Raw genomic sequence first — 68,594 nt, forward strand, 5'->3', positions numbered from 1 at the left:
AGAGCCATGGTTCAACGAGTTCGTGCTTCGAATTGTTCTAATTTTTCTTCTCCATTTTATATAAAGAGAAGATTTCTGCACTCTTCAGTATCCAGAAAACGCGTCTTGTTTCTAACAGTTTATGAACATTGAATTAACCAGAAGTCACCAAGCACCAGAAGCACAAAGAAAACATGTCATAGCGGAAAGAATTGGATGCGTCACACTATAGCATGGATCGACTTGTTCAGGTCTTAAATTTTCCATTGAAGAAAAGTGATCAATTGATGAAGCGGTAGTTTGTTCAAGCTGTTTCTATAACATCTCTGCTGTTAAATTACAGACATGGATTCTGATGGTGTAACTTGGACTAGTTTGGGGGTTAATGGTCAAAACGTAATACATATATGCTTCCCACTTGGGAAGCTTGTGGGATCACACAGATTAATGCTCTATCAAAATCACAGAATGGAAAAAGATTACCCCATGTGCTTGTTTTCAGTTGAACACTCATAATTTGTTGTCCATTAGTTTCATATAAAGTCTCCACTGCACACTCGTTCACAGCAAATAATGGGTCTCCTCTACTGCCATCTATTGCTATAACATTAGCATCATAATACCCAAGCTCTTAACTGTTGAACCAACAAAAAATTAAGTAAACAATTTCAAGTTTTAAGGAGAAAATTAATTGTTTGATTGCATAACGAGATGTAATATATATATATATATATAAATTTAACAATAATAAGAGAGGTTGAAGCAACTGAGAATATGGACGTAATGGTGGGGTCTTGAATGTGGGTGTGTCTGACCCTAAACGTAATGGGATCCACATGGAGTCTAGCTATGGGTGGCCAAGATCATGACTATGCAAAAGTTCTCCTCCATAGTCCATAGTCCATAGTAAACGGTATGGTGATGGCAAATAAGACCTAATAAGAGGATATTGCACAAATTCCTTAATGTGTAAACGTGTGGTCTCCACAAAGGCACTCTCAGTGATTGCAGAGAGAGGGGTACTAACTACTAAAGGACTTTGAATTCAGTGCTATTTCTCAGAGTCAGGGAGTCTTTCAGTGAAAAATAATTAATAAAGAATGTGCTCTCTGATCAAAACTATTTCAGTGTGTTTATGTGTTACCACTGTAATGCACTCATCTCATTTTATCAGACCCAATTCGCATTCTTTTATTTAATCTTTTCAAAACCACATCTAAATTTATCCATTTCAAGGCTTTTCTCTCTCAACTTGCAACATCCATTTACAAGGATATTGCTCAGTTCTACCTTCTCAAAGGAAAAGAAAAAGATAATCTCAGTTCTATGTCCATCGCCTGCATTAAGACAATGTCCATGCATTTGAACTTTCACAATCTACTAAGCCGAATGAAAAAATTTACCTGCAGTTAACCTGAATATTCATATAAGAATAAGACTTACATAATAATACAACCCCCGAAATCTGTTGTTTGATAATGAATCAGATTTCACTTTTTTGCACCGTTCCTTTTTCATGTTCTCCAATAGAAACATGAAAATCTCCTGGCATTGCACGGTTGTCGCAACAAAGCTTTCTCTATCTATCGCAACTACGCAAATGAACTGGCTGATGGATATGATCACCAAGAAGATCCATGGTCAGGATTCTTCTTCCTCATTGGATTCCGATGATAACAAGCCCTTGAAGATCGACACGGTCAAATAGAAGATATTTCTTCTCTCTAGAACTTAGAAGAAAGAAACCCGTCAACAATTTCTTGGATTCGTAAATTATGTCGAAATTAACAATTAAGTCCCTCTACTTTTAAAAAATAACTGTAAGTATGCTCAATACTTTTAAAAAATAACTATAACCTACTTAAAGGACTTATGTGCTTATCTTATATATATATATATATATATATATATATATATATATATATATATATATATATATATATATATATATATATATATATATAAGATCTTTATATAAATTTAGTATTTTCATTTTAATTGTTAGTTGGTTTTTAAGATAGGTTAGTCTTTGAAATATAGTTCTCTCCAAAATTTATGTCTGAATATGTTATCAAAATTGAATTTAAAATTTAAAAAATATCTTTTTTTGGATTTGACTAAATAAAATAAAGTAAAATTTATGTATGGCTAAATATATATATTATTCATTAAAGTTTCACATTTAATTTTGAGAATTTTCTAAATATTACATTGTATGTAGGACTTTATTCTTCAATTTTTAATACGTCCACAAGCACTTGTTTTTAAGATAGATATTTAATATAAAGTTAAGTAATTAAAGTAAATGAAATAATATTTATAATTTACGATTTAAAAAAAAAAAAAAAGCATTATGCTTTATCCTCTTAGAACAATATTTTAGTAATTAAGACCTGAATTTCGTGATAACAGAAAAATTAATTTGTTTATTGTTGATTGAATTAACTGACTTCCTACTAGTTAATTATTCTAAAAATAAATTACTTCTTTACAAGTTAAAATACCCTTTTTTTATTTTAATAAATAAATAATTTTGTAAATCATTTTCACAGGTTGAAAAGAGTGTCTTTACCGAAACTGAATGATCATATATTTTATTTTCCTAATTAAGGTGATATCTCCAATTTTTCTTTTTATTTAATAATTGCTCGACAATGATATCTTGCTTGGATGGATTATTTGAAGGTTCTAAGGATAAGGTAAGGTAATGCTCTCGAATTATTTGGCAAGAGGATTTTTCTTTTTCTTTTTAATTAAAAGTAACATTGTGTCCTTTTTTTTTAACACAACTAATTTCAATAAGCAATTCCATATTTTAGTGATATTGTGTTCAAAACAAAATGATCTCAAGTTTGAAACTTTTTTTTTTTTCCCTCACTACGAAGTTTGAGCCATTCATTCTCTCATTCATTGTGTGAAAGTGAAACATATGTTCTTTCTTTCACTTTTGCAGTAAATGCCTTACAGTTTACACTCTTGTATTGCATTTCTGCTACAGAATCCAACACCCCAGGCAGTAAAAGAAAGAAAAGAGAACGCTCCCTCTCTCTCCCCCCCCCCCCCCCCTAAGATTTATCAAGATCCGGGAGTCATTTTCCTGTCTGACTCTCATGACGACAATGACCCCTCACTTCCCCCTCTCATAAAGATCAACTTCTCTTCCTTATATTGTGCAAACCCCTTTCCTCCCTTTTATTTTCATCAAATACAACTCCAGCTTCTGTCTCATTAAATATTTCTTGCTAGCTCACCCTAGTTGCAGTCATAATGACACCATATGTACATGTATATAACATAACTTCAGATTTAGGGTTTCACCCTTATGAATATATATATTACATCTGCTAACTTGAATTAATTGCATATATACGCATATGCTATTTTCTGTGACATTGACTATATTAATTCGCAGATTCTGCCATCCTTTTATTATCTGATGCATAAAAGCTTTCTGCGATGCTTGCAAAAGAAATCCAAAGGTAAATTCTCCACTAATTTATCTGCTGGATATCTCTTTATCCATTTTAATTTTGCTTTGTCTTTAAGATGTTCATAATACAAGCTATATTTGGTTTCTTGAATCTTTAATTACTTGATCTCGTCTCAAGGTAGAAAATTGATTTAACTTCACACATACACACACACACACACACACACTTAATCTTCTATAGTTATAATAGCCTTTGGGAGATTAACAGGACTTTTGAAGTTTCACTTTTCATGCTAATTTTAAGATTAATGTTGACAAGAAACTAAAATAGAATAAGTTGAGTTTTCTTTCTTGATTTAGGTGTTTGACCTATTGAAATCTATTTTCAGTGACATATATATGTACTTTGCCTCTTATCAAATCAGTTTCTTGGGTTCTTTGTTTTTCTTTTCTTTGTTCTTTTTATATGATATTGTGAGCAGGCACATAAGAGTATACAGTCGTAATGAATGGGAGTCACTAAAATTACCATTATTGTCATTTTTGGTAAGCAGTTGCTTTCTGGTTTATGTCTGTACAGTACTTCTGCCAATAATTAATCTGCTCCTGAATAAGGAAATGAGAATTAATGAACCACTCTTGTTATCGCATTTGCATGTCTGTGCTTTGTCTTTTTATTTTTTAAGTTTTTTCAGTTCTTTCGTGATTATAAATGTATGCCTATTTAAAGAGTTGATGATTCAGGAACTTTAGTTACTATGGAAATTAATTTGCCATTAATTAGGTAAAGTGGTTGATCACCATTTGTACTTCTGTTATAACTGCAAAGTGCAGAGTTGAAGAGAAAATTGCGTAATGAGTCTGGAAGTTTTAAAACTTGAGAGATTTCTACCGGAGTTATTAGGTTCATATTCTAAATGGGATGAAACTTGAAAGGAAGGGTGAGGTTATTATGGTACTCTTTTGAACTCTGATGTAGTAACAAAGATTTTAGCTAGTTAGAATGAAAGAAGAAATGGTGTGAGAGAGCTTCCTTCAGCCCACTCATGGATAAGGGTAAAGGGGCTGAAGTATCTGCCGACTCATTCATTCAAGCACAAGTAGACGACAAAGGTATAATCGCTACTGTGATTGTGTGAATGATGCGGGAGATAATTTTGCATCCCTCCTTTTCTGTGCTTGGACTGAAGGGAGCTCCGTCTGTCCATTACCTTTTATTCTCTTTTTTTTCCCGTTTCTTTTGCAAAATGGATCAACATCAAGTTATAGCTTACTTAATTGATTGCTTTACTATCATATATTATATAACAGTACTGTCATAGCGCAGGCCAGCTCATCATGTTCTTCCTTCTCCCATCTTGCAAGTACTGATTCTTTTCCACCACATGACTGGTAATGTTTTTACGCACACATATATAAATATAGAATAGTTACAATAGTACATGTCTGACACTTATGCTTTAATGCTTTGCAGGGACCCAAACACACATCACGAAGTACCCAGTAATTAATGGACATGACTGTTGGTTGTTACTATGTTATGCATATATCTCACTATATTTTTCGCAGGGTAAATGCATATAGAGTGCAGTGTAGATTTCTTTCTTTTCATGTCTCCCTCATTTCTTTTCTGCCAGCTGCTATGTATAGTTACTATTTTTATAAATTTTCTTATTTAATATGTATTTGTATGCAGTTAGTTAGTTCCTTTTTCTTTTTTCTGTTTTTTTTATAGCTTTCCTATTAATTTAGGCAATGACACTGTTGATGATAAGCTATCAGCTGGTATTTTGCATATGTGTAATGTGTGTTCTTGTTTTTTTATTATTTATTGGTGCGTATATATATATATATATATATATATTTGTCGTGTCTGTGTGTTTTGATTGGATTCCAACTCAAATAGGAAGCAGTGGCAGTGCGCACAGTAGTGAGCAACATGCGGCCTCCTCATCTCGAAATTCGGACTTTCTCTTCTTTTCTTGACGGGGTTTTTTTGATTGTTACTGTTAATTCATTGAACCAAAAGTTTCTGGAACTGCATACTTTAATACCTAGTGGTGCATTTGAAGTACTGAAATCGATAAACACAATTGAATAGTATTATAAATGTCTCGTTGATCATCTTCTTTGTTCTTCGAGGGGAAATACCCTTTTTTTTAAAAAAAGAAAAAAGATTCATTTCAAACTGCCCATTATAATTAATTAGGTCTAGTTGCAGTAGCTTCCACTTCCTTAAATATAAGTGCTTTGTTTAAACTTTAAAGCTTAAACTTGACCGTTTGATTATGTTTGGAGCATCTTTCAGCAGATATTTTAACTTTTTGATGATTGTTTATTATTACACTGCGTTACGAAGTAAGCATTGGAACATGTGATATATTGCTAAATATGGAGAGTCATAAGGCTATATGTGTTCTTAGCTTTCTTCCTGATTTAGCAAATTCAACTTTGTTCTTCTGTTACGGGAATTTTATGTGTGTTTTGGAGCTTTTTTAGTAGACTACAATAAGTCGACATCTATGTGTTCTTATTGAATCTATCTGCACTTTCGAGTGATTGTGGTCCCTAATTTTCCTTCTTCGAGCCTACGTCAATAGTTTTTTTATATTCTTCAATATTATGATGTCTTTTTTTATTCCTAATTAGCTTTGACTCAGAAAAATATCTATTTAATCCTTTCATTGTTATCAAATTTATGTATTTTTGGTTGAAATTACATAAATTTAGCCTTTCAATTTTGTTATTTTAATTTTGTGACGCCTTTTAACTTTGAAGAAAATCTATTATGTTTTGAAAATTATGAATTTTGATAACAACATACACTTTTCATGCCAATAATAATTTTTAGGTATTTAGCTTTTATATTTGATGTGCGGCTAATTTAACTCTTAAAATAATAATTTTCACAATTTTCAACCATCTAAATTAAAGTATTATATGGATTAAAGTAAAAGTTGAGGATGTTATAAGATTAAAAAAGAAAAAAAAATTAATATGTGAATTTATATATTATGTCATTCTATTTACCTCAGCTCAATATACAAATTGACATATAAACCTTATACAAAAAAAAAAAAAAAAAAAAATTTAGTGGCACATTCAACATACTTCAAGTTGTGAAATCACATCTATTCAACATTACTTTACAAAATTTTAACAAATTGGATAGATATTCAAGTGTAATACTCTATGCTTTTTTGAAAAATGTATCATTGAACAATGATTTTAATAATAGGTGTAATTTTATAAATTAAGAATTGTTTGATTTAATTATTCGCGATGATCAAAAGTTAGTGGTTAATAATGGTTAGCTGATGAATATTTGTATTTAGTAAATGCTTAATAGTAATTACTATTTAAATATAAAATGTTCGATATCTATATATATACACACATGAGGAGATGATCTATGGGAGAGAAAAACTCATTGAGACTTGAGAGATTAATTAGGTTATAATAAATTATTTATACATTTCTATATTTATTAGTTTAATTCTACACTTATATTAATATAAGCGTAAGGATTAATTCAAAATAATATTATGAAAAATATGTTGAATTGTCATAGCTGGAGACATGAAATCTCCTATGTGACATGTCTAAATTTAATTATACATGTGCAATTTTGTGTATGAATGAATTATGTGGTAAGGCAAATTTTACTATGCATGTTATTGAAGAATACAAATTTTGGTTTGCACCTTTCTTAGTAAATAGATGCCTTTTAGGCTTACTATGGATTTTAGGAGTCTTGTGCTTACACAATTGTAGTACTAGTCTACCCGGAAGAATGAATTTTAACGTGCGGTTAAAATATAAAGCCATATATTATAAGATTTAATAAATTCCATATCAAGAAGAGAGGTAAAATGGTTAAAGGAGTGGTAAAAATCACTATTAACATGAGATTGAACTTAACTTTAGTTAAAGAAAACTTTTCAATTCATCCTTCAAATTTTTACATCACTTGTAGAACGTGTGTGTGAGTTATGAACGCTCAAAGTTCAAAATTTTTAATGAATTACTTACATTTAATTTTTTTTTCTATAATTTCGCTTTAATAAAAATTGCTAGAAAAAGGAAAAAAAAGTTATTTAAACCATGAAAATAGTAAATGTAAATTTCAATGTTTGTGAGGGATTAAGAGATTTCAATGGCCAAGTGCCAGCTGTCAAAATGCAAGAGAAGACAAAAATAAAAGAGAAAATAAAATTTATTGCAGGTTTCGGAACGAACTAGTCATTAGATCTATTTCATGTATCTTAGATTTGGGTATTGTGATTTGTTAAGGAAGAAGCGAGAAGCAAGGGAACCACTCACACTCCCTCTTCATCCCTATTTCGATCCAAAAGGTTATGTTCGTTTGTGCTCAATTTCATTTTCTAACTTTATTAGTCTTGCTGTGAAATGTAGATTATGAATTGAATTTTTGTTTCCTTGATTGCTTTCCGTATTGATTTCACCACTCCTGAAATGCATATTTTCTGTTTGTGTACAGAAATAGTGGACTGCATCATCTGACTCAACAGTTTCTGTTAAAATTAGAGAAAATAATCCAACTTCTTGCTCCTCAACCTTCCTGTAAGTCTGTTTTCCCTTCTTCTTCTTCTTCTTCCCTTTTTTTTTTTTTTTTTTTTTTTTTTTTTTTTTTTTTTAGAAAAATTGATAAATCCGACTAATTTCCTCTGCTTGGCCAATTTTCCTTTATCTTAGATTGGTGCCGTTTTCTATATCAAAGTTGACTAGTTGTGGTTCTTTTCACTGGTTCTTGAGGAAGATAGCTCCTTTTAGTGGGATTTCAGCTGCAAGTTCTTTAGTAATTTGTAGCTACGATTTCTTTGTATAGCCCATTTTGTTTTGGTTAATGCTAACCTCTGTTAAATTGAGTTGGCATCCTGGATAGATGCTCCTATGCTTGCTTTCTTTCATAATATCACAGGGATTTTTTTTTTCCTTATTTTTAAGTGAAGCTGAATGAGCAAGATATTAGTAATGATGGAAGAGAAGAAATACTAATGCAGCTTCCTCTGATCTCATTGAATATCAGCTAAAAGAACTCTGTTGAATCCTCTGGGATCAGAGAACTCTAGGTGGATCTGAAAGACTATATTGTCTTCGACAATTCTAGAGGCAAAAATTCTCTTTAAGAATTCCAACACAGCAAAAACTGAACACTGCATGTCTAAAGTCCAATTCCTTTACCTGCCAAAGCATTGATTGTTTATTCAATAAGCTCTCAACTGTTTCCGGATTTGCCTTATTGTTTTCATAACTACCATATAATTGACTCCAAATAAGTGAAGAACCTGTGACGGGATGTCAGTTCTTTACATTGATCGCAGTGTTCGGATATTTTAACATGTGGATATAAACCTAACATTTTGCCATAAGCTTGTTCTTACCAATTATCATTCATACAGTTATTATCTGTTGTGACAGAGCTTTACCTGTGCTGCTACAACGTTGTTTATCCTGTTTCCTATGGATTCCTTCTGTTTTTGATTGCTTCAAGCAAGCTTTACTGACTGCTTCTTCATCCCTCATGACATCAACTGTTTCATCTTCTCAAGGATTTCTTCATCCAATAAGGCATGGCTCCTTTGAGCCCCCAAATATAAATTCTTCTGGATCTTCAGGTCAGCCTCAGCTAGACAATGATGTAGAAGAATTGCTCTCTGCGACTTGGAATCAGGACTATGGCTGCTTTGCTACTGGCACAAACCGCGGGTTCCGTATTTATAACTGTGAGCCTTTTAAGGAAACTTTCAGACGTGATCTGAAGAGTGGGGGGTTCAAAATTGTTGAGATGCTGTTCCGATGCAATATTCTGGCACTTGTTGGTGCTGATGGTAATTCTCAGTATCCTCCAAACAAAGTTTTGATCTGGGATGATCATCAAAGTCGGTGCATCGGTGAATTTTCATTTAGGTCTGAGGTTCGTGCAGTAAAATTAAGGAGGGATCGAATTGTTGTTGTTCTTGAGCACAAAATATATGTTTATAGTTTCATGGATCTAAAGCTTCTTCACCAGATTGAGACTCTAACAAATCCTAGGGGATTATGCTGCCTTTCTCACCAATCAAACACATGTGTTTTAGCTTGCCCAGGTCTTCATCGAGGACAGGTTCGAATTGAACACTTTGGGCTGAATGTCATGAAGTTAATTAATGCTCATGATTCTCATCTTGCATGCATCACCTTGACAATGGATGGCCTTCTTCTTGCAACTGCTAGTACAAGGGGCACTTTGATAAGAATTTTCAACACGATGGATGGGTCTCGCTTGCAAGAGGTAGCTTGTTGGACGATATGTCATGTTTATTATGAATACAGTGGTTATATTAAAAGTTCACCAAGAATTCTCTCCTATTTCTTAATTAGGGTTGAGAATCAAATATGTAAAATCGTCACGATTCACTAATAACTTATAAGGCATCCCCTACTACATAGTAGGTCCTTGGTTTGCAAGGGGAAGATTGTTATGCTAAGAACAAATAAAACTGATAAATTAAAGATCTTCAGCTTTTCAGTTTATTGATTATTGAACTTAGATCAGAAGCATTGGCATGTCTGGCAGCATAAGAAATGGAGTTGCTGAGATAAAATTTTAGTCAGTTCTCCTATCTGGACTTATGTAAAAACGTTATTCACGAGTGCACAAGGCCTGACAAATATCTGGCTGGACATGATAAGTGGATATTCGATTCACATTTCTCTTTTTTTTGCACAGTGTCTTACTCTACTGTTTAAAACAATTGTATATGATATAGACGACTAAGTCATCTTCTCAAACTGATATCATAAGCTCTTCACCTGACTACTTATTGCTGTCAGTCATGGACATCTAAGTAAAAAACTTGCATGTATCTTTTCCTGATGGATTTTAGACTAAAAAAAAAAAAAATTGCTTCCTGTAGGTGCGAAGAGGAGTTGATCGAGCAGAGATTTATGGCATTGCACTCTCTCAGAATGTTCAGTGGCTGGCTGTGTCAAGTGACAAAGGTACTGTTCATATTTTTAGTCTTAGAGTTCGCGTGGCTGGGGAGGATTCTTCCTCTCATCCTATTCAAGGTCCATCACTATTAAACCAGAGTTCTTCAACTTCCCTGGATACTCTTATTTCTCCAAGCACTAGTTCCAATCCTGGTTCATCCTTGTCTTTTATGAGAGGTAAGAAAATTTTATCAACACTTTTTTTATTAAGCTTATCATTGGACTTGGAGATGAAATCTGTAATGCCTTTTGCATTCTTTGTTTTGTATTTTTCTCCTTTAAACAAATGTCAAAAGATGTTTACTGACTTCAATACCTATGAGCTGCATGATAATTTGCAAGGTGTAATGTGATAGGTAAGCATATGATATGTAATTGATACTAATGCAAAAAGCCTAGAACATTTGATTTTGAATTCAGTTATACCTGATGATAATTGCTAGATGAGGTCCAAAAACTCACGATAACAATCTGAAATATAATATCTTACATGATGGTAATTATTTTTTTTTTCATTAACATAATGTTCTGTAACACTGGAGCACATAAAACGTATCCTTCCCAAAGCATGTGTACCCAGGATTTATCTTTTCTGTTGCTCAAATTGTAAGTCTCCTTTATTTTCTCTGATCCTTTCTTCTGCCCGCCGCCTCTCCTTTTGAGGTAGGGAGAAGAGATGGGAGTCTTATTTTACATCTGATATTTCCCTATGAATTTTTGTTCATTTCTTGAACAAGTCTCATCTTTCTGATACTATTGCAGTGGTATTACCAAAGTATTTTAGCTCTGAGTGGTCATTTGCTCAGTTCCACTTGCCAGAAGACATCCAATTCATTGCTGCATTTGGATCCCAGAATACTGTTATTATTGTTGGCATGGATGGAAGGTATGGGCTTATTTTGTTCTCTTAATTGCTACAGATTTTCATTTGCAATTGTATTCCTCTGATGCTGGCAATTACATCAGCTTTTTGATAGCTCATTAAATTAAAATTAAAAAAAAAACAGTGGGAAAATGGGTTCCAATCTTGTCCTTGTCACAAAGGTTAACCTCTGAACCCTAGCTTACAGCCTGCGGCGTATCCTAAACTGACTCCCATTTTTTCTCTCTTTATTAAAATTTTGATTCTGTGCGTGGTTCAGCTTCATGATTACTAAACATTGCCCTTGAACATTTCGTTGAAAGTTATTTGTCCCTGCCAACCATGTATTGGGATGTTGTTTCTAATAGTTGAGGCCATAGAGAATACAATGTGTGATATTTGGTTTCAGTACTACTTTCGTCTATGGTATTTTGGGGTGTAATTATTATCAACAGATTTTTAGTGGTGAAAATAGCACAGGAATATATTGGTGAACAGTAACAGCAAGAAAAATGTAGTGTTTCCAAACAGTTATTTTGATGGACTGTTTCATTTCTAACAGATTTCTCCTCAATTATCAGTTTTTACAGGTGCAGCTTTGATCCTATTCATGGAGGGGAGATGTTGCAGCAGGAATATGTCCGTTTCCTGAAAACAGCGAGCAGGCCTGGATAAAGCTACCATTTTTCATGCCCACAACATATTATTTATGCTTCTGCACGTGTAAATATATGGATCAATGTAAATAGTGTCGTATGAAACATTACATTTTTGTCATTTTTACTGTATAGCATAAGAGCAATGCTGTTCCATTAGGTTGCTTTTTGGTGGCCATAAATTGTGGGGCGTAAATGGTCCATTATTTACTGAAATTTTTTGTTGTGAATTTCAACAGACTATTTCTTTCAAATAAACAAATGCATTACCTTTTACAGCTCTAGTTTTAACAGTTTAAGGAAAATAGGGCTTTAGGATAATCTGAAAAAATTGCAACACTGAAGCAGTGAAGCCACCTAAAACTAACACTAAAACTAAAAGAAGACGACATAGATTAGAGCATACCAATTCAGAAATCTAATGTGTGATTCTAGGGGAGAAAAAGCTTTCCCAATAAATCCCAGTTTCAAAGGCACGAAGAGGAAGTGGAATGTGCCTAAACCTTTTCTTTTTCAGCTCATAAAAGAGCAGAATGTTAGAAATGGAGCTGAAAACAATTTCACCATTGTTAAGGCACTTGATTTCTCCAACAAGTCTGCGATCTATTCCTGCAAGATTTATTAAGCCTCTTTTCTCCCACAGGCACTTTTGGTGATCCCTCAGCATCCATACTATTATATGAGATGCCGAAATCTCAACCATGCACAACATCCCGCCGAGATCCGCCAGCTGCGTCGAATTTTGTGCAATGTATCTCCAATCAGCTGGATGAGTAATGGTAAAGAATTTCTCCTCTCTAACGTTGAAAGAGACAACATAATCGTTGCTCCTCCTTAGCACTCGATGATGATACCGATTGATCTTCCAATTGATGGTTTCCTTGATAAAAACCGGATAACTGAACTGCTCGACAAAATATGGGCAGCCTTCTTTCAGTACTCTCCAACCGTTATCAACTCGTCCTCCAAATCCAATGGTAAAGACAGAGCATTCTATCTTATGAGCAATGGAGGGCTGAATTACACGATGAACTAACTGTACCACTTTGTATCCCTTAACTGACCCCGCATAACCGAACCCAAATCCTGATATCGGTGTGCGCTGCTGGTAAGGATATCTAGGCAACGGGGCGAGTTGGCGGGTGGCAGGGTTACATAAGTAAATGCGGGTATTTGTAGCGAAACAAACCAATCCGCAGCAGCTGGGTAGCACGAGCTTAATTGGATCATCCACCCTTGCAATGAATTTACTATGCACCATTCCACGATTGTCTACCGAAACGAATTGATAAACAAAGCGGCGAGTAGCATCCGCATGCTCGTCATAATAGGGGGAGGTGGATCGGAAGAGAAAAAGGAGATTTCGCTGCGATCTTCGGTTGTGCAACTCTTGGAAAGAAGGACTAGAAATCAGGTTGGTAAAAGATTTTGATACACTTTTGAATCGAATCAGAGTCTTAACGTCAAGTCTTGAGAGAATTTCTTGAATGATAATTGGTGGTAAGTATGGAGCCATTCTTCTCTTCTCCAACTCTTCAATGTTCCTTCAATTCCTTCCTGAACACTGATCATAGAGACTACCGGAAAAATACATACTCTTTCCAATAAATATTCAACCCTAAAAGACGAAAAGAATCAAAATCCGCTAAGTATATGGCAAGTTATCTATTAGTACCAAATCTAAAGAATATTATATTATATAAGAACCATACCTGAGATTTTCCGTGCGAAATAAGTATTCCAATTCCAATTGGTCTTGTTATTTCCACTTGTAGCTTCTAGTAGTTGAAATGAGAATGGAAGGTATATAATTCTTTTTTTTTTTTTTTTACACATTTTTTGACACTAAGTTGAACTATAAGAGTCAATTTAATAAATGTTTATACTTAATAAATGATATATATGCAGGATTTCATGTCAGAAATTGTCCGTTGCAAAGCGGTATTTTCTTCAGTCGGTAATCATAGGTATTTGAAAGCCTATTGAGCTACGTTTGGAGAAGTGATGTTTAAATACATATAGCTTTGTGTGTGTATACATATATAGATTTATATATATAGTAAATTATTTTGATTGCCTGGCATCTAAAACTTCCAAATATAAATCAAATTACTCACTTTGTAAAAACAACAACAGTTTTGCTGAAATGAAAAGCCCAAAATTACCTTTTTCTTTTCTTTCTTTAAAGTTAAATACAATAACTTCCATGCTAGTTCATTTCTTTTTTCTTTTCTTTTCTTTTTTTTTTTAAATTTGCATAAATATGAATGATATCATTGGCTACACAATTGAGTCTTTCTTTTTTAAATAATTTTCATCAAATTGATAAGAACTCTCTGAATAGTTTGATGAAAACACAGTGGAAGAAGAGACTTGAACTTATCACATCTCACTTTGTACACCTTCCTTAAAAAGGAAAGGTAAAAGGGGAGTTTCTTTGCTTCCATATGATTATGGTGAAACTTATCCTCAGAAATATATATTATCATCACGCATACCATCAATAGGAAAGCTGGCGACTGAAATTTTATGCATAAACTATAATTTTTCTTTACCCTTCTATTATATCATCTCTTTGCACCAAAAAAAAAAAAAAAAAAAAATTACGATACTGCAATATTGGTGACCTATAATCTGGAAAATAGTTTTGGCTTGAAAAATTCACCTTTTACCAAAATTAAGAAGCATATACCCGCTCAATGCATAGTCCTTGGCATTTAGCTTCGTCACAGCTCACAGATAAAGAGCAAGAAATATACAAATATTGACATCTTACAACCATCGTTCTAAAATGAGCTGTGAGCAGCAATCTGCATTATATGCTTTGTTCCAGTTTATTCTATAGCAGTATTTAATTGATTATTCCTTTATTTCGCAGTTTATTGTATCCTTATTCTTTGCCAACCATTCTGAAGTGATCATAGAAACTATACTGATTATACCATATAGTTGTCAAGGGTTGTGAGGAGAAGATTCTGACAATCCAGCTGAATCCTGATCCAATTAAAGCTTAGATCTTACACTTCTTTCATCATCAAAAGCAATCATCACCTTTCCAATAGCTTTCCTATCTCTAATAGCAGAAAAGGCGAGACTGGCCTGCCAAGGACATTTCATCGAGTAGGTAAGTACATAACGTGATACATCTCTTAGAAATAGGATAAAAAGTTATAGCAACAATCAAGAAAATATTTACATGTATGCCTCTCTTAGAAAATTATGATAAAAAGCTATACCAACAATCAGGCCAAGTATTTATATGTATTCTTCATCTACAATCATATGCAGGTTGGAAAGTTCAGGATTAATTGAATATAGGGAATCAGCAAGTTTGTATTCGTACAATGCACATTCCAAGAAAACTACTGATAGATTTCAGCTTAAAACAACTTCCATGATTACCATAATAACAGGAAACCATAACTTTTTATCATCCCAAGAACAGGTAACCAGTCAGTGCCTATTTCTAAACTCAATTATCTACACTATTGTTTGGCCTTGGTTGCATGGAGGTTCTGAGTAGTCTAGCGTATCATAAACTTGGTGCATATACCAATGCTCACTATATAAGCAACACTATAAAATTCTGTTGCATCTTTTCTTTTCATTTTAGGAGGAGGGCTTGTTGTACATTTGTAGGAAGTGCCCCTTGCATCCTTAGCCAAAGAATGTTACTGTTTTACCAAGCAATGCCCTTAGAATAGAGTTCTAAAATATCATGTGATGTTTCTTTAAATGGGAAATCATTACAGCTATGCATCTTCTAGAAAATAGTTTGCTCAATTGAAGAAAAACAAGAACAAAGATTGAAATCCAGACCTCTGATAGTCTGTATGTATGAGAAATGTGGATCGTAATTAGGCCCTTTTCCATCCAGGAAAGTAGCTCCTTGAGAGAATCTTCAAGAACAACTGGTTGATGTATTCTGTAGCTACCCCAATAAAGTCCATGTATGGTCCAGTTCTGGATAACAAGGAAGCAACATTCATTTATCAACTTTGACAAAATATCAGTAAAAACATTGTTTTGCTCAACCTCATAAACTAACACAGACAGACAAGCTCATTGAAAAGGGATAAAAAAAAAGACTACATCTGGCTGTCTTTTCAAGCATGAAAATCTCATATGTAATATGGCTGGCAAGAATGTAAATTATAGGTAATCCAATCCTTGACTAAATGAATAACTAGAATCTAAAATACCTTAACTAGAGCAATATTAGCAGGGATGACAGGTATTTCCCCACTCGCAAACCCAATGACTAAAATTTGAGCACCCCAATTCAAAAGCTTCAAGGCTTCTTTAGTGAGCTTGCCTCCAACAGGATCATACAAAACATCAATGCCTTTAAGCTTCCTTGTCTTGAGGAAGTTCTTGACACTTGCAGTAACGTTTTCTTTGCTCGAGTCTACTATATGATCAACTCCCAATGACTTCAAAACCTCTATCTTTTCAGCTCCCCTATTATTAGTTAAAGTGCAATAAAATTATAACATGTTTAGCTGAGAAGCACTATAAGTACACAAAAGAAGTGGAAAGGCAAGTACCTAGCAACGGCAATAACAATGGCACCGCAAACCTTGCCAATTTGTACAGCAGAAAGGCCAACTCCACCGGCAGCACCAAGAACCAGCAAAACCTAGAAGAATTGATCGCATTGACATGCTAAGGTTAACCATCATTCCTGTTTCCTATGTGTATGTGATACGTCAGAGCTGATAAGCAGTTTTTATAAGCACCTGAGATGAGGTCAAGCGAGCTCTATTTACAAGAGCAACATGGGAGGTTCCAAAAGCGACGGGTAGTGCAGCAGCAGCCACCAGATCACACCCGTCAGGTACTCGAAGCCTTTCTTGGAAAGAAAAAAAAAATCGAAGTAAGGAAACGAACTTAAATTAAACAAAAAAAAACTGAAATTGGAAAAGAAGTAAGTTTACAGTTGGGATTGATCGGCGACGATGAATTGAGCAAAGGAGCCAAGGGAAGCGAATGAGCAGACGCGGTCGCCGACCTTGAAAAGGGAGACATTAGGACCGACCGCGTCCACGATGCCGGAGTAATCGGAACCGGGGATGAAAGGCAGGGGAGGCTTCTCTTGATATTTGCCCAAAATCTGGAGGTAATTGGCATAGTTCAAGCTCGTGGCTTTCACTTTCACTCTGATCGCGGTGGGGGACTCCAGTTGTGGGATTGGATGGCTTTTGCTCAAGACTATCGGGGGATTCTCGTCCATCTTTCCCACTGGATCCCCCAATCTTTTACACAGCAAAGCCTCCATTTTTAATTTCTCGTACTCAGTTATCTGCAAATCTAGACAGTAACGGAGAGATTGATAGATATGGTACCAATTCCAATGAGAAACGAATTTATAGGCTTGTGCCGCGATGATTACGACAAGTCGTTTCTGGAAAGTGACAAAATGTATTCTTCAAACCCAACACCCCCACCCCCACCCCCCCCCCCCCCAAAAAAAAAAAAAAAACAAAAGAAAAAAATCCTTCCCCTCTTCTGTCTCTGGCTTCCCGCTTAATATCTCAAAGCCCTTCTCTGCTATCGTTTGCTTTGATCTAATACTAACAGTAATAGAAACCAAAATGAGTGGATTAATGTGTCAGCAGCTGTTATTCCTTTCGCACCATTACAATCTCAGTCGTTCGATATCGAAAAATAGTGGCAGCAGCCTCAGTTCTCCGGATTCTCAAGTTGCATTAGCTGTTTCTTATCCAAAACTTCCGTATAATAGATTTCTTCCCCATGCTTCTTCTTCTTCTTATTCTGGATCAGTCGGCGGCTCGGGTATCGATTCTAAACTTTTCTCATTTGTATTTCTTCCTTACCAATCACTGGGCTTCTCTCTTCTCTCTATTTTAGAACACTATTATTGCTTTTGAGATTTCGTTTTGCTAATTGTAAAAAACTACTGTTTTAAATCTCTAGAACGGTGGTTAGATTCAAAAACACAGCAGAAAAAGAAGAGAATTGCTGGAATTGATCAAGATGAATTATTGGACCCTATACTTTTAGGTGATCCAGACAGTTGTTTTTGTGAGTTTAAAGGTATACACATTCACTACAAGTTGTCTAGTGCAGAATCACAAAATAATACGATTTCTCAACTTCCTCACTCTACTTCTCGCGCGATTGGCTTTCCTATCATCTTATTACATGGGTTTGGAGCTTCTGTTTTCTCATGGAGCCGAGTTATGAAGCGCCTGGCAGATGTCACTGCCTCCAAAGTTCTTGCCTTTGACAGACCTGCCTTTGGATTGACGTCAAGGGTCGATTCTTTCAAGCATTCATCCCCTGGCAACGATGATACGAAGCCATTGAATCCATACTCCATGGCATTTTCTGTGCTTGCTACCTTGTACTTCATTGATTTCTTGGCAGCTGACAAGGCCATTCTGGTGGGGTAAGCCATCTTTTTCCCCTCAATTGGAAAGTTTAAACTGTTATCTTTCTCCTTTTTGCTGTCTTCATTTGAGAAATACACATGAACTGCTGGTTTCTGTTCAAGAGGTTCTTGGTATGGTTGATTGTTCTCTAATCAGTAGTTTATCTGACTCACTTTTGCAGTTTATATACAAGCTAGTGCTTTAATTTGTCATTCATATAGCTTTATAAGGCTTGCATATTATAGTCACCAAAATGGTTTGTACTCAGCTAGACACTAGAGACTGGAGCCATAAATGTATTTGACCACCAAATGGAGTTCGCAATCCTGTTTGTGGACAGTCTGTTCGCCTTTCTTTTTGTTTTGTTTTTTTTTTTTTTTTTCCTCTTTTTCTCTCTTTCAGTTTTTGAATTTCATCTTTGAAATTAATCCCTAGTTTTATTCTGCTGAATGTTTGCAATTTTGAATTTTATTCCATTTACCTGGTTATTGATAGCTGAGTATCTCATTATATTCGTTTTTCAAAATTATATCTCTCTCAAAATGTTAAAAACTTGACGGTCCAGGCATTCTGCTGGTTCTCTTGTAGCTGTCAATACATATTTTGAGGCTCCAGAACGAGTTGCAGCTCTAATCCTTGTTGCCCCAGCGATACTTGCCCCTCGTGCTACTCATAAGGTTGCTGCAGGGGATAAACCAGGGGGAGATACCCAGACTGAAGGAGACAGATCAAATTCAAGTAAAATAAAAAAGCAAGTTATAAAGCTTTTCAAGATTTTGTCAAATATTGCAGCATACATCACCAGGGCATTAATAAAAATGGTTAAGGGAATGTCGGATATGCTTAAATCTTCTTATAAGAAAGTGCTGTCAACTATTTTGCGCTCTACCTTTGGTGTAATGCTGGTATTGAATTTCTTAATCAACAATCTCCCATTATTTTATTTATATTGTCTCTATACTCAGTTGATTCAGTTCATTCGCGGGGCCTGCCAAATTGAAAAATCATAAGACTTTTTATCCTTGAAAAATTCTCTAATGTTGATCATCTTCAAAGCTGTTATCCTTAGGCTGGGGATTTCTCACACCAAGTTTGTGACTTATGCACATAAGCGCATATTGATTCTGTATATATTGGCCATCAATAAGGGAAAATGACATTGCTAAGTGCCCTTTCATATTTTCCCTTTTTTTTTATAGACTATAACTATACAACATATGTTAGACTATATTTATGCTTGTCATGCCTATGTGATGAAGACTTGCACATGTGATTTATCAGATAAGGATGATAATTGATAAGTTCGGAATAGCAGCAGTAAGGACTGCATGGTACGACTCAAATAAAGTCAGTGAACATGTTCTAGATGGTTATACAAAGGTAATCTAATTTTACCTTGTTGTTTTCTTGTTGCCTTCCAAACTGCAGAATTTAATACTGAATTATAGGACAACTTAAGCAGCAATACTTTTTATTACCTGTAAATCACTTCCAAACTGCATGGTACGACTCAAATAAAATCACTTTTTATTGATTTGGTTGATATTACCTATAAATGCAGCCATTGAGAACTAAGGGCTGGGACAAGGCTCTTGCAGAGTTCACCGCTGCAACACTAACAAGTTCTGAGTCAGAATCAAAGCCACCACTGTCAAAAAGACTTCATGAGATCTCATGTCCTGGTAATAATACTAACTCTGTTTCATTCCCAGTTAAACCTAACATCTGGGAACTGGTTTAGAAGTTCTCTACCAGAGTCAAGAGCCAAGAAATTAACATGGGGAGTTAGAATGAATTTAGCTTAATGGTGTTATTTAAGTTTCCAATAAATAAGGCATGGCAGCTTGGCCTGTAATCTGGATTGTAGAAAGGCAGTTTGTTCTTCATTGATCCATGTCACCATGAGAAAAATGCCTTCTGATAAGGATTCCTCAACCTGGACATAATTTCTTGCTTCAATTTTCTTATTGATTGCTAATCTGTGCTGTTGTTCTTATGACTGCACCAATGAGAGGACTGGAATGAAAGTGAAGCCAACTGGTTAGACAATTATTAAGGGTGTTTGGTTTGGCTATACAATTTTAGCTTTTGATTTAAGATGAATTTTCTAATTTATTCAATTTAAAATTACTCAATTTTTTAATTTAAATGTAATTTTTAAATAGATTAAGTGTTTGGTCTATAGATACTTAAAAGTAACTTAATTTATCACAATTACTAAAATGGATGTACTAATTAAATACAAATTCTAAGAGTTTGTTAAGAATGAGGATAGTGTTAACATTTCTAACAGTTACCATGGTAATATAGTATTTTACTTGGTCAAAGAATAGTTCTAAAACTAATAGATAATTAGAAGTAAAGGGTAATAGATAATTAGAAGTAAAGGGTATGTTGCTTTATGACTTCTAACTTGTTTTAAATGGATTTTTTAATTTATAAGACAAATCAAACACTATTTTACTTATGACTTTCTACTTGACAGTAGGGTTGACCGACTTAAAAGCCAAGCCAAACACCCTCTTAGTATTAGTAGTTTGTTGATTGGTCCATATGCAAACACCAAACAGATTTTCCATTTAAGCATTAACACAATAAACAACGAATTCCTATCTAAAGATTCTCTCTCCTTTTCTTTCTGATTCACTTTAATTTTCCCTCTCTTTTTCTTCCTTTCTCGCTCACCAAACATCTAGCTAGGCTAGGGTTTGTAACATTTGTCTAGCATCAATTTTTAATCCCTGAATCCTAATTATAGAATGTAATGGTGATCCTTGTCATTTGCTTGATGTCACGCAGTTCTGATCATCACAGGTGACAATGATCGGATTGTTCCATCTTGGAATGCTAAGAGACTTTCACAAGCTATACCCGGATCTTGTCTTGAAATAATTAAGCATTGTGGCCATTTGCCCCACGAAGAGAAGGTGGAAGAGTTTGTTTCAGTAGTTGAGATGTTTCTAAGAAAAGCTTTTGGTGATTCAAGGGAACAATCTTTGCAAGTAGTGAACTGAAATTTTAACCTGAACAATACATCAGTTTATACTTGTGTTCATGATCTGGTAAGTGTAATAGATAAGAACAACTTCAAAAATTTATATAAAAGGTGGCATCGACTTAATGAAATGATGAAATGTACGGAATCAAAGTCTATGCAGGAGTTTCCACTTCTTCTCTCGCTCTCTGAATCTTAGAAAGCCCTAGTTATTCAAGGGATGGACTGTTTCTTGTCTCTGGTGACAGCCTCTCCCTCTCTTCCTCTTCTTCTTTTTCATCTTTTTACATTTTTTTTCTTGATTTTCTGTTAGGAATGATCATACTAGATAAAATGTGCAAGTAGCAGAGGTTGGAGATAAAATGAGAGGACGCCTGAGATGGTATGGTCATGTATTACATAGACTCCTACATGCTCCAATATGTGATACCTTAGTAGTAGAGGGTGCAAAAAAAGGAAGGAGTTGACCTAAAATTGCTTGAAAGGAGGTTCTCGTGAAGGATCTACAGTCTTTGGATATTGGTGAGGATATAGCTATATACAGAATGGAGACAAGATTCATCTAACAGACTTTAGTTAGTTATTGTTGCCTATTTTATGCTTTGTTCTATTTGTTAATATATCAAATGATTTAAAAATTCCTCTTCAAAAATTTTTCTTCAAAAATGTTTTTCTCTCGGAATCATGGTGTCTGTTATTTGCAGAACAGAGTTCTCACTATTGAGGAAGGTGGAAAATTTTGAGATAACCAACTCAATGTTTTCATAGCATTTCAGCGTGTTACAGGAAATTGTAGCACCCTTCCTTTAGAAAGGAGGCTCTACTGATATTGTTAGACTAGGATCAGGTAAGCTTGAAGGAATATCAAATCCTGACAAGAAGTCATCACCAAAAATCACAGCACCAGCAGCCACAGCTCCAGCACCAAGTCCCATTGCCACACCAGGTCTTGCTCCCATTCTAGAGGCTGCTGCAGATGATGGCATGTTTATGTAATCAGTATTTGGAAGAAAAGTAGGTATATAACCAACATTAGAAGGCGGTGGTGGCGGCGGTGGAGTGCGTGGTGGATGATAGCTTGGTCCAGCTGCTGCGGAATAGCTTGGTCCACCCATGGATGGATTAGAGTAATTTGCAGGGTAGGGCATTGGATGCGTATAAGCAGAATCGGAAGATCGATTTTCTGGTCGTCGAAGTGGAACAAGAGGCAGCTCAGAGGGATAGCCTTGCCCCGATCCACCTTCAGAAGACAATGCACTATTATTGCTGCGATCCATCAAAACAAGTCCCCCTTCATCGCCTGTAAAATTAAGAAGATTCAATTTAACGCTTTATAAAGAAAAAGAAAACCAATGAAACACCCTGAAAAGAATCTGTTGTCTCAAATACCTGTGTAGGAACCGGGCTCTCCCCTGTCCTCTGAGATGCGAATATGGATATCTATAAAACCTTGCGGTTTATTGGAATTTCTTTTGCGCAGTTGGTAGCTCCCGACTTCTTCTTCTTTTCCTGTGGCTGAGTTCTTGCTATACTTCGCCAGAAATTCTTTCAAGCCAACAGTTGCAGTGCCTTGAAGTCTTTCTCTGAGGAAAATGGGCTCTCTGCTGTATACTTCAACATGCAATACCATATCTTGGAAGTTTGAGTCATCAACCAAAGTTGCAAATTTGGTTTTCCATACGGGATTTGCATTCCCTGAGGCATCAATCTTTGTGCAATATTTGTTGTTAGGATCAATCCATCCAACTGCGAACCACTGAAGCTTCCAAAGGGATGAAGAATGTCGGAGCCCGCGAGCAGATATCAGGCAAACTTCAATCCAGATTTTACCCATGAACGAAGGCAACTGAGAAAACGCAAGAAATGGTTGGGAAGTCTGTTTTGTCCTTTGTATGCCTTTTCTTTCTTTTTGACAAAAGTTGATATGGAAAGGATATAAAAGTGAAACTCTTTGGCGTTATCCTTAAGGCTGCTTTGCTTTTAGGGAGACCAAATTCTTATACCTGAGCATAATTAAAGGGTTGTCTGTTTTACAAAGTGCATCGCAGATAGGCAAGAATCTGTGTGCCACAAGAAATCATGCAAAAGTCTAAACTAATGAAGACTTTTTGCCTTAGTATTAATAATAAATTTTTCTTTTTTGCAATATAAAGGATAAATTTTAATATTTTAATAAAATAATAGAAAATAAGTTATGAAGAATATTTTTCAAAAATAAGTTATCGTGCAGAAATAAATGAAGCCTTAGGTTTTCTATTGCCGCGCACTTGGCAAAAAAAAGTGTCACTATTTGATGAATATTTTGCTATATAAATGCATGCTACTTATGGTAAATTTACAGACAATTAATTGGTATAGTTGGTTCTTTCATTTAAAATTGTCAGCTACATATTAATTTTTCTATATTTGATTCTAACGTTTACATGTTGATTTTTTTAAATTCAATTGTAACGTTTATACATATTTTTCTAAGAAAAAATTTAATACATATTTTTATATATTTAGTTGCAATGTTTCTCTGTTATTCCAACCCATATGATAAATTATTTTTACCTTGGCTATTAGGGTGAACTTGTTAGATTATGCTTTAATTAAAATTGAGTATAAAAAAAAGTGTCATTGGCTCATTTTTAGTAGTAAAATTAGATGAAGTAGAAAACTACACAGTTAAACAATAGATTTTATGAAAATTTTTATATTGAATAAGTGCAAGATATGATTTCAACATAAAATTTAGAATCATTTTAATCTTAATATTATGATTAAATTACTAATACTTGAACTAAATTGTTACGGTGATAACTAATATTTATATCTAATATTAAAAAAAAAAAAAATCATATTTCAATATTAAAATTTAATATAAAAGACATACTGAAAGATTAATATTTAAATTCAACTAGCCTCATATTTAAATTTATTATTAAGAAATCCTAAATCAGAAGTATGAACAATAATAAGTATAGACAAAAGTGCAAAACTCATTTTTAAAAACTACTTAAATAAATAAAAGGATAAAATGTTATTTCATTACGAAGGGAGCCAATGATAATCACCTAAAAAGTCCAACCCCTTGTTTGCTGTTCCCTTTTTCACTTCCATTCTTAGATATTGTTTCCACAGCCGTAAGTTTAATATTCACACTCTGCTTTCTCTCCTGTTCTACTAATATTAGCACTTGCACTGAACTCTACAATTTGACACTCTTCTAAGGTTCAAAGGGCTTTCTGATCGGTGGAACGAGTAGAAGTCTTCGACCTGCAGATTTAACCATCTGATCACCTTCGGGATAAGTTGAAACAGCCCTGGCATACATCATTGTGGTGGAACCCAATATGTCATCCCCAAATCCACATGCTTTGAAGAATAACCTTACAAAAGTTCAAGTAAATCATATCACCAAATAACTTGGGGAAAAAAAAAAAAACATTAATATAAGCATCAAGCATGGATACCATGAAAATACCATCTGCAACCCATATGCAAATTGCTTCATTTCTATTTGCCTTAAGCAGGAAAATAGAAAAGGAGAAGAGAAGAAGCAAAAGACTTTCTTCATTTGGATAAAAAGAATAAGGTGCTGCTATACAATTACCTCTCATTGGCAGAGCAAAGGGCTCCAATATCATAAATGTCTCTGTTTGTGAGCATTCTGGAAGGAGAAAAGGTAAATTTCAAACTCCAGATGATGTTGTTGTTGTCATTATTTTGCAAAGGGCTCTTATTCTTTAAGGAGGGGTGACGTTTAGGCTGCATACAAAAGCATAGGAGGGTGTGTGTGTATATATGTGAAAAGGTTGGATCATATGAAACAACACACAAAAATAAAAAGTAGTAACTATAATAATTAGATAGTTCTAAAGAAGCCAGAATAACTGAAGCATTAGACCACCATAGGATCAAGAATTCAACAAGAGTTATGTAATAGCCATTTGAACAAACATCAAATTTATAAGTTGGCACAAACAACAAATATTTATACTAAGGAAATGGCAATTTAAACATTTAGGAGAAGAAGATAAATGTTGACTAACCTTATAATTCTTTTAACTATCATCTTCCCGATTCCCATTCTCCTTAATGAAGGTATAACCTAGAAGAAACTGTACACAATTATATCGATAAATAGTAGTAGAAATTAACTATCTAGCTGAAGGTACAAAGCATAAACAACATGCAATGCAACTAGTATAGTCTATGTAGTAGACCAAAACAGGCAAAGAAGAAGCAGAATCTTTAAAATTGATGTGATGACTTTCAGAGTTTGAGACACCCAATGCAAATTACACCGAAGTTGCATGGTTGTTACTCCATCTTCATCAGTTGACGATTGAAGAATTCTCGAAGGTTCAAGCAAGAAATTGGAAAAGTCTGAACTCAGCAGGATTATATATAAGCATGAAACACTGGATAGCCAAATTCAACAATTAGCCGAAAAATAGAGGCAAAATGGTGAAAAATTGGTCCTTTCCAATTACCATGACATCGTAGATGGAAGCAGTCAGTCCGAAATCAGAAACCGCGCGGCCAAAGCCCACCAGTTGACCGTTGGAAGGAGAGACCTTAGGCAGAGACAGAGGCTTGGGCATCAGTCTCTGCAACAAATTTCCCAAACCCATCAGAGGAGGAGTAGGGTCTTGTTCTTGTTCTTGTTCTTCTTGTCTCAGTTGTTGCTGATTATTCTCAACAACATCCCGCGGATTGCAGAAGACAGAGACGAGAACTGAGCTGTGGGAGAGAGCAACGGAAAGCTTCTTCAAATCAACTGCTTCAACCACAATTCCGCTATGGTCTATCTCCGGGAATCGATGACAAGAGTAATTACAGGCGCTGTAGAGCTCTCTCAGCTGCTGGGTGTTTATGTGGGACGGGCTAGCGGAAATGTAAACGGGAATTCTTGTCGATTTCAATTTCGATATCCTTCTGCTTGCCCATCTTATTTCCATTGTTTTGCCGCCTCCTTTCATCTGCATGGCCACGGCAGCAACCTCCATCTTTCTTTGGCTCCCCTCTGTGTGCCGCACTGGTCCTCTCCTTGCTCGTATAAGGGGATAGTATTATGGTAACATTTGAACCAACGTAATCCAATCAAAATTTAAGGTTAGAGTTACATAATCAGGTTGAGTAGATTGTACTTTTCTCCATAAATATTAAAAATTAAAAAAAAAAAAAATAGGAAATAAAACAAATTATTCTCAATTTCATATTTTTTCTGACTTTTTAATTTTTCTTATCATTTAAGAAAAATATTTAATATTTTCTTTGTAAAAAATGAAATAAATTAATCTTAAAATCAATTTATGTTCTACATTAATTCAAAAAATTAATTTAATTCAAAAAATTAATTTTGAACCAAAATAAAAATCAGTAAAAGTTCAAAAAGCATAATACGCATCTATCCACACTTTAAATTATTTTCTATCTTACATTAAGAACAGATGAAAAGTGAGCGGTACTCCCAAGTTCCAAAAATTGACAAGCGGGGCATAGTAAATGCAGTATTTAAATACTACACAATTATAAGCTGCATACTGAAACTGAGCCAAGCTCACAGAACTAAAATCCTATGAGACTGAGGTCATTTGTTTTTTGGCCAACTTCTGGATTTCATCAATGGTTTACATCTTCAACAATGAGATTAATATGAAAGAAACCATGTTTCAGCCAGATGCAGACCCTGACACCATATGTGGATACGCATGCAAGAACCATCAACGGAATACCCACAAAACTCCAACTCCTTGCCCCCAAAATGCTAGACCATGCACGATAAGATGATAGAATAGGAAGAGCAAGGAATTTTTCTTTTTGAAGCCAAATCTAGATTGCATGTGGCTTCAAGGAGAACGGATTATTGTTTCAGAATCATCTCATCAATGGAACTTTGTATCATTTGGTTTGCTGCCCCTAAATGCTGAAAGAGAAAAGAATGACCTTGTTGCTGGAACAGAGAGCATAACATAGGATATTAGCCTATAAACTCACCACTCGAGATGGGCGAGGGAAAAAAAATTAAAACAAAGAAAGAAAGAAAGAAACTAAAATTACTCGAACAAAGAGAATAGAATAGATACATTTAAACAAAAGTTCCAAGATTTGGAAAAGAAAAATACCTTTAGCTGTAGAAGCTGCAGTTGAAACATGGCCCTTCTGCAGCTTTTGAGAAGTCTGGGCATCAAATTTGATGAAGTTTGATTGAGCTGCATTCAGAATATGCTTCACTTATTCAGCATGATAAAGGTACAAAACTGAGTCCATTTTCATTTCCAAACAAGTGCACACGCAAGCACACAAACAAAAGTAGATGCAAAGAACAAGAAGCATGAAAATTTGATCATGAATACTTATTATTCTATAAAACTATAATCATCCACCTCTAATTCATAAACCAAATATCAGTATGAAGGAAATGAGAGAAGCCAAGATGTGAAAATTACCAGTGAGAAGTTCATGAGCATCTATACTTTTTTCATGGCCCGTGAAGAAAGAAGCATTTTGTTGTCCATAATTCTTTGAATGTAGCGATGTCTTCCTTAGCATATTATCAGTGCTTCTCTTACCAACGGCTTTGCATTCATCACCGTCATCCTCTCCTTCAGAAAAGACAGATGGGCTAGACCAGCCTGTTAAATTTGCATCCCCTTTACTTTTCCGGGCAAATTTCAAGAGCCTCTTTAACCCTTTGGGGGCATCTTTTTGATAGACAATGGCAGGAGGATGCTCAGCATTTCCCCACTCAACTGTATCAGGTTCACTACTGTCTTCTTGGAGCATCTGTGACAAAGAATGACGAACGCGTGGACTTGACAATCCAAGAGGTGAAACATGAACTGGAGAAGCAAGTTGAGAGGTACCATCAGCATATGAGCTATGGACGTTCTGGTGTTCCTCTATTTCCTCCCATGCAATGGGGGAAATAACTGATTCTTCTTGGATCTGAATCTTCGCTGAAGACTCTATTGTATCTTTGAAGCTGTCATCAACATCAGTAGTGAGCTCATTGATATTCTCAGGTACATCATGATTCTGATGACTATGGACTGTTGTTTCTGTATCCATAGCAGTATTAGCATGGTCCGGTGCAACAATATCCTGATCTTGGTGCTGACTTACAAGATTTGAAGCATCAAGAACCACATCAATGTTTGGAGTTTCTGTCATATTCCCACAGTTTATGGGAGATTCCTCCAATACAGAAGAATTTTTTGTCTTGCTTGCAATGGGACCAACACCAGGAGCAACTCTAGATCCTTTACGGAGGAAGGGTTTTGATTCCAGAGGCACAATGCTGCTTTTCTTGGTCATCTTGTTGTAGAAACTAGGCTTTGATTGGATAGGACAATCTCCAGCAGCTGCTGCGACTTTAGTTTTTGTTGTTTTTCCACATTTTGTCGCTGTTTGCTGCACCCTTTCTGTTGCACCCTTCAGGCTCCTGTCAGTGTTAGCCTGACTTTCCTTCACATTTCTATGACGTGGCTGGGATCTTTCTACTTTGGCGCTTGATCGATGAATGGATGGTGCTGAGTGAGGTTTCCGACGTGTCGGCGTGGTACCAGCAGATGAGATGCCTGGAGTTTTAGATGGCGATGATCCTGCAACTCTAGCTGAAGGTGCTGATGGCCATGATTTACGAGTAGCAGGCAAGTTAGATGCTTTAGATGAAACCTTCCCTGTAACAGAAGCTTTTGGTTTCTCATTCCTAAGATTTGCAGGCTGAGATGGATTCTTGAGTGACTTTTGAGGTTTAGGTGAAGGATGTTTTTTACTTACATCCTTCACACTTCTGGAGGTCATTTCAGCCTTACGATCATCAAGAATTTTCTGCATTGCTCTAAATCGTGCTTCTTTTTCTGCTTTCTTTCCAGCATTCTCTCCTCGAAGTTTCTCATCCCTCTTCTCCTTATAGTGATCATAAAATCCACCTCTATGCTCAGAAGGGATATTCTGGTTTCTGCTACTCTGAGGCTTCCTGGTTCTCACAGGCTGACTTTCCATCATTTTCTTCAGCATCTGGTTCAATTCTGCCTCTTTCTGTTGATTCCAGTCTACTGATGATGTCGACAACCCATTACTTTCCTGACCTTGCGTTGCATTACTGTCCATTTGAATGTCCACTGAATCATGTGCTCTTTTTTCCAATTTCCCTGATTCTACATTGACCTTAGTAGTGTCAGGGGGGTTTTGAAATCCAGACGTAAAATCAGACTCCAATTTTTCTTCTACTGGAAGATTTGAATTCTCTCCATCCACAACATCACCACGTGACAACAGGATGGAGTCTTCATAAACGAGTTCTTGACAGGGAACAGAACATTCCACTCTACCAGCACTCCATCTTCTTAACACAGATTTATTTGTAGAGAGAGAGTGATTTGATAATGAGCTCCTTTTTTGAGCATCTGCACTTTGATCTTTCTGTTTGCTTTCAAAAAGATTGATTGCGTCTTGAACAGACATCCTGAGCACATTACTCTCAGGTTTCTTACTGATTTGTTCAGATCCTTCCTCTTCACCATTGTTTCCCGCTACATCTCTATAACATGGATTCCTCTCTCTAGGAGGATAATAACCCAGGCTTTTAATGGCTAATGCAGGAGCCCTGCGTGATCCAGTTCTTCCTATTTGAATCCTTCGCATTGGGGATGCTGACCTTCTTGGTTGTGCAGATCTTGTAAGTACTCGACCTCTTTCTACAGATACCTGATTCTCATCACCCGAGTTAGACTCCTCACTTTCAGTTGAGCTCTGTCGTTCAACTTGGGCAACTACTGCAGGTGAAACACCATACTTTACTGGTGTTTGTGCAGGTATGGATCTTGATATTTGAATTTCGCCATTAATCTTATCTGCATTGTCACTTCTTGACATGCCTGTAGATGAATTCTTGTCATCATTTGTAAGTACAGATGTGTCACTTTTACAGCTCAGTTCCAAGAATTTGGATAAAGAATTCCTGCAACATAAAGTGCCAAAAATTGAAATTTAGCAAGCATAATTATTTCCAGCAATCATTATAATTATGTAGTCATTAAAACATAAAGAGAAACGACATAGTGCAGCCGCAATGAGAAATATTTTGAAGGCCGAAACAGACGGGAATTTATAGCGTAATGCATATGTTGATGAATCTTACTTTAAGTCTGTTGCACCAAAATGATCACAAAAGTAAATTAAATTGATAACATCTTTAGAGGAGAAGGTTGCAGTCTGGTTTAGACTGGCAGCTAACTCCTTTCTCAATGCTGTGAGCCTCAAGTCCATAGCTCGCAATAATTCATCCCTAGGAAAACAATTTTCCATGGCTCAGTGGAGATGCAGCTAAGATAAAGCCCACAGGGTAAAAGTAGCCACAAAAAGGACTTACTTTGAAGTATCTGATGATGCAATTTTTTCTTCAGGCTATACATAGGTTTGCAACAAAAACACATTCATTTTCAGTAAGAATGAGTTAAAGTATCAACAGCTAAGCTTCACAAGAAAATTAAAAAACACATAATTTGTCAACAAATGTATGTGAAAGCAATTACTTTGAATATTGGTGCTGTCTCAATTGAGGTGGAGCCATCTGTCCAAAAAGAAGGGTAGATAAAACTATAAAAATATGTGTTGAATTTTTCAACATACAAATATTTAAGCAAGATCCTATCCTAGCACCATGCCACATCACACCAAAATGCATGTAGAGTGCTAATAACTAAAGTACATCAACATGGAATCAACTTATGTAACTAACTCTTCACTGACACAAAGATTAGAGTTTTTTACATTGGTAAATAAGTCACAGACACAGAACAAGCAAACCAACAATGATACAATTAAAAAGAAATAAGCAGCAACAGATACAAAAGTGGAGAACATCGGGCAGGTAAAGTTACTCAAGTTTACAAGGGACATAACAAAATAGAAGTGAGTTCAATTTCTTTACCAATTTAAGTTCACTAAAAACATAAATTTGAATCCCAAGAAGGATTCTGAGGAAAACTGGTAAGTTTCTAAGCAACTTCCCAATCAATGAGAAGCTTATTCATTAACTAAAGATCCAAGGGTAGGTTACGATCCTGGCTCAAGAGGTGCCTGTCCCAATGCTAAAGAGGAACTCAGCTATCCACTTAGGTTCTTAAATAAAGCAAAAAAAGTACAGTTGTATCAATCATTAATGAACAATTTATAATTCTTAGAAATAATATAAAACAGGGGCATTAGAATCTCAGTATAGCATCTTGAATTAATAACCACCATTTTATTGCTTCCAAACCATATTTCTTAGAAGTGCAATATAAATTATTATTACAGTTCCACAGGCTTATGAACACATTATTCTAATAATCTTTTCACATGTACGATGAAGCATTCACTCTTCCTTTATTCTCATTCCTTAATACTCTACTATGTTTAGATGAATGATTTGAAGACCTATATAAAATTAGTTATACATTTTCCATCACATTCAGGCTAATTTTGCTTGGGAACTCAAAATTCAATATCCATTCACTTACAAGGTGACCTATAATGACATAAACATGAATTTTACAAGTCTTGACAACATTGAACACATACACAATATCCTGATAGAATTTCACAATCAATAAGAAGATACACAACTAAAAGACATGCTTTTATGGAGAAAAAAGGGAAAGAAGAGAAAGGAGGTTAGATTTTTCATCACTTTAAGCTCTGTGATATTCTTTTACTTCATGCATGATATGCAATTTAATGATTTCATGACACTCAAAATTGACGTTTAATACATGCAAACACTTTCACATATTTAGATGATCAATGACACCTCCCCTTTTCTTTCTCATTTCACTCATTACTTTTAAGGATACTAAGAGGCTTTATGACTGCAGGTTTCACTAGTGATGATAAGAAGAAGAGTATTTGGCACAATGTGAAATTATTTCTGGAAAATTCTTTAGAATATTTTTTTATTTTTTTGGGCAAAAGCTGGCTGTTTCTTTTCTGCCCCAGATGCCCTTCAGAACTCTCCTTCCAAATTAATTCCTCTCTTTGGTACTTGATAAACTACCAATAAGAACTCAATGATAGAAAATACTATACAAACTGCAAGCTCAATCTTTGTCTAGACAAGATACCTTTTTCCGCACTTACTAAATGATCCTTGCGCCCCTGACAGAAGAAAATTTGGGTTAACTAGACAGAAATATTGTTGCAATCTAGCATTATTAATTATTATTATTATTACGATGATGATGAAGGCTTTGAAATATGACCTGAGCATATAAACAAAGATGAAATTTTCTGGCCTCCTCCAATTGAGTCATTTCACCTTCAATGAGCTTACATGAAATCAATAATTCCGGGGAAGCAACAAGTTGGAGAAATCTAAGAAAAAAAATTGTATAAGGATTGTAACAATTGGAGTAGGTATCCATATTCCTCCACTAACTGAGGCAAACATGAAAAGTTGGGGAATGGTAATAAAAACCCAAGAACCTGTTTAAAGTTGACTTTGTGAACCATGTTTTCTCGTCGAGTCCTACTACTTGAAGTTTGAACTTAGCATTAGAACCTATGCTGTGCAAATTGTTCACTCCTGGTAAATGTGGCGAGAGTTGTTCCAGCAACCCAATGGCTAATTTCTCCACCTCATCATCACTACAAATGAATACCTCATATCTAAAATAGTATAGAACATGTTAGATAGTTCATTTACAGCATTGAGGAAACTGTAGGGAAAACAAATGCAGAAATGCCTAAATAGAATACATATATAAACGGAGGAGATAACCATAAAGGTTGCAACAAAAGCCAAGTTGTAGTTGCATAACACATCTATCATTGATTCATAAGTTCCACCAATATATTTTCACATGCATGCACAATATACAAAAAGAAATGAAATGCAGTCCACCATCAGCACGATCATCGCGATTGTGGTAAGTACAAAATGTAAGATTTTAAGTGTTCTCCAGAGTTCAAAGACAACTTCAAACACACACCTGTTCTGAGCTGGAAAAATGTCAATGGTTGCATAATCTAAAGGTGCATCAGCATCTATGCCAGACTCCATTCCAACAACCTGTAAGAAAGGAAATTTAATCTTTGCCAAAAAGAAAAGGCCAATAGTATTTCTTTTCTTTTTCCAAGATATGCAATGATTAGAAAAAAATGAAAAAAATATGAATCGCTATAATTCTTAGTAATGTGCAAGCCAGTTGCTGGGATTCAAGAGAACGTCATACATCAAATGCCAACTTATTTTGCTTATAAATAGCAAACATCCAATAAGAGAACACACACAATTTCACGTGAAGAATATAATAAATATAAGATGTGAAAGACACCAATTGGACATGGACGTTGATCAAGACTATACAGAATTAAGATGCTTGGAAGCAGACTATCGAGAATTTTTTTTTTCTTTTGGGAAAACATTTATTGTGATTTTGAAATGGCATTGGGGTACATTGCCGATTTGTGTAGAGGATTAAATTGCCAGGAGAGATAGAATCAGGGTAACGAAAATGTATCGATGCAGCTGAGCTACTGTCAGTGAACGCACTGAGCTTAGTTGCTTATGTAATTGCATAGGACATGATAAGAAGTAAAGGGAGAATAGGATCCTATCAGTAGAAAACCAATGTTGATTGGGCACATGCAGCTACCAAAACCCTGCTTATGAATGCCAACTTTAGTAATCAGGATCTAGTTTCCTGCAATACCTAAGGCTTTCCATAAATCAAGAAAAATATAATGAGCAAAATGAAAAAAATAATTCAATCTTTGGAATAATGCTGGATTCAAAACAGTCACCTATGTTCAGAAGTAGAATTTGGAAGAACAAATAGTTGAAACTGAGGTAAGAAATAACCCCTGAGCCGAAGGAGAAAATTTCAGAGAAATGCAAATAAGAAGTAACGAGATAGAGAAGAAGAAGAAGGTCCAGTTGCTTGGTTAGAGTAACAGCCAATATCTGAAATAATTTTAAGCATAGAAGTTAGATCTAGTGAACGAAAGGTCCTATCTTTGACAAAAGGAAACAATTTAAGAGGAGTAAGAAAGAAAAAGAAGCAGTCACATACCGACAAGAATAGAGTGTTGAAGGAAAAAGCGGTGCACAGCGACCGGAGCGGGAGGAGTTACTACTACTGGGTTCTCATTAGCTAAAATTTGACCAACTGCTTTTGCATTACAGAAAATGTTAGGTGAAGACTATGAAAATGTGGGAAAGAAAAAAATGCAGATTTTGGCTCACCTGAAGCTTAAGAGACAAGGTTACCTCCAAATCTCTAACGCGAGAGAAAGATCTTGATTTGTACTCTTTAAAATATTAATACTCACTGCATATAATCTTTGATTTTTCAATTTTAGCGTTAGTAAAAACGAAAAAGATAAGCTGGTGGATTTGGGATGGAAAAAACCAAATAAGAAAGAAAGAGCTCAGTCACTCGCAGTCGCAGCTAAACTGAAGACAACTATTTTTCTGAAATAAATTATATATATATATATATATATATATATATATATATATATATATATATATATATATATAATTCTTGAAATTTCATTAATGTCTAATTCCATCCAAAATTAATTTTCGGAATAGTTTAAAGTACAAACTTTAAGTTTAATAAGATATTAAATGATATTAATAGTTTTTATTTTCTTTTCAAAGAAAAAAAAATAAGATATTAGATTTTCTATTTGTAAAATATTTTTATAATAATAAATATTTAAAAAATAAAAATAGAAATGAAAGCCATATCAAATTCCTTTAGTGAGGCTGTAGGTGAAAGTAAAAGATAAAATAGTCATTTCTAATTTTATTTTTAACTTTTAAAATATTTTTATTATTTAAAAGAATTAACATTTATCACTTTGCAGTATAAACAAAAACAAATTAATTATAAATGGAAATTTTCTATCTTAAGTTAATTTGGAAACAAATTAATTATCCAATAAAAATCAAAGTTTTCGTCTAGAAAAAGAAAAAGAAAAAGAAAAAAGAAAGAGAAAAAAGCTACAGCAAAGGAAAAGAAGTTGCTTGCGTTCCCAATCCAACCACAATAATGCGAGGATATTATGCGCGTTGATGTCACGCTCCCCTTGTTTGTCTTGTGCCTTGTCCCTTCTTGTCTCTGTGGAGGAGAAAAAACGAAATCCGTACACCGTTATAATAATTGCTGCTACTATTTAAAATTTACAATGACCATTGTGTTGTGTGTTCTCCCAGCAGAAAGCTTACCAAATCGTAAAGCATCGGATCTATTATTCATGTCCATGTGAACTGCAATCAATAGCCACCAATACCATTAAGGCTCAATGGTCCAGCATTCCTCCATGAAATGTCAATCCAAACATATCGTAATTGTGAATGTTTAGCTTCCTTGAACCTTTCAATCCTTATAAAAATACGATTTATTACCATCTTAAATCTACAACATTAGAATTTAGATTGGTGATTCTAACATCAATACAAAATCTGATAGAAACACAAGTCTACAAGAGCATTTCAAATAAACTGAACCATCAATAAATTGGTACAAGAGCATTTAATTATACAATTTCCGACAATCGTCACATCCAGAGTATAATCCATTCAACTAGCTGATCAAACTAATTATAAACACAGGAAATGCCAAATTATCAGTTAGACCACACATGAACTAGGCCATGTCTATTGCCCGTATAGATCTCATTGCGGTCCTCGTCGTAGAAGAGAGCAGTAATATCTTCCAAAGCTTCTGCAGTTGTGCTCCTAACTCTGGAACTATGTGTGCGCTTCTTTGAATTGTAACTGCATCCGCCAAGATTTCCACAGCAGTTGCATTCGTCTGGGAAGCTGTTACTTGCCTTTATTTTGGCAAGACATTTTCCAGTCAAAATATTGCTGATATTAATAGATCCTGCTACATAAGAAAAATAAACATTGTAAGATGTATATACACTTTAACTAAGGGCATGCTCTAATAAAAACAACCAAAAATAGCACACATTCAACACACTCACAGAACAAAGATTCAGAACACATTATTCAATCTATTATACATTTCTACAATACCGCAACATAATATCAAACTTGATTTCCATAGAGTAAGGTAACTTGAAAAAAGTACCATTTCCTTCTGATAAGTGATCATCAGAATCAGCCTTGCAGTAAGAAATAATAAGATCTTGATCACTTGTGATGTATATGTTATTAGTGTTGCAATCAGGATGCCACAAAAGGTGATCTTCAAAGGAAGTTACAAGCTCTCCACGGAAGTTCCAAACAGCAACGGTTCGATTTCTGAATGTCAAGAATAACTGGTTCTCATACAAAAATATAAATGCTGATGGTGTCATAAATTCTGTTCTGCTAACTTCTGTTAGCTCAAAGTTGCGGACCTACAAAACATAGTAGTTGGAAGTTACTGTCAGCATCAATGAAGAAAAACAAGATCAAGATAAAAACAAAGCTCCTTGCATATTTTCAGAAAGAAAAAAACAACAAAAAACCAAAGCTCCTTACATCAAGAATCTGGAGATTTTCGTTTTCTTGCTTAACAAGAAGCTTTTCATTGAACTGTTCAATGAAATCCACCTTCTTATTCCGATGAAGGAGATGATTGAAAGATTTGAGAACGGTACCGTCCTCAATTGAAAGAATCTTAAGAGGAACATGGCTACTAGCTTTGGTAAAAATCAATAACATGATTCCTGGACTGGTTGAAGACAAAACAGCAAGCAAGGTAAGCACACATGAGGCAAGCTACTGGAGTACAGGAATATTTGCACACAGGCACGAACACATTCATATACTCCCTTCACCACACTCCCAAAAGAAAAGACAGACACAAAACAAAACCAAAGAAAGAACATAAAACATTCAGAAAGATGATGTTCATGCATCAGGGGATAACCAAAGCAATCACCATGAGTAACTAAGAACACATGCCTTTCTGACTAAGCAGTATTTTGCAAATAATAGGCATGTAAAGGAATATTACCTGATTTTAATCTCTTGAACATTTTTATCCGATATGGAATATAACATGGTGTAATTTTTGAGGTCAAACACCTTGTATATACTGATGAAAGAATGAACGGGGAAAATGATTAATTCAAGAGGCTAATTGAGTACTTAATGATCTGAGTTAACTCACTATATCAGGATGATGGAATATCTACCTATCCTGTGCAGAATAAGTGAGAACTTTTCCATTTACATCATCAAACTCTACAAAACCTGGCCATTTCAGTGACTCGGATTCGAAAAGAGCAAAGCCAGCATCTGGTTTACCCCTCCATATGTACCTAGATCACAAGGAAAGAAGCATTGTTAGAGAGGAAAACAGAGAGTCAAACTTTTTGAAACATAAACGTTGAAACTCGTATCTTTTCAATGTTTTGTATGTATTTTTGGAGGGTGGGCAGTGAAAGTGAGGATGAGAATAAGAAGAATAGGTAAGTGTAATAAGATTCACATACTCAATTCTTGTGCTTCTGCATTTCAAAGAACTGAAATTATCTGAAGCATAAACTGAAACCGTAATAAGTGAGTCGTTGTTTTTATTGTAAAACAAGCTTCGTATAACTTCATCAGGAGTGACATTCAGAAAGCATATCCTTTCATTGGTCTCTGCATGCAACATTAGGAATTACTTTTACGAACAAAGAGAATAATACAGAAAATCCAAATCAAAGCAAACAAAAGAAAAACGTATAATATTACCTCGGCTAAATGCTGCACAAACACCAGACTGTGCAAGAGCAAAGACTATGTCACGTGCTGCTACAATCTCAATAATCTTTGACCTTTTTCTCAAGAAAGGCAGTACCATAGAACAATGACCTTTTGGATCATGGGTATCATACTCCTCCTATTCATAAGGTCAAGCATCATATTGTCACCAACAGAAGAACCCAACAACAGAAGTAACATTACTAGAAGAAAGTAGCATTCATCTTATGATGCTGAAAGCAGAGTTCATGAATAACAGATGAAATCTCCAATTTATAACAATTATTACGGGGCCAAATGTTGACCAAGCTTGCACCACAAGAATATGAATGATTTTCCAAATAACAAGCTCCTGATATTCATATGTAGAAGGCACAGGAACTACTGGTATAGGACATGAGCATTCCAATTATTTAATGCTCTGATAATACATTACTTATTATTCAGATATCTTTCAAGGCAATTTTGTATGGAAAAACAAAATGGAGCCAGAATTCCAATGAGTTTATTGGATGATACCAACAAAAGGGAAGCAGCATTCAAATCCCAACAGTACTATAAGTTGTTGTGAAAATTAGTAAATCCTACAATGCCTTTTTTATATATTTTTTAGTTAAGGCAGAATTCTAATTTAAGTAAAAGATGAAGATTACTAATTATACCATAAAGCATAAGAAACAAACAAATGCCACATAATTAAATGTTACACCTTAACAAACTAAAAAAGTCACCTTAACAATAATGTATTGCATTAGTATCCTAGCCTAAACAGTCAAACTGCTAAAACAGGCAAACATTTTGAAAGAGAATAAATGGAATAATTTTCCAATCTGTTTACCCTGCAATATGACATTCTAGCAATCTTGAACTATGCTTAGGATAGAGACAAAATAAAGTCATGCACCAAAACACTTGCAACAATAATCAGAATTTCAGAAAAAAAAAACTTTGCTCAACTCATAGGCCATAGCATCTGTCCATCCGATTGATGACACTACCAAAGAAGCATTAGAAGCAGAACTAAACCCCACTGCAATATTTGCAAACACTTCATTGCTAAGAACACTAACTAGAATGCCACAACTTCACAACCAATGTGCCGGTGGCCCATGCATTTGGTTACAGCTAGGCCATGTATATGTTATTGTGCGTGTGAAGAGAGAGCTTGCCTATATGTATGTTCAATTGAACAAAAAAAGATCTCAGTAAGAGTTAATAATCACATGAACAACAACCATGTAAAATTCATTTGGAAATTCATGTTTTAGGTATGAACGAAAATGTTCATTTCACTCCCACAGTTTCAATTTTATGAATTCAACAGACCTAGACCAACTTCTATCATTTATCAAAGAATTCTCCAGTTCAAAGAAGGGGTAAAGCAAGTCAAAGGGGTCATTCTGAAGCTGCTAAAAAGCAGAACAATGATACATATACGATGGTTACATTGAAGGACAGTAACTTTTCTACTCAGAATGAGAACTCCGACCCCCTAAAAGAATTCACAGTAGGAAATTGCATGGCTTGGGTCCCCTTTTCTGCACCAAATAAATTAGAATGATTCTTCCAATGAGATAGATATATAACCATATAACATAACAGTGACATCTATTTTGATAGATTCTCTTTCAGAAGTATGCTATTTTTCTTCCCTTCGTTCTTTTTGCATAAATAAGACCCACTTACCATAAACATGAGTAGGACAAACCCTAAGACTAAGAGGAGTGGCTGTTGAATCAAGCATCAAAAGCCCTTAAAAAGGAGGAATTTATAGAAGGGAACCTGCAAGCGGATATTTCTGAAGCGTTCCTGCGCGTCCGTCATGGTGAAAGCACGGTCGCGCTTGGAGCAGATTTCCCTTCTCTGAAGTTTCTTAACGCTGTTGACGAACCCATCAATGCCTCCTAAACCCCTACCTCGCTTCTTTGCTAAGACTCTCCTTCCACTGCATGGTCTCGGGCTCACTGTTATCTTCCTTCCTCCTCCGCCATCCATTACCGGCTCAATCTCTCAAAATTCAATAATCAATATTTATACATCACTAAAATTCAACTAACAGAAATGCACCTTTACTCATCCTTTTCGTACTCGATTACCTAGAAATAGATACCAACTAGTCTAATTTTCAAACAAGATAAAGAAGCTTTAGGGTTTTTCTGGTTGATGCCTCCATCAAATGCTATATTAAAGGTGCAAAACGAGCTTAAGCTGATGACACAGACAGATGCACGACATAAATGTGACTGGAGCTGAATGAGGGAGACGAAAGGCTAGGAACTGAAAAAGTGTTTGTCTACAACTGCTCAACCCACCGCAACTGCTGTTTGAACTCTCGGATTTCTGTGACTTCACCATCCGATTTCGATCTGTTTTTAAATATCTCAATCCCAAACCACCGGCCAGCCTAGCTAATTTCCGCTTTTGTAAAATTTTGGAAGGGTATACAATTCGACTGCCCTGCTTTGGGCTTAGACAAAATTCCTCCAAGGCTCAACTAGACCCATACTTTTCCAGGTCCGTTACTATAATTAACAAATGCTGTAGTGTGGGCCTTAAAGCCCATACTCTTTCAATCAATGATTACTCTTGCAAGGCCTGAAAGAGGATGAAATGGGCCTGAAATGTACAACCAGCGTGAAAAAATTATACTCAAATAAGATGAGAGAAAACTAAAACTTGAATTTACAGGAAAGTAAAATGTACTGGTTCAAGGTTGTCCAGTGTAGTTCGCCGATTTTGGAGACGCAAATATATAGCATATGGAAATTCTAATGGGCTTCGAAGTAACGGGATAGCGTTATTGTGTTGGCCAAAACTTTCAAGTTCGCCTACAAAAGTCATTGTTTGAGCTGAATTTATAGTTCGATATTTGGGATGAATTTGTAGTTCGTATGTAATTTTGAATGAGGCAACGAGCATAAGAGATAAACATGTCTAGTTGATCACAAGATTCATACTACCATCAAGAATACCTTATCCGAGCCATCCATCAGATGTACAGAAGATATCAGATTTGGAGTAGGCCTGATTACAAAGCTTATTAGACTAAAAGGGTACACCTAGACTTTTGGACTCGGAAGCTCCGATATGGAATACCCGAGCACAATATTAATACCTAAGGTCAATAGGTAAAATATTATACTCCAAAATATTGTGCCAACAAACAAACAAACATATATTGACTCAAAATTGTCAAATTCTTCTGTATTACGGATGAATTTATATTGCATATGCAATCAAAGTGGCACACCTTTGAATTCTTTCACCGATTTTGCACATGAATTTATATTGCATTTGCAATTTTTAATGACGCATTGAGCATACGAGATAGGCATGCCAGGCTGACCATGAGACCACAACCTATAGCCTAGAAGACCCAAAGTCAAACATGCAAAAGATATCGGCTCCGGAATAGGCATTCATACAAGACTTCTCAGACCAAAGTTGTATACCTTTGGATTTTTGCGCCCAAAAGCTGTCACGCCTGACTCTAATCACCAGAGGAATTGTCCGCTTTGGATCAAGCCAAATCCCCCATACAAGATTGACAAGACCCGCACAGTTTTGTCCTATAGGAGAAACGAGAAACTTCCTAGGAGGTCACCCATCCTAGGATTTCTGTTAAGCGAACACGCTTAATCCTGGAGTTCTTTCAACTCTCCAGCCATTCCACCAAAAGGCGCCTCTAATGATTAGTTTCCCCCTTTTCGATATATGATTCAATTCATTCTTGTGTCCGACATTCCACTACCCTAACTAACCTGCCATCCTAGAAGCTAGCCAGGAGCTTCGCTCTACCCACCCTCTTCGGATCGCTTTGCCGGGTCGGGATGTCACAGGCCCACTAGCTTCCGCATGGTTCATCCTCGAACCATACATCTTCTGGAGGGGGTCCGGCTCTGATTCCAACTGTCACTCCCGACTTTAATCACAAGAGGAAATCAAGCCAAATCACCCATACAAGATTGGCAAGACCCGCACGGTTTTGTCCCGTAGGAGAAATGGGAAACTTCCCAAGAGGTCACCCATCCTAGGATTTCTGTTAAGCGAGCACGCTTAACCCTGGAGTTCTTCAAACTCTCCAGCCATTCCACCGAAAAGTGCCCCTAACGATTAGTTTCCCCCTTTTCGATATATGATGCAATTCATTCCTGTGTCTCGCATTCCACTACCCTAGCTAGCCTGCCATACTAGAAGCTAGCCTGGAGCTTCGCTCTACCCGCCCTTTTAGGATCGCTTTGCCGGGTCGGGATGTCACAACAAAACCCTAAAATATCACCTAGATGAGCCTATATGAGCTGGCCCTCAGGCATACAGAAGATATCGGCTCTAGAACAGGGCTCACATAGGGTCCTAAGACTAAAGGGCCATACCTACAATTTTTGGGGACCAGAAGCATCGGCTTGGAATGGTAAAAAAATGATTACAATGCTTCCTACATGTCTTAGAGGAAATATTATGGCCTCGAAATGGCGTGATAAGCGACAGACAGAGAAATATTGGGCTAAAACTGCCAAATGCTTTCGGAGTGGCACTGATTTTGCGCATTAATTTATATGGAGTTTGCAATTCTTAATGACGCAATGAGCAGCCGAGATAGGCATACCGATTGGACCACAAGACCCTAAAATATCACGTAGATGAGCCTATATGAGCTACCCCTTAGGCGTACAGAAGATATTGGCTCTGGAATAGGACTTCACACAGGGTTCCAAAGACCAAAGGGTATACCTGCGGTTTTAGGGCCTAGAAGCACCGGCTCAGAATGGCCCAAAAATGATTACAATACTTTCCACATGTCTTAGAGGAAATATTATGGCCTAGAAATGGCGTGATAAGCGACAGACAGAGAGATATTGGGCTAATATTGCAAAATGCTTCCGGAGTGGCATCGATTTTGTGCATTAATTTTTATGGAGTTTGCAATTCTTAATGACACAACGAGCAGCCGAGATAGGCATACCGATTGGACCACAAGACCCTAAAATATCACCTAGATGAGCCTACACGAGCTGCCCCTTAGGTGTACAAAAGATATCGGCTCCAGAACAGGGCTTCACACAGGGCTCCTAGGACCAAAGGGGTATAACTACGATTTTAGGGACCAGAAGCACCGGCTTGGAATGGCCTGAAAATGATTACAATACTTCCCACATGTCTTAGAGGAAATCTTATGGCCTAGAAATGGAGTGATAAGTGACAGACAGAGAGATATTGGCCTGAAACTGCCAAATGCTTCGGGAGTGGCACCGATTCTGCGCATTAATTTATATGGAGTTTGCAATTCTTAATGACGCGCCGAGCAGCCAAGATAGGCATACCAATTGGACCATAAGACCCTAAACTATCGCCTAGATGAGCCTATAAGAGCTGCCCCTCAGGCATACAGAAGATATCAGCTCCGGAGAAGGGCTTCACACAGGGCTCCTAAGACCAAAGGGGTTATCTAAGATTTTGGGGCCCAGAAGCGCCGGCTCAGAATGACCCAAAAATGATTACAATACTTCCCACATGTCTTAGAGGAAATATTATGGCCTGGAAATGGCGTGATAAGCGAGTGACAGAGAGATATTGGGCTAAAATTGCCAAATGCTTCCGGAGTGGCATCGATTTTGCGCATTAATTTATATGGCATTTGTAATTCTTAATGACGCAACGAGAAGCCGAGATAGGCATACCGATTGGACCACAAGACCCTAAACTATCGCCTACATGACCCTACACGAGCTGCAAGTGAGGTGTACAGAAGATAGCGGCTCCGGAACAGGGCTTCACACAGGGCTCCTAGGACCAAAGCGGTATTCCTACTATTTTGGGGCCCAGAAGCACCGGCTCGGAATGGCCCAAAAATGATTACAATGCTTCCTACATGTCTGAGATGAAATATTACGGCCTCGAAATGGCGTGATAAGCGACAGATACAGAAATATTAGGCTAAAACTTCCAAATACTTCCGGAGTGGCACCGATTTTGCGCACTAATTTATATGGAGTTTGCATTTCTTAATGACACAACGAGCAGCCGAGCCAGGCATACCGATTGGACAACAAGACCCTAACATATCACCTAGATGAGCCTATACGAGCTACCCCTTAGGCGTATAGAAGATATCGGCTCTGGAACAGGGCTTCACACAGGGCTCCTAATTAATTTATATTGAGTTTGCAATCCTTAATGAAGCATCTAACAGCCGAGATAGGCATACCGATTGGACCATAAGACCCTAAAGTATCCGCTAGATGAGCCTATAGGAGCTCCCCATCAGGCATACAGAATATATCGGCTCCGGAACAGGGCTTAACATAGGGCTGCTAAGACCAAAGGGGCATACGTACGATTTTGGGGCCCGAAAGCACCGGCTCGGAATTGCCCGAAAATGATTACAATGATTCCTACATGTCTTAGAGGAAATATTATGGCCTCAAAATGGCATGATAAGCGACAGACAGAGAGATATTGGGCTAAAACTGCCAAATGCTTCCGGAGTGGCACCGATTTTGCGCATTAATTCATATTGAGTTTGCAATCCTTAATGAAGCATCTAACAGCCGAGAGAGGCATACCGATTGGACCATAAGACCCTAAAGTATCCCCTAGATGAGCCTATAGGAGCTTCCCATCAGGCATACAGAAGATATCGACTCCGGAACAGGGCTTCACATAGGGCTCCTAAGACCAAAGGGGTATACCTACGATTTTGGGGCCCGAAAGCACTGGCTCGGAATTGCCCGAAAATGATTACAATGGTTCCTACATGTCTTAGAGGAAATATTATGGCCTCAAAATGGCATGATAAGCGACAGACAGAGAGATATTGGCCTAAAACTGCCAAATGCTTCCGGAGTGGCACCGATTTTGCGCATTAATTTATATTGAGTTTGCAATCGTCAATGAAGCATCTAATAGCCGAGATAGGCATACCGATTGGACCATAAGACCCTAAAGTATCCGCGAGATGAGCCTATAGGAGCTCCCCATAGGCATACAGAAGATATCGACTCCGGAATAGGGCTTCACACGGGGCTCCTAAGACCAAAGGGGTATACCTACGATTTTGGGGCCCGAAAGCACCGGCTCGAAATTACCCGAAAATGATTACAATGGTTCCTACATGTCTTAGAGGAAATATTATGGCCTCAAAATGGCATGATAAGCGACAGAAAGAGAGATATTGGCCAAAAACTGCTAAATGCTTCCGGAGTGGCACCGATTTTGCGCATTAATTTATATTGAGTTTGCAATCGTCAATGAAGCATCTAACAGCCGAGATAGGCATACCGATTGGACCATAAGACCCTAAAGTATCCGCGAGATGAGCCTATAGGAGCTTCCCATAGGCATACAAAAGATATCGACTCCGGAACAGGGCTTCACACGGGGCTCCTAAGACCAAAGGGGTATACCTACGATTTTGGGGCCCGAAAGCACCGGCTCGAAATTGCCCGAAAATGATTACAATGGTTCCTACATGTCTTAGAGGAAATATTATGGCCTCAAAATGGCGTGATAAGCGACAGACAGAGAGATATTGACCTAAAACTGCCAAATGATTCCGGAGTGGCACCGATTTTGCGCATTAATTTATATTGAGTTTGCAATCCTTAATGAACCATCTAACAACCGAGATAGGCATACCGATTGGACCATAAGACCCTAAAGTATCCCCCAGATGAGCCTATAGGAGCTCCCCATCAGGCGTACAGAAGATATCGGCTCCGGAACAGGGCTTCACACAGGGCTCCTAAGACCAAAGGGGTATACCTACGATTTTGGGGCCCGAAAGCTCCGGCTCGGAATTGCCCGAAAATGATTACAATGGTTCCTACATGTCTTAGAGGAAATATTATGGCCTAAAAATGGCCTGATAAGCGACAGACAGAGAGATATTGGGCTAAAACTGCCAAATGGTTGCGGAGTGGCACCGATTTTGCACATTAATTTATATTGAGTTTGCAATCCTTAATGAAGCATCTAACAGCCGAGATAGAAATACCGATTGGACCATAAGACCCTAAAGTATCCGCTAGATGAGCCTATAGGAGCTCTCCATCAGGCATACAGAAGATATCGTCTCCGGAATAGGGCTTCACACAGGGCTCCTAAGACCAAAGGGGTATACCTACGATTTTGGGGCCTAAAAGCACCGGCTCGGAATTGCCCGAAAAGGATTACAATGGTTCCTACATGTCTTAGAGGAAATATTATAGTGTTGAAATGGCGTGATAAGCGACAGACACAGAGATATTGGGCTAAAACTTCCAAATGCTTCCGGAGTGGCACCAATTTTGCGCATTAATTTATATTGAGTTTGCAATCCTTAATGAAGCATCTAACAGCCGAGATAGGCATACCGATTGGACCATAAGACCCTAAAGTATCCCCTAGATGAGCCTATAGGAGCTCTCTGTCAGGCGTACAGAAGATATCGGCTCCGGAATAGGGCTTCACACAGGGCTCCTAAGACTAAAGTGGTATACCTACAATTTTGGTGCCCGAAAGCACCGGCTCGGAATTGCCCAAAAATGATTTCAATGGTTCCTATATGTCTTAGAGGAAATATTATGGCCTCAAAATGGCATGATAAGCGACAGACAGAGAGATATTGGGCTAAAACTGCCAAACGCTTGCGGAGTGGCACCGATTTTGCGCATTAATTTATATTGAGTTTGCAATCCTTAATGAAGCATCTAACAGCCGAGATAGGCATACCGATTGGACCATAAGACCCTAAAGTATCCGCCAGATGAGCCTATAGGAGCTCCTCATCAGGCATACAGAAGAGATCGACTCCGGAACAGGGCTTCACACAGGGCTCCTAAAACCAAAGGGGTATACCTACGACTTTGGGGCCCGAAAGCACCGGCTCGAAATTGCCCGAAAATGATTACAATGGTTCCTACATGTCTTAGAGGAAATATTATGGCCTAAAAATGGCTTGATAAGCGACAGACAGAGAGATATTAGGCTAAAACTTCCAAATGCTTCCGGAGTGGCACCGATTTTGCGCATTAATTTATATTGAGTTTGCAATCCTTAATGAAGCATCTAACAGCCGAGATAGGCATACCGATTGGACCATAAGACCCTAAAGTATCCGCCAGATGAGCCTATAGGAGCTCCCCATCAGGCGTACAGAAGATATCGGCTCCGGAACAGGGCTTCACACAGGGCTCCTAAGACCAAAGGGGTATACCTACGATTTTGGGGCCCGAAAGCACCGGCTCGGAATTGCCCGAAAATGATTACAATGGTTCCTACATGTCTTACAGGAAATATTATGGCCTAAAAATGGCCTGATAAGCGACAGACAGAGAGATATTGGGCTAAAACTGCCAAATGCTTGCGGTGTGGCACCGATTTTGCGCATTAATTTATATTGAGTTTGCAATCCTTAATGAAGCATCTAACAGCCGAGATAGGCATACCGATTGGACCATAAGACCCTAAAGTATCCGCCAGATGAGCCTATAGGAGCTCCCCATCAGGCATACAGAAGAGATCGACTCCGGAACAGGGCTTCACACAGGGCTCCTAAGACCAAAGGGGTATACCTACGATTTTGGGGCCCGAAAGCACCGGCTCGGAATTGCCCGAAAATGATTACAATGGTTCCTACATGTCTTAGAGGAAATATTATGGCCTAAAAATGGCCTGATAAGCGACAGATAGAGAGATATTGGGCTAAAACTTCCAAATGCTTCCGGAGTGGCACCGATTTTGCGCATTAATTTATATTGAGTTTGCAATCCTTAATGAAGCATCTAACAGCCGAGATAGGCTTACCGATTGGACCATAAGACCTAAAGTATCCCCTAGATGAGGCTATAGGAGCTCCCATCAGGCATACAAAATATATCGGCTCCGGAACAAGGCTTCACATAGGGCTGCTAAGACCAAAGGGGTATACGTACGATTTTGGGGCCCGAAAGCACCGGATCGGAATTGCCCGAAAATGATTACAATGGTTCCTACATGTCTTAGAGGAAATATTATGGCCTCAAAATGGCATGATAAGCGACACACAGAGAGATATTGGCCTGAAACTGCCAAATGCTTCTAGAGTGGCACCGATTTTGCGCATTAATTTATATTGAGTTTACAATCCTTAATGAAGCATCTAACAGCCGAGATAGGCATACCGATTGGACCATAAGACCCTTAAGTATCTGCGAGATAAGCCTATAGGAGCTCCCCATCAGGCATACAGAAGATATCGACTCCGGAACAGGGCTTCACAGGGGGCTCCTAAGACCAAAGGGGTATACCTACGATTTTGGAGCCCGAAAGCACCGGCTCGAAATTGCCCGAAAATGATTACAATGGTTCCTACATGTCTTAGAGGAAATATTATGGCCTCAAAATGGCGTGATAAGCGACAGACAGAGAGATATTGGGCTAAAACTGCCAAATGCTTGCGGTGTGGCACCGATTTTGCGCATTAATTTATATTGAGTTTGCAATCCTTAATGAAGCATCTAACAGCCGAGATAGGCATACCGATTGGACCATAAGACCCTAAAGTATCCGCTAGATGAGCCTATAGGAGCTCCCCATCAGGCATACAGAAGATATCGGCTCCGGAATAGGGCTTCACACAGGGCTCCTAAGACCAAAGGGGTATACCTACGATTTTGGGGCCCGAAAGCACCGGCTCGGAATTGCCCGAAAATGATTACAATGGTTCCTACATGTCTTAGAGGAAATATTATGGCCTCAAAATGGCGTGATAAGCGAAAGACAGAGAGATATTGGGCTAAAACTGCCAAATGCTTCCGGAGTGGCACCGATTTTGCGCATTAATTTATATTGAGTTTGCAATCCTTAAGGAAGCATCTAAGAGCCGAGATAGGCATACCGATTGGACCATAAGACCCTAAAGTATCCCCTAGATGAGCCTATAGGAGCTCCCTGTCAGGCGTACAGAAGATATCGGCTCCGGAATAGGGCTTCACACAGGGCTCCTAAGACTAAAGCAGTATACCTACGATTTTGGGGCCCGAAAGCACCGGCTCGGAATTGCCCAAAAATCATTTCAATGGTTCCTATATGTCTTAGAGCAAATATTATGGCCTCAAAATGGCATGATAAGCGACAGACAGAGAGATATTGGCCTAAAACTGCCAAATGCTTGCGGAGTGGCACCGATTTTGCGCATTAATTTATATTGAGTTTGCAATCCTTAATGAAGCATCTAACAGCCGAGATAGGCATACCGATTGGACCATAAGACCCTAAAGTATCCGGTAGATGAGCCTATAAGAGCTCCCCATCAGGCATACAGAAGATATCATCTCCGGAACAGGGCTTCACACAGGGCTCCTAAGACCAAAGGGGTATACCTACGATTTTGGGGCCTGAAAGCACCGGCTCGGAATTGCCCGAAAAGTATTACAATGGTTCCTACATGTCTTAGAGGAAATATTATAGTGTTGAAATGACGTGATAAGCGACAGACACAGAGATATTGGGCTAGAACTTCCAAATGCCTCCGGAGTGGCACCGATTTTGCGCATTAATTTATATTGAGTTTGCAATCCTTAATGAACCAACTAACAGCCGAGATAGGCATACCGATTGGACCATAAGACCCTAAAGTATCCCCTAGATGAGCCTACAGGAGCTCCCTGTCAGGCGTACAGAAGATATCGGCTCCGGAATAGGGCTTCACACAGGGCTCCTAAGACCAAAGGGGTATACCTACGATTTTGGGGCCCGAAAGCACCGGCTCGGAATTGCCCGAAAATGATTACAATGGTTCCTACATGTCTTAGAGGAATTATTACGGCCTCAAAATGCCATGATAAGCGACATACAGAGAAATATTGGCCTGAAACTGCCAAATGCTTCCGGAGTGGCACCGATTTTGCGCATTAATTTATATTGAGTTTGCAATCCTTAATGAACCAACTAACAGCCGAGATAGGCATACCGATTGGACCATAAGACCCTAAAGTATCCCCTAAATGAGCCTATAGGAGCTCCCCATCAGGCGTACAGAAGATGTCAGCTCAGGAATGGGGCTTCACACAGGGCTCCTAAGACCAAAGGGGTATACCTACAATTTTGGGGCCCGAAAGCACCGGCTCGAAATTGCCCAAAAATGATTACAATGGTTCCTACATGTCTTAGAGGAAATATTATGGCCTCAAAATGGCGTGATAAGCGACAGACAGAGAGATATTAGCCTAAAACTGCCAAATGCTTCCGGAGTGGCACCGATTTTGCGCATTAATTTACATTGAGTTTGCAATCCTTAATGAACTAACTAACAGTCGAGATAGGCATACCGATTGGACCATAAGACCCTAAAGTATCCCCTAGATGGGCCTATAGGAGCTACCCATCAGGCGTACAGAAGATGTCAGCTCAGGAACGGGGCTTCACACAGGGCTCCTAAGACCAAAGGGGTATACCTACGATTTTGGGGCCCGAAAGCACCAGTTTGAAATTGCCCGAAAATTATTACAATGGTTCCTACATGTCTTACAGGAAATATTATGGCCTCAAAATGGCATGATAAGCGATAGACAGAGAGATATTGGGCTAAAACTGCCAAATGCTTGCGGAGTGGCACCGATTTTGCGCATTAATTTATATTGAGTTTGCAATCCTTAATGAAGCATCTAACAGCCGAGACAGGCATACTGATTAGATCATAAGACCCTAAAGTATCCGCTAGACGAGCCTATAGGAGCTCCCCATCAGGCATACAGAAGATATCGACTCCGGAAAAGGGCTTCACACAGGGCTCCTAAGACCAAAGGGGTATACCTACGATTTTGGGGCCTGAAAGCACCGGCTCAAAATTGCCGAAAAATGATTACAATGGTTCCTACATGTCTTAAAGGAAATATTATGGCCTCAAAATGGCGTGATAAGCGACAGACAGAGAGATATTGGCCTAAAACTGCCAAATGCTTCCGGAGTGGCACCGATTTTGCGCATTTATTTATATTGAGTTTGCGATCCTTAATGAACCATCTAACAGCCGAGATAGGCATACCGATTGGACCATAAGACCCTAAAGTATCCCCCAGATCAGCCTATAGAAGCTCCTCATCAGGCGTACAGAAGATATCAGCTCCGGAACAGGCCTTCACACAGGGCTCCTAAGACCAAAGGGGTATACCTACGATTTTGGGGCCCGAAAGCACCGGATCAGAATTGCCCGAAAATGATTACAATGGTTCCTACATGTCTTAGAGGAAATATTATGGCCACAAAATGGCATGATAAGCGACAGACAAAGAGATATTGGGCTAAAACTGCCAAATGCTTCCGGAGTGGCACCGATTTTGCGCATTAATTTATATTGAGTTTGCAATCCTTAAGGAAGCATCTAAAAGCCGAGATAGGCATACCGATTGGACCATAAGACCATAAAGTCTCCCCCAGATGAGCCTATAGGAGCTCCCCGTCAGGCGTACAGAAGATGTCGGCTCTGGAACGGGGCTTCACACAGGGCTCCTAAGACCGAAGGGGTATACCTATGATTTTGGGGCCTGAAAGCACCAGCTCGGAATTGCCCGAAAATGATTACAATGGTTCCTACATGTCTTAGTGGAAATATTATGGCCTCAAAATGGCGTGATAAGCGACAGACAGAGAGATATTGGGCTATAACTGCCAAATGCTTCCGGAGTGGCACCGATTTTGCGCATTAATTTATATTGAGTTTGCATTCCTTAATGAACCATCTAACAGCCGAGATAGGCATACCGATTGGACCATAAGACCCTAAAGTATCCCCAGATGAGCCTATAGGAGCTCCCTGTCAGGCGTATAGAAGATATTGGCTCCGGAATGGGGCTTCACACAGGGCTCCTAAGACCAAAGGGGTATACCTATGATTTTGGGGCCCGAAAGCACCGGCTCGAAATTTCCCAAATATGATTACAATGCTTCCTACTTGTCTTAGAGGAAATATTATGGCCTCAAAATGGCGTGATAAGCGACAGACAGAGAGATATTGGCCTAAAACTGCCAAATGCTTCCGGAGTGGCACCGATTTTGCGCATTAATTTATATTGAGTTTGCAATCCTTAAGGAAGCATCTAATAGCCGAGATAGGCATACCGATTGGACCATAAGACCTTAAAGTATCCCCCAGATGAGCCTATAGGAGCTCCCTGTCAGGTGTATAGAAGATATCGGCTCCGGAACGGGGCTTCACACAGGGCTCCTAGGACCAAAGGGGTATACCTATGATTTTGGGGCGTGAAAGCACCTGCTCGGAATTGCCCGAAAATGATTACAATGGTTACTACATGTCTTAGAGGAAATATTATGGCCTCAAAATGGCGTGATAAGCGATAGACAGAGAGATATTGGCCTAAAACTGCCAAATGCTTCGTAGTGGCACCGATTTTGCGCATTAATTTATATTGAGTTTGCAATCCTTAATGAACCATCTAACAGCCGAGATAGGCATACCGATTGGACCATAAGACCCTAAAGTATCCCCCAGATGAGCCTATAGGAGCTCCCTGTTAGGCGTAGAGAAGATATCGGCTCCGGAACGGGGCTTCACACAGGGCTCCTAAGACCAAAGGGGTATACCTATGATTTTGGGGCCCGAAAGCACCGGCTCGAAATTTCCCAAATATGATTACAATGCTTCCTACTTGTCTTAGAGGAAATATTATGGCCTCAAAATGGCGTGATAAGCGACAGACAGAGAGATATTGGCCTAAAACGGCCAAATGCTTCCGGAGTGGCACCGATTTTGCGCATTAATTTATATTGAGTTTGCAATCCTTAATGAACCGACTAACAGCCGAGATAGGCATACCGATTGGACCATAAGACCCTAAAGTATCCCCCAGATGAGCCTATAGGAGCTCCCCATCAGGCGTACAGAAGATATCAGCTCCGGAACAGGGCTTCACACAGGGCTCCTAAGACCAAAGGGGTATACCTACGATTTTGGGGCCCGAAAGCACCGGCTCGAAATTTCCCAAATATGATTACAATGGCTCCTACATGTCTTAGAGGAAATATTATGGCCTCAAAATGGCGTGATAAGTGTGAACCCCTTCCCCAAAAGCACATAGGCATGTGATGCATATGATGAATGAGAAGAAATGCACGTGAGTGTGTGAGTCGCCACCTTGTTTAATTATTTTAGGGTAAACTAGGAAAAAACCCTAAGTGACTCCATTTTTAATTAACCTAGTTACTAGATTAATTATCCCAATGTTTAAGGCACAGTCTGCGAACCCGAGATGGATCCCGAGACTATGTCATGCTGATGAACTAACCAATGAATGAATGCTTTGCAAGGTGAATGATGGATTAATGAAATGTTTGAGTGATTTCGATGATTTCGATGATTTCGACTTGCCACCCGGGGTGAAATCCCGAACGTGCCTACGTACTTCCGTTTGAATGGAAGATCAAAGTCAACGTAGTTCGATAGGCCTTCTTTGAAGGGCTTTGAATGGGTATGCTTAATGCATGAGTGTGTATGCTTTGTGCATGAGTGTGTATGCTTTGTGCATGAGTGTGTATGCTTTGTGCATGAGTGTGTGTATGCTTCGTGCATGAGTGTGTATGCTTTGTGCATGAGTGTGTATGCTTTGTGCATGAGTGTGTGTATGCTTCGTGCATTTTGTTTAGGCATTTTGCCAAAAATTGATTGATTTAGGCATTTGTGCCAAAATGGTTCATTTAAACGATTTGTCGCTTAAAAGATTGATTTTAAGGCATTTTGCCAAAAATGTCGATTTTAAGCGATTTGTCGCTAAAATGGTTGATTTTACGGTTTTAAACCGAAAATGATTGATTTTGAGGCATTTTGCCAAAAATGTCGATTTTAAACGATTTGTCGCTAAAATGGTTGATTTTACGGTTTTAAACCGAAAATGATTGATTTTAAGGCATTTTGCCAAAAATGTCGATTTTAAGCGATTTGTCGCTAAAATGGTTGATTTTACGGTTTTAAACCGAAAATGATTGATTTTAAGGCATTTTGCCAAAAATGTCGATTTTAAGCGATTTGTCGCTAAAATGGTTGATTTTACGGTTTTAAACCGAAAATGATTGATTTTAAGGCATTTTGCCAAAAATGTTCGGTTTTACGACTTTTAGCCGAAAAAGGTTGATTTGTAGGCATTTTGCCAAAAAATGTTGATTTAGGCTTTTAGTCACACTTATGGATTAATTGGACTTAAGCCGGATTTGTTCGAAATAAGGCAGTTGAACCGTAGTTATTAATTAACTAGGCTCTTTTAGCCAATATTGTCGGATTTAAACTTTAATACCACGATTATTGATTAACCGGGCATTTAAGCTTAATCAAATTAATTAAGGCAGTTTATTTACCAAAAATAATGACGTGGATGCATTTATGCAATTGTAGAATTATTAGGAGTAGAAGAGAAATATGCATGAAGTGCTAAAATTAAATTGGCAGAGTTTTGTTTACATACCTGATTTAATCGACGACCGCTTCTTAACTCCCGATTAAGCTCCTCGCTTAGGAAATATTAATTAATTTTAATTTGTTTGATTTTAATGTCCAAATATCACAATAAAAATGCAATAAAAATTAAATTAAATGCAAAAAGCGGTAAAGAAAACGCAAGGAGCGTGAGAGGGAGAAGGATTCGTCCGTCAAAACGGACAAGGTGTCAAAAACAGCCTGAAAATGGCCTATTTATAGGCCATTTTCGGGTCCCGGGCGGTGGCTGCCGCCGTGCATGGCGGTAGCCACCGCCAGAAAATCTGGGCGGTAGCTGCCGCCCAGGCTCGGCGGTAGCTACCGCCCTGTCGGTGGGGCGACAGGCCCCGCCCGCGCAGGGCGAGAGGCCCCGCGTGTGCTGGCGGCAGGCCTCGCCCAGGGCGCGAGGGGGGGGGCCAGGCCCTGCGCGCGGGGCGAAAGGCCTCGCTCGCGCGGGGCGAGATGCCTCGCCCGCGCGGGGCGCGAGGCCTCGCCCTCGCGCGGCGCGGGAGGCCTCGCCCGCGCGGGGCGAGAGGCTCGCCCTCGCGCGGTGCGGGAGGTCTCGCCCGCGCGGGGCGAGAGTCCTCGCCCGCGCGCGGCGCGGGGCGAGAGTCCTCGCCCGCGCGCGGCGCGGGAGGCCTCGCCCGCGCGAGGCGAGAGGTTTCGCCCGCGCGGGGCGATGGGTCTCGCCCGCGCGCGGTGCGAGGGGCCTCGCCCGCGCTGGGCGAGGGTCCCCGCCCGCGCTGGGCGAGGGTCCCCGCCCACGCTGGGCGCCAGGCCCCGCCCGCGCAGGGCGAGGGCTGTCGCCCGCGCTTGGTGGGGGCTGGCGCCGCCGTGGCCGGTGCGGCCACCGTGTGTCGCTTCGGGAGCTGTTTTGGGAGTTTCGGACCTCCGAAAAATATTCCGGGACCTGTTCCGCGATCCTCGTAAAATTCCGGACGTTTCAAGTACCATATTGATATATTTTCGGTGAACTTCCGAAATGGCCTCCGGTCCGGCCGGACTGTTTGCAGTCCGGAAAAATTTACTGTAGCAAATGCACTGTAGCACAATTAAATTTGCTGTAGCAAATTCATTGTAGCACAGTCAAATTTACTGTAGCAAAGTCAACCAATAGGCTTTTTGAGCCTCAAAATTTGAGTATTCACAGTTGCCCCCCACCGTCGACCATAAAAATGATTTATGGGAGTCGGTGGTTGTCCGAAACGCAAATTTTGAGGATGGGCAGAGGAGGAAACCCCGCCGTTGTGTTTTTTTTTTTTTTTTTTTTTTTTTTTTTTTTTTTTTTAAATGAAATGATCAAATGCATGGATTTATGTTGGCAAAGAGAAAATGTTATTTATGATGCAAACTTATGTTTGTGACCGGGCCTTTGTGGCTGCCTACGTATCTCCAAGAGCTCTTCGGGGGATGGGGAGAATCAGGTCTTTCGTAGTTCCTTCCAGGATGCGAACTTCGTGCTCGGCTGATGCGGAATTCATCTCCGGCTTGATGTTAGTGCGGAATTCCTTTCCGTCTTGGTGCGAAATTTATTTCCGACTTGCTGTTGAGGCAAAATTCAATGCCGACTTAATGCTGATTGTGGAATTCATTTCCAATTTGATTTCTTCGGGATTCCTTCCCGACTTGATTTCTCCGCGGGATTGCTTCCCGGCTTGATGTCTTTGCGGGATTTCTTCCCGGCTTGATGTCTTTGCGGGATTTCTTCCCGGCTTGATGTCTTTGCGGGATTTCTTCCCGACTGGATGTCTATGCGGGATTCTTTCCCGATTTGATGTTGATGCAGAATTCATTTCTGGCTTGATTTCTTCGCGGGATTCCTTCCCGACTGGATGTCTATGCGGGATTCCTTCCCGATTTGATGTTGATGCAGAATTCATTTCTGGCTTGATTTCTTCGCGGGATTCCTTCCCGACTGGGTGTTGATGCAGAATTCATTTCTGGCTTGATTTCTTCGCGGGATTCCTTCCCGACTGGATGTCTATGCGGGATTCCTTCCCGATTTGATGTTGATGCAGAATTCATTTCTGGCTTGATTTCTTCGTGGGATTCCTTCCCGACTGGGTGTCTTTGTGGGGTTCCTTCCCGATTTGATGTTGAATCAACTTATTGACTCGAGTTCATATGATAGTGATGACCTTAGGCGAATCTGACTTTGTTGTTGTAGTGGTTTTACCACTGGTTGACTGAAATATGACTTGTATTCATCACAAAGAGTTTTGAATACCCACATTGTGGTGGTAACTTGAGTGGCTTGAGTGTTGAAGAAGCTTTTATGCTTTGGCTTCACCATGTTTGAATTCTTGAGGTTAATTTGATCCTTTTTCTTGAACTTTATCTTCCTCTGAATTTGAAACTTATTTCCTCAATGGTTCTCCTCTCCATAAGGAATTTTGAGGAGACTCTTCCTTTCCTTTGTTTTGAGAAATGATCCTTGTTTATAAGGACACTTGTACTTGTACCATGCTAGGCGCTTCATTTTCAAGTTGTTTGTTGTCATCCAATTTGTGGAAATGACTACTTCTTTTAACTTGCTTTTCAAAATGTGAGCAGCCGCTGTGGTCTTTGTCCTTATGGCTGAGATGATTTGTCATCTACCCTTGATGGGTTTGAATTTAACGGAGAGCTTGCAGTTGACCCGTTTTTTGACAACTTGATTTCCTGTAGCTTTGTCCTTGATTTCTTTCTTTTGTGCAGAGGTTCCTTTTGACCCATTTTTCCTTTTTTTTTTTTTTTTTTTTTTTTTTTTCTTCTTTTTAGAAGCAGCCTCTCCATAAAGAATGTCGAGGCAACTTGATTCTGAGATGACTTGAGTAGTGTAGGGATAGCATCGTGACTGTGCAGACCCAACCATAACTTCTTTATTCTGTCGCTTTTAAGCTCAAAATTCAGACACCTCTCTGTCGGAGCATCTTCCATTTCTGGAGAAATCATTCTGGCCCTAACCCTTTGAATCGGCTTTGCCTCGGTACTGTTTGAAGTCTTGCGTACCCTTTGCTGGATCCTTTCCATGATTACCCTTCAAAACTTCCCCTTTGATGGTGCTTCTGCATTGTACTTTTGTATTGAATTTTATTCGTACCTGCACTTGGTTAGTATTGAAAATATGTATGCATGTTTGAAATGAAAATGGGGTTTCACCATTTCGGATGTACTTTTTTTTTTTTTTTTTTTTTTTTTTTTGTGGCCCCCGCCGTCGGCGGCTGCTGCCGCTGATGTTTTGGCGGCTGCTGCCGCCCTCGTTCGGTGGCAATTTGGCGGCAGCTGCCGCCATCATTCGGCGCATTCTTCTATAAAAACAAGTTTCTTGTTTGGTTTTTCATTCATCCTTCCTTTTCTCTCTTCTTCTTCTTATCTTCAAAGAATGAATCCTTTTTTTACTCACAGCATGCACAGCTGGATTAGGAGTCTCTCCAAAGTCGAAAAGATCAACTTGGGGACGTACGGTCTTTCTCCTATCGTTACGCTCAGGGGGGTGGTGATCGACTGGAACTTTTTATGGGCCTGCATCAGACTTTGGGATCCTGAGGCCCATGTTTTCCGGTTCGGAGCCATGATGGAGGAGATGTGTCCTCTTTTTGAGGAGTTCTGTGCTATCATAGGGTGCGACCCCAATGCCCCTTTGGTCAGGCATGAAGTCAAGATCGGGTATGTTCGGTCGTTTGAAAACCTGTTTCAGTTCAGCCGACCACAAGCTAGGGCCATGATTGTTGGTGATCAGAAAGCAATTTTGTTGCCCCTGATTGATGAGTTTTCAGGGGTCTGTTCAGATGACCCGGACCGGATGAGGCTAAGGATGCGGGCCTTGGTTTTTTGTTTATTGGCTGGCTTCTTGTTCAACAAGGATCCGGGCTACGGGGATTTGCGACTTTGTCCCATGGTTCGGCAGATGGAGGATATGGGTTGCATAGGTGGTATTGTGCTGGCAGAAACTATCAGGAGCCTCGACAGAGCCGCTTTAGGCTTTGAGGATTGGACGGTTTCTCCTATTATTCTTCAGGTATTTCTTCTTTTTCTATTTCTTATCTTTTCTTCTTTTTGGCCTGTTCCTTTGTAATAGAAAGGATCCATTACTCAGGTTTGGTTGAAGGACCATCTCCAAGTGGTTGCCACTCCTACTTTGCTGCCTTATAACCCTGTCCAGTATCGCATGCGGAGGATCTTGATCACACATCCGTCTGCTGATGCCTGGACCTCATGGCTGATTGAATTGGGTCCAAACGAAATGTTGTGGTTTGTACCTTGGTACGGCATTACCCGCTTTATTCAAGTCAGCTCTCACCATACTCAGGTTTACCTTTTAGGCCTTACCCATTGTACTTGGTACTGCGCTTCGCGCGTTATGAGGCAGATGGGAATAGATCAGACTGTACCGATCATGGATGACTCTTTATCTGATTCCACCATCACTCCGGGAGTTACCCGAGCTGTCCTTAGAGCTTGGGTTAGAGATCATCAGATGGTTAGGCCTTTACCTAATCCTGCTGGTATTCAGACTTCTCCTGAGTATCGGGCCTGGTTCGTGAATGCTGTCTGGCCGGTTGAAAAGCTGAGGAGGAACGCACTGCTGAGTGCACTTGAGGGTTGGACTCAGGCTGACACTGGTGAGGGGGTTAGGATTGATGAGGAGATTGTGTTGACTCCTTGGACAGGCGAGGCTGGAGAGAGTTCAACAGCTAGGGATGACTCGGAGGACGTTGCCCCACGGAGGCGACGGGCCACCTAGACTCTGATAGGCTTTTATTCTTTGGTTTTGAGATGTATTTTTGTTTCATGGATTTTATTTTATTTTTTTTTTTGGCTTTTTGCTTGTACTGTTTGGCTTTATTATTTTTTTTTATTGGAGTGTTGTTTGACTTTTAAGCTTTCCAAGCACGTTCCAACTTTATTCCTTTAAGCTCTAATTTTTGCCTAAGCTGCCCTTCCGGGTTTTCAACTTAGCGAGCTACCCATTTTTGCCTAAGCCGCCCTTTCGGGTTTTCGACTTAGCGGGCCCCGACTTTTTGCCTAAGTCGCCCTTTCGGGTTTTCGACTTAGCGGGTTTTTCTTTGTTTTTTTTTATTATATTATTTTTTTGTTTATTTTTTTTATTAGCAAAGAAGAAAGAATGATGAAATGATGATTTTTATTAATGTTTAGACCGTGCCCAATGAGGGCTGCCTACATATCTCCGATATGTAATTTCTTTTTTTTTCGAAGAGAATCAGGTCTAATGTAGTTCATTTTACATTATGCAATGCTTATACAAAATATCTCTTTAACTGATCTAAATTACATGGATTTGCAAATTCTAAACCATCCAAATCAGTTAGAATGACGGCTCCGCCGGACAATACTTTCTTCAACACATAGGGGCCAGCCCAATGAGGACGAAACTTCCCACGTGGATCTTGAATTGGCTGCCTAATTTCCTTCAGAACCAAACAGCCTTCTTCTAGTTTTCGGTCTTTGACCTTCTTATTAAAATGCCGTGCCATTCTTCTTTGGTAGACTTGGGTTTGGTGGATTGCTTTCAACCGCTTTTCATCCATACCCAAAAGTTGCAAATGATAATTCTTCACCCAATCTGCTTCGCTGATCTGACTTTCTTGGATAACCCTTGCTGACTGAACTTCCAGCTCAATAGGCAATACTGCTTCCATACCATATACCAACGAATACGGAGTTGCTCCGGTGGGTGTTCTAATTGAAGTCCTATATCCCCATAAGGCATTTGGTAGCTGTTCGTGCCAAGCTTTGTGCTTTTTAGCCGTCTTCTGCAGAATGACTTTTATGGCCTTATTCGCGGCTTCTACAGCTCCATTTGTTTGTGGACGATAGGGCGAGGACTTATGATGTTGAATTCTCATTTCTTTCAACAAATTAGAAAATTCACTCTGAAAGTGAGACCCATTATCTGTGATGATCTCGAAAGGCGTTCCGTACCGACAAAGGATGTTAGTACGAACGAACTGTGCTGCCTTATTGGCATTTAGAACTGAATAAGAGGCTGCCTCGATCCACTTAGTGAAATAATCTACAGCAACCAGGATGAATTGATGACCGTTATAGGCCTTCGGGTGGATTTTTCCGATCACGTCTATGCCCCAAGTTGCGAAGGGCCATGGAGAAGCAATAGGATTCAAATTGACCGGAGGCTGTTTTTGCAACTTAGCGAAGATTTGACATTTATGGCACTTCTGCGCGTGCCTCACGCAATCTGCAGTCATAGTTGACCAGTAATAACCTAGGTTTGCGATTTTACGAGCCAAGGCTATCCCGTGCATATGCGGGCCAGATTCCCCATTATGTAAGGAACCCATGATGGCTTGAGCTTCTCCCTCGTCCACGCACCTTAGGTGCAGGCCATTCGAACTCCTCTTATACAGAACTCCCCCAGTAAGGCAGTATCCGGATGCTAACTGCCTCAATGTTCGTTGATCAGTCTTGGTAGATCCCTCCGGGTAAGTTTCATTCTGAAGATAAATCTGTATATCCCAGTACCAGGGCTTGTCATCCACCAAATTCATGACATGTGCTGGCTGTTTCTATAGCCGAACAGTGATAGGTCGAATGACTTGGTCTCCTCCCACGTTGACCATGGAGGCCAGAGTAGCCAGAGCATCAGCGAACTGATTCTTGGCTCGCGGTAAGTAGTGGAAGGATAAATCTTCAAATTGCTGGGCCAATTCGTCCAAACGTTGTAGGTAAGGAACCAAACGCTCTTCTTTAATTTTCCACTTTCTCAAGGCTTGAGAAACTATCAAATTGGAATCCCCGAAAACCTTGAGGACTTTTACTTCTTTTTCTAGGGCTGCTTCTAACCCCTTTATGCAAGCTTCATACTCGGCTTCATTGTTGGTGCAGTTGAAATCCAACTTGACTGCGATTGGAACATATTCTCCACAGGGAGTTTTGAATACGACTCCAATCCCATTTCCATGGTAATTTGAAGCTCCATCGAAGTACATTTCCCAGACTTCACTTTCCAAGTTCAACAAGTCTTCATCAGGAAATTCTACCTCCGGCATTTGGTCTTCGACCGGTAATTCTGCTAATTGATCGGCTAAGGCTCCACCTTTCACCGACTTCCGTTGCACAAACTTCAAATCATAAGCTGCGAGTACTGATACCCACTTAGCCATCTTACAATCAAGAACCGGCCTCTCCATAAGGAATTTCAAGGGGTTCGATTCAGAAATAACGCTTGTGGTGTAAGATGAAAGATAGTGCTGTAGCTTTGTACAGGCCCATACTAGAGCCAAACACAGCTTTTCTATCTTATTGTATTTCAATTCGTAGTCTAGCATTCTTTTGCTGAGGTAATACACGGCATTTTCTACCCTTGTATCTTCTGCTTGTTGAGCTAGCATTGCACCCATCGCTTCTTCTGTCACTGATAAGTACAGCAGCAAAGGCTTTCCTAGCCTTGGTGGCTGTAAAACTGGTGGGGATAACAGATACTGTTTGACTTGGTCGAAAGCTTTCTGACAATCCTCATTCCATTTGACTGCCACTCCTTTTCTGAGCAATTTGAAAATCGGTCCACAAGTATCGGCCAATTGGTTGATGAATCGGCCGATGTACTGTAGCCTTCCTAAGAAACCCCGAACTTCTTTTTCCGTCCTTGGTGCTGGCATTCCCAAAATGGCTTTGGCTTTTGAAGGGTCAATCTCTATGCCCCTCTGGCTGACCATATGCCCTAGAAATACACCGGATGTAGCTCCGAATAGGCATTTTGCCGGGTTGAGCTTCAAATTGTACTTTCGAAGTCTAAGGAAGAACTTCTCAAGTGCGGTTGCATGTTTGTCAGCTGTTTTTGACTTAATGACCATATCGTCGACATACACTTCTACTTCTTTGTGAATCATGTCATGGAAGATGGTCATTGCCATTCTTTGATAGGTTGCCCCGGCATTTTTGAGCCCAAAAGGCATGACCCTGTAGCAGTAGGTTCCCCATTCCGTGATGAATGCCGTCTTCTCTTTGTCTGGAAAATGCATCATTATTTGGTTATATCCAACAGCAAGATCGGTCAAGGAGACCATCTCGTGTCCCGCCATTCGGTCTACCAACAAGTCAATATGCGGCAGGGGGAAGTCGTCCTTCGGACATGCTTTATTCAAATCCCGGTAGTCTACACACATTCTGACTTTGCCATCTTTCTTCGGCACCGGTACAATGTTTGCTAACCATGTCGGGTAGGCAATGGGTTTTATGAACCTGTTCTCCAGTTGCTTGGCTACTTCCTCCTTGATTTTCAAGGACCATTCTGTCTTCAGCCTTCTTAGCTTCTGTTTTACTGGCTTAGTCTCAGGGTATACTGGAATCTTGTGCACCACTATTGCCGGGTCAATTCCCGTGATGTCACTTGCCTTCCACAAACTTCTTTAAGCATTCACTGATCTGTTCCCTGTTCACACAGTCAGATGCAATGTATGTATGTTCATTTTCTTCTTTGCCAATTATTATTTTTTTTTCATTTTTTATTTCATTTATTTCTTTTTCATTATTTTTGCTTGGAAATGCTTGGAAAGATAGACACGCGGGGTAGTCAAGAATTTGCAAGCCTTTATTGATTATGAGAGAATTGTCTTCAAAAGTTACATCGAATTTGAAATCTGGATCTTCTAGATCCGACACTAACGACTCAGAACTGGAACTGGACTCTGACTCGGTTTTAGACTCGGGGTCAGACTCAGACTCAGTACAGGACTTGATTACAGACTCTGACTCTAAGTTTGACTCGGGAGGGGGTTCATTAGCAGCGTGTTCCTCCTCGGCGTACCAGTTGGTGAAAGGTCCTTCGTTCGGCTTGATCAGGCTCGGCAGGTCTTGATCCCCATTATTTCCTGTGATAACCGCAACCTCATCAAAGAGACTAGGCTGCATAAAGTCTTCTACTTCCAGTTCAGTTATTGCTTCAACTTCTTCAGATAAGCCATTTAGGTCCAGGCCACGGATGTCACTCACTTTTAGGAATAGCTCGAAAGGATCGATCAATTCCTTGGTCAGAAACAATAGCATTTACCCCGTGATTTGGTAAGGGATTAGTGCTAATGTTCGGCTTCCTTCTTGGGATGATTGAACCGTTGTCTACCAGGTCTTGGATGCGGTTCTTAAGCGTCCAGCACGCTTCAGTCTTGTGCCCGTTACCCTGATGGTACTCACAGTATTCATCAGCTTTGTAGTTCCTTCGTAATGGGTTGGGTGGTGGCCTGTCTTCTAAAGGCTTGATGTAGTTTGCTTTGACAGCTTCTCGGAATACCAAAAGGATTGGCATACCGAGATCAGTATATATTCTTCTCGACTGACTGCCGTTTCTCACGTTTCCCACACGTAAAGGATCCGTCGTGTGGGTGATGCTTGCCACTTCATGGACTTTGCTAGATTGGCTAGGTTTCTTGTATTTTGAGGTTCCCGGGTCTTCTTTCAGTTGCCCTATTTGGATTAAGTCTTCCACCTTAGTTGCAGTCGCAATGGGCGATTGGAACGTAGGCAAGTACTGTGTTTGAAGCTGTGACTGGTAGACAGGCAGTAAGTTCTTGATTATTATATCAACTTGTTCCTGTTCAGAGGGTCGGCTGATCATTTGGGTGACCTTGGCCCTTTTCCTCGTAAGGAACGAGGGAAAGGGTTCATTGTTTTTCTGTTTAGTGGTTTCTAGCTCTCTTCGGGTTACATCCACTTCCATATTGTAATGATACTGTGAGTTGAATGCATTACAGATGTCCTCCCAAGTCTTCATCTTAGATCGGTCTAGACTGACAAACCATCTTAATGCAGCACCGGTGAGAGATTGTTGGAACAACTGAGCAAGGAGCTCGCTGCTCAATCCAAATGGGTTAAGGGCACCCACATACATCTTCAAATGAGTTTTAGGACAAGTAGTTCCATCAAATTTGTCCATGTTTGGCATTTTGAACTTGGTTGGTAGCCTTGCTTCGGGGAACAGAGACAAGGAGTCCATGTCCACCACTTCTTTGTGTGTCTTAAGGGCGGTAACAGACCTTTCCAACAATTCAAGTTTTTTTCTCATTTTCTGAGCTTCCAATTCAGAAGTAGTTTTGGAAGGCACGTCATCCAAGTTAGGGACAGGATTTGAGGATGCAGATGCAGCACCGGGTCCTTGACTGGAGGTAGCATGACCGTTTCCCCCAACCGAAGCCCCATTTCCCTTACCACTACTAAGTTCAGCTAATAGGGAGGCTCTTTGGGCAGCCAATGCCTCATTCATCCTAGCTTGTATTCTGGCTTCCATTTGTTCCATGAGAGTTTGGATGTCAGCTAGTGATGCCATTGGTGCAGTTGAAGTTGGTGAGGTCGGTGATAGCACTATAGGTGTAGCTGACACTTGAACAGGGGGTACCTGTAAGCGTAAGGGTAATGGCATTAGGGTATAGTGGGCGGTATTGTGTGTCAGAGTAACTGATATGAGGTAGACCGTCTCTTTGTCCAACTGTGCATGACTAACAGAATATCTTATGTGTTCTCCATGCGTTTACCCCAATACTTATGATATGTCGTGAATGCACACAACAACACATCATAATCTGTTTTGATGAGATGCTTCACATTATCGGGTGCATACAGTCCTAAAGGATAGGTTCTATAGGCTATGACACAAATAGAGAATCGGCTTATTAAGGGACCCTTGAACCTTGAGTATGGATATACCTAACCACATGTGAAACAAAGAGTTTCGCGTGGGTCCAACGGTACGCATACTCATGTGCCACCCCCAAAAGGATTAGGGATGGTTTGCGGTAACAGGGAGGACGCTTTGGCTGTCCGTCGACATAATCAAAGAGACCTGCCGATCAGCGCTACTTGCTATCCAGACTCAGAAGTTTGAACAGAAAGAGAAGAAATTCATTTGAAGTTCATTTTTTATGCAATGGAGAAAAGGATTCTCAATCGTGCAAATAAATCAACAAGTTTTAATGTTTTAATCACATTTTTCCATTAAGTCCGGATTTATCAAGTATTCTTAAGGAAAGAACACTTGATTCGTATTAGGGTACCCTGCAAAACAAAGCATAATAAAATAATACCTTAAAGAAAGGCCAGTTAGTTTTTCACAACAATTGTAGTCCACTTTTATGCAAAATGATTACATAACCTCCCCAGTGAAGTCGCCAAACTGTGAACCCCTTCCCCAAAAGCACATAGGCATGTGATGCATATGATGAATGAGAAGAAATGCACGTGAGTGTGTGAGTCGCCACCTTGTTTAATTATTTTAGGGTAAACTAGGAAAAAACCCTAAGTGACTCCATTTTTAATTAACCTAGTTACTAGATTAATTATCCCAATGTTTAAGGCACAGTCTGCGAACCCGAGATGGATCCCGAGACTATGTCATGCTGATGAACTAACCAATGAATGAATGCTTTGCAAGGTGAATGATGGATTAATGAAATGTTTGAGTGATTTCGATGATTTCGATGATTTCGACTTGCCACCCGGGGTGAAATCCCGAACGTGCCTACGTACTTCCGTTTGAATGGAAGATCAAAGTCAACGTAGTTCGATAGGCCTTCTTTGAAGGGCTTTGAATGGGTATGCTTAATGCATGAGTGTGTATGCTTTGTGCATGAGTGTGTATGCTTTGTGCATGAGTGTGTATGCTTTGTGCATGAGTGTGTGTATGCTTCGTGCATGAGTGTGTATGCTTTGTGCATGAGTGTGTATGCTTTGTGCATGAGTGTGTGTATGCTTCGTGCATTTTGTTTAGGCATTTTGCCAAAAATTGATTGATTTAGGCATTTGTGCCAAAATGGTTCATTTAAACGATTTGTCGCTTAAAAGATTGATTTTAAGGCATTTTGCCAAAAATGTCGATTTTAAGCGATTTGTCGCTAAAATGGTTGATTTTACGGTTTTAAACCGAAAATGATTGATTTTGAGGCATTTTGCCAAAAATGTCGATTTTAAACGATTTGTCGCTAAAATGGTTGATTTTACGGTTTTAAACCGAAAATGATTGATTTTAAGGCATTTTGCCAAAAATGTCGATTTTAAGCGATTTGTCGCTAAAATGGTTGATTTTACGGTTTTAAACCGAAAATGATTGATTTTAAGGCATTTTGCCAAAAATGTCGATTTTAAGCGATTTGTCGCTAAAATGGTTGATTTTACGGTTTTAAACCGAAAATGATTGATTTTAAGGCATTTTGCCAAAAATGTTCGGTTTTACGACTTTTAGCCGAAAAAGGTTGATTTGTAGGCATTTTGCCAAAAAATGTTGATTTAGGCTTTTAGTCACACTTATGGATTAATTGGACTTAAGCCGGATTTGTTCGAAATAAGGCAGTTGAACCGTAGTTATTAATTAACTAGGCTCTTTTAGCCAATATTGTCGGATTTAAACTTTAATACCACGATTATTGATTAACCGGGCATTTAAGCTTAATCAAATTAATTAAGGCAGTTTATTTACCAAAAATAATGACGTGGATGCATTTATGCAATTGTAGAATTATTAGGAGTAGAAGAGAAATATGCATGAAGTGCTAAAATTAAATTGGCAGAGTTTTGTTTACATACCTGATTTAATCGACGACCGCTTCTTAACTCCCGATTAAGCTCCTCGCTTAGGAAATATTAATTAATTTTAATTTGTTTGATTTTAATGTCCAAATATCACAATAAAAATGCAATAAAAATTAAATTAAATGCAAAAAGCGGTAAAGAAAACGCAAGGAGCGTGAGAGGGAGAAGGATTCGTCCGTCAAAACGGACAAGGTGTCAAAAACAGCCTGAAAATGGCCTATTTATAGGCCATTTTCGGGTCCCGGGCGGTGGCTGCCGCCGTGCATGGCGGTAGCCACCGCCAGAAAATCTGGGCGGTAGCTGCCGCCCAGGCTCGGCGGTAGCTACCGCCCTGTCGGTGGGGCGACAGGCCCCGCCCGCGCAGGGCGAGAGGCCCCGCGTGTGCTGGCGGCAGGCCTCGCCCAGGGCGCGAGGGGGGGGGGCCAGGCCCTGCGCGCGGGGCGACAGGCCTCGCTCGCGCGGGGCGAGATGCCTCGCCCGCGCGGGGCGCGAGGCCTCGCCCTCGCGCGGCGCGGGAGGCCTCGCCCGCGCGGGTCGAGAGGCCTCGCCCTCGCGCGGTGCGGGAGGTCTCGCCCGCGCGGGGCGAGAGTCCTCGCCCGCGCGCGGCGCGGGAGGCCTCGCCCGCGCGAGGCGAGAGGTTTCGCCCGCGCGGGGCGAGGGGTCTCGCTCGCGCGCGGCGCGAGGGGCCTCGCCCGCGCGCGGTGCGAGGGGCCTCGCCCGCGCGCGGTGCGAGGGGCCTCGCCCGCGCTGGGCGAGGGTCCCCGCCCGCGCTGGGCGAGGGTCCCCGCCCACGCTGGGCGCCAGGCCCCGCCCGCGCAGGGCGAGGGCTGTCGCCCCCGCTTGGTGGGGGCTGGCGCCGCCGTGGCCGGTGCGGCCACCGTGTGTCGCTTCGGGAGCTGTTTTGGGAGTTTCGGACCTCCGAAAAATATTCCGGGACCTGTTCCGCGATCCTCGTAAAATTCCGGACGTTTCAAGTACCATATTGATATATTTTCGGTGAACTTCCGAAATGGCCTCCGGTCCGGCCGGACTGTTTGCAGTCCGGAAAAATTGGCTCTTTGAGCCTTGTGAGTCAAAGTTACTGTAGCAAATGCACTGTAGCACAATTAAATTTGCTGTAGCAAATTCATTGTAGCACAGTCAAATTTACTGTAGCAAAGTCAACCAATAGGCTTTTTGAGCCTCAAAATTTGAGTATTCACAGTTGCCCCCCACCGTCGACCATAAAAATGATTTATGGGAGTCGGTGGTTGTCCGAAACGCAAATTTTGAGGATGGGCAGAGGAGGAAACCCCGCCGTTGTTTTTTTTTTTTTTTTTTAAATGAAATGATCAAATGCATGGATTTATGTTGGCAAAGAGAAAATGTTATTTATGATGCAAACTTATGTTTGTGACCGGGCCTTTGTGGCTGCCTACGTATCTCCAAGAGCTCTTCGGGGGATGGGGAGAATCAGGTCTTTCGTAGTTCCTTCCAGGATTTGAACTTCGTGCTAAGGAGCTGTGATAAGCGATAGACAGAGAGATATTGGCCTAAAACTGCCAAAAGCTTCGTAGTGGCACCGATTTTGCGCATTAATTTATATTGAGTTTGCAATCCTTAATGAACCATCTAACAGC

At 39.2% G+C, this 68,594-nt stretch overlaps 8 protein-coding genes across 16 annotated transcripts; 2 read left to right on the top strand and 6 right to left on the bottom strand.

Moving 5' to 3' along the window:
• Positions 1-7,583: 7,583 nt before the first annotated feature.
• ATG18C (autophagy-like protein) lies at positions 7,584-12,199 on the top strand. 2 transcript variants are annotated; one of them, XM_089723437.1, is made up of 6 exons: positions 7,584-7,764; positions 7,911-7,993; positions 8,852-9,704; positions 10,330-10,582; positions 11,168-11,291; positions 11,849-12,199. In XM_089723437.1, the coding sequence occupies exons 3-6, from the start codon at positions 8,955-8,957 to the stop codon at positions 11,940-11,942; spliced, it is 1,221 nt and encodes a 406-aa protein (XP_089579563.1). In that variant the 5' UTR covers positions 7,584-7,764; positions 7,911-7,993; positions 8,852-8,954; the 3' UTR covers positions 11,943-12,199. The 2 variants fall into 2 exon arrangements, with proteins under 2 accessions (XP_089579563.1, XP_089579564.1); XM_089723438.1 differs by lacking the exon at positions 7,584-7,764 and having other exon boundaries at positions 8,833-9,704.
• On the bottom strand, positions 12,106-13,799 carry LOC105649147 (putative F-box protein At1g47790). The gene is made up of 2 exons (XM_012235711.4): positions 13,636-13,799; positions 12,106-13,541 (listed from the first exon to the last, which is right to left on the bottom strand). Exon 2 carries the CDS (start codon positions 13,437-13,439, stop codon positions 12,342-12,344), a length of 1,098 nt encoding a protein of 365 aa, XP_012091101.3. The 5' UTR covers positions 13,440-13,541; positions 13,636-13,799; the 3' UTR covers positions 12,106-12,341.
• Positions 13,800-14,558: 759 nt separating this feature from the next.
• Positions 14,559-17,201, bottom strand: LOC105649146 (GroES-like zinc-binding alcohol dehydrogenase family protein). Its single transcript, XM_012235710.4, has 6 exons — positions 16,861-17,201; positions 16,663-16,771; positions 16,471-16,562; positions 16,126-16,384; positions 15,743-15,886; positions 14,559-15,022 (listed from the first exon to the last, which is right to left on the bottom strand). Exons 1-6 carry the CDS (start codon positions 17,199-17,201, stop codon positions 14,927-14,929), a joined length of 1,041 nt encoding a protein of 346 aa, XP_012091100.1. The 3' UTR covers positions 14,559-14,926.
• Positions 17,202-17,307: 106 nt separating this feature from the next.
• Positions 17,308-21,471, top strand: LOC105649145 (alpha/beta-Hydrolases superfamily protein). Of its 2 annotated transcripts, none has more exons than XM_012235708.4 (6): positions 17,308-17,719; positions 17,861-18,335; positions 18,884-19,223; positions 19,600-19,698; positions 19,880-20,000; positions 21,118-21,471. In XM_012235708.4, the coding sequence occupies exons 1-6, from the start codon at positions 17,308-17,310 to the stop codon at positions 21,330-21,332; spliced, it is 1,662 nt and encodes a 553-aa protein (XP_012091098.2). In that variant the 3' UTR covers positions 21,333-21,471. The 2 variants fall into 2 exon arrangements, with proteins under 2 accessions (XP_012091098.2, XP_012091099.2); XM_012235709.4 differs by having other exon boundaries at positions 21,133-21,471.
• Positions 21,472-22,050: 579 nt separating this feature from the next.
• LOC105649144 (Calcium-dependent lipid-binding (CaLB domain) family protein) lies at positions 22,051-23,147 on the bottom strand. The gene is made up of 2 exons (XM_012235707.4): positions 22,703-23,147; positions 22,051-22,613 (listed from the first exon to the last, which is right to left on the bottom strand). The coding sequence occupies exons 1-2, from the start codon at positions 23,145-23,147 to the stop codon at positions 22,120-22,122; spliced, it is 939 nt and encodes a 312-aa protein (XP_012091097.1). The 3' UTR covers positions 22,051-22,119.
• A 1,150-nt stretch (positions 23,148-24,297) lies between these two features.
• LOC105649143 (Acyl-CoA N-acyltransferases (NAT) superfamily protein) lies at positions 24,298-26,518 on the bottom strand. Of its 2 annotated transcripts, XM_012235704.4 has the most exons (4): positions 25,792-26,517; positions 25,348-25,406; positions 24,909-24,965; positions 24,298-24,684 (listed from the first exon to the last, which is right to left on the bottom strand). In XM_012235704.4, the coding sequence occupies exons 1-4, from the start codon at positions 26,305-26,307 to the stop codon at positions 24,522-24,524; spliced, it is 795 nt and encodes a 264-aa protein (XP_012091094.1). In that variant the 5' UTR covers positions 26,308-26,517; the 3' UTR covers positions 24,298-24,521. The 2 variants fall into 2 exon arrangements, with proteins under 2 accessions (XP_012091094.1, XP_012091095.1); XM_012235705.4 differs by lacking the exon at positions 24,909-24,965 and having other exon boundaries at positions 25,792-26,518.
• A 169-nt stretch (positions 26,519-26,687) lies between these two features.
• On the bottom strand, positions 26,688-34,752 carry LOC105649141 (uncharacterized). 5 transcript variants are annotated; one of them, XM_012235702.4, is made up of 13 exons: positions 34,533-34,752; positions 34,360-34,455; positions 34,091-34,250; positions 33,277-33,356; positions 32,771-32,953; positions 32,548-32,659; positions 32,410-32,443; positions 30,841-30,878; positions 30,678-30,712; positions 30,447-30,593; positions 27,751-30,266; positions 27,427-27,513; positions 26,688-27,254 (listed from the first exon to the last, which is right to left on the bottom strand). In XM_012235702.4, the coding sequence occupies exons 4-13, from the start codon at positions 33,345-33,347 to the stop codon at positions 27,187-27,189; spliced, it is 3,291 nt and encodes a 1,096-aa protein (XP_012091092.1). In that variant the 5' UTR covers positions 33,348-33,356; positions 34,091-34,250; positions 34,360-34,455; positions 34,533-34,752; the 3' UTR covers positions 26,688-27,186. The 5 variants fall into 5 exon arrangements, with proteins under 5 accessions (XP_012091092.1, XP_020540941.1, XP_012091091.1 ...); XM_020685282.3 differs by having other exon boundaries at positions 34,360-34,458; XM_012235701.4 differs by lacking the exon at positions 34,091-34,250.
• A 1,035-nt stretch (positions 34,753-35,787) lies between these two features.
• On the bottom strand, positions 35,788-40,417 carry LOC149495937 (uncharacterized). 2 transcript variants are annotated; one of them, XM_089723290.1, is made up of 8 exons: positions 39,783-40,417; positions 37,992-38,139; positions 37,748-37,898; positions 37,448-37,573; positions 37,267-37,347; positions 36,789-36,981; positions 36,394-36,664; positions 35,788-36,183 (listed from the first exon to the last, which is right to left on the bottom strand). In XM_089723290.1, the coding sequence occupies exons 1-8, from the start codon at positions 39,993-39,995 to the stop codon at positions 35,924-35,926; spliced, it is 1,443 nt and encodes a 480-aa protein (XP_089579416.1). In that variant the 5' UTR covers positions 39,996-40,417; the 3' UTR covers positions 35,788-35,923. The 2 variants fall into 2 exon arrangements, with proteins under 2 accessions (XP_089579416.1, XP_089579415.1); XM_089723289.1 differs by having other exon boundaries at positions 35,788-36,186.
• Between the last annotated feature and the right edge of the window lie 28,177 nt (positions 40,418-68,594).

The sequence above is a fragment of the Jatropha curcas genome, chromosome 6 (assembly GCF_041381405.1).
Source record: "Jatropha curcas cultivar XTBG-Jc1 chromosome 6, XTBG_Jcur_1.0, whole genome shotgun sequence".
Taxonomy (NCBI): domain Eukaryota; kingdom Viridiplantae; phylum Streptophyta; class Magnoliopsida; order Malpighiales; family Euphorbiaceae; genus Jatropha; species Jatropha curcas.

What these genes read in the sequence shown, in the direction of transcription:
- ATG18C (XM_089723437.1), top strand. Translation starts at nt 8,955, where the DNA reads ATGACATCAACTGTTTCATCTTCTCAAGGATTTCTTCATCCAATAAGG. An exon ending in ATGGGTCTCGCTTGCAAGAG is followed by an intron (nt 9,705 to 10,329) that starts GTAGCTTGTTGG and finishes TGCTTCCTGTAG; the next exon opens with GTGCGAAGAGGAGTTGATCG. An exon ending in ATCCTTGTCTTTTATGAGAG is followed by an intron (nt 10,583 to 11,167) that starts GTAAGAAAATTT and finishes ATACTATTGCAG; the next exon opens with TGGTATTACCAAAGTATTTT.
- LOC105649147 (XM_012235711.4), bottom strand. Translation starts at nt 13,439, where the DNA reads ATGGCTCCATACTTACCACCAATTATCATTCAAGAAATTCTCTCAAGA.
- LOC105649146 (XM_012235710.4), bottom strand. Translation starts at nt 17,201, where the DNA reads ATGGAGGCTTTGCTGTGTAAAAGATTGGGGGATCCAGTGGGAAAGATG. An exon ending in ATTGTTATTGCCGTTGCTAG is followed by an intron (nt 16,385 to 16,470) that starts GTACTTGCCTTT and finishes AACTAATAATAG; the next exon opens with GGGAGCTGAAAAGATAGAGG. An exon ending in ATACATACAGACTATCAGAG is followed by an intron (nt 15,023 to 15,742) that starts GTCTGGATTTCA and finishes TGTCCTTGGCAG; the next exon opens with GCCAGTCTCGCCTTTTCTGC.
- LOC105649145 (XM_012235708.4), top strand. Translation starts at nt 17,308, where the DNA reads ATGATTACGACAAGTCGTTTCTGGAAAGTGACAAAATGTATTCTTCAA. An exon ending in TGGATCAGTCGGCGGCTCGG is followed by an intron (nt 17,720 to 17,860) that starts GTATCGATTCTA and finishes TTAAATCTCTAG; the next exon opens with AACGGTGGTTAGATTCAAAA. An exon ending in GACAAGGCCATTCTGGTGGG is followed by an intron (nt 18,336 to 18,883) that starts GTAAGCCATCTT and finishes TTGACGGTCCAG; the next exon opens with GCATTCTGCTGGTTCTCTTG.
- LOC105649144 (XM_012235707.4), bottom strand. Translation starts at nt 23,147, where the DNA reads ATGGGTAAAATCTGGATTGAAGTTTGCCTGATATCTGCTCGCGGGCTC. An exon ending in AGAGCCCGGTTCCTACACAG is followed by an intron (nt 22,614 to 22,702) that starts GTATTTGAGACA and finishes TTAATTTTACAG; the next exon opens with GCGATGAAGGGGGACTTGTT.
- LOC105649143 (XM_012235704.4), bottom strand. Translation starts at nt 26,307, where the DNA reads ATGGAGGTTGCTGCCGTGGCCATGCAGATGAAAGGAGGCGGCAAAACA. An exon ending in CTTCCATCTACGATGTCATG is followed by an intron (nt 25,407 to 25,791) that starts GTAATTGGAAAG and finishes AGTTTCTTCTAG; the next exon opens with GTTATACCTTCATTAAGGAG. An exon ending in ATAGTTAAAAGAATTATAAG is followed by an intron (nt 24,966 to 25,347) that starts GTTAGTCAACAT and finishes TTCTCCTTCCAG; the next exon opens with AATGCTCACAAACAGAGACA.
- LOC105649141 (XM_012235703.4), bottom strand. Translation starts at nt 33,347, where the DNA reads ATGGAGTCTGGCATAGATGCTGATGCACCTTTAGATTATGCAACCATT. An exon ending in ATTTTTCCAGCTCAGAACAG is followed by an intron (nt 32,954 to 33,276) that starts GTGTGTGTTTGA and finishes ATACTATTTTAG; the next exon opens with ATATGAGGTATTCATTTGTA. An exon ending in TTTAGTAAGTGCGGAAAAAG is followed by an intron (nt 30,879 to 32,409) that starts GTATCTTGTCTA and finishes CTTTTTGGACAG; the next exon opens with ATGGCTCCACCTCAATTGAG.
- LOC149495937 (XM_089723289.1), bottom strand. Translation starts at nt 39,995, where the DNA reads ATGGATGGCGGAGGAGGAAGGAAGATAACAGTGAGCCCGAGACCATGC. An exon ending in TCAGAAATATCCGCTTGCAG is followed by an intron (nt 38,140 to 39,782) that starts GTTCCCTTCTAT and finishes CCTTATGAATAG; the next exon opens with GAGGAGTATGATACCCATGA. An exon ending in TGCAGAAGCACAAGAATTGA is followed by an intron (nt 37,574 to 37,747) that starts GTATGTGAATCT and finishes CTTGTGATCTAG; the next exon opens with GTACATATGGAGGGGTAAAC.